The sequence below is a fragment of the Schistocerca gregaria genome, chromosome 1 (genome assembly GCF_023897955.1).
Source record: "Schistocerca gregaria isolate iqSchGreg1 chromosome 1, iqSchGreg1.2, whole genome shotgun sequence".
Lineage (NCBI taxonomy): Eukaryota > Metazoa > Arthropoda > Insecta > Orthoptera > Acrididae > Schistocerca > Schistocerca gregaria.
Window position 1 is genome coordinate 745,565,417 of NC_064920.1, and position 72,089 is coordinate 745,637,505.

Below are 72,089 nucleotides of genomic sequence, written 5' to 3' on the forward strand. Positions count from 1 at the left end.
GTTCCTCTTAAGAAGATCTCGTAGGCTCCCAACTCTTCAGTCTCTTCACTGTATCTAGAAGGATACTGTATCTAGTGGGTTGATTGCAATTCTTATATAGCGCCAGAGATCGCCTGCTTTAATCAAGAGAATGAGCATAAAGCAGTCTGAAATATGTTGCTTGGCAGTTTCAGGGGAAATTGGCCACGTAATAGCTACACAAATAGAAAGTGAGCAGACTTTGTAATATATAGTAAAGCAATTTATTACTTTTATTTCCTAAATTGATGAAAAAGTCGCCATTGTTCTATATAAATGTGGCTTTACAAAATGTTGTCTACTGTTTACAACAATATTACAGAAAGTGCTTAGCTTTGTTATCCTCAGGACTCCTATTACTATTCTCTCTATTTGACACTTGAATCCTATAAATGCCTGTAGAATAACGCTTCTGCAGCTAACGCTTCTTACAGCAGGTCCTCAGTCACTGAAATATTCAAAATTAGTGGCACTCACAAGTTTGAACAAAGTTTATAACATCAGTGTCAGTCACATGTCACTTTAGTGATAAGATAATAGGGTTGGAGTGGAATGAGTTACACATGGAAAAAGACGATTCAGTGAAATTCAATGTACTCGATAACGAAATTTGTGTGGAAATTTGATATTAGCTGTCCTAAAGAATGAGTTCAAAAACTGCAGTGAAAACAAGGTAGCAAAGAGTAGCTAAAAATGTTGCAGTATCTTGCAAAAGGATATGGGAAATTTATGTAATTCCTAGAATTATTAAAATTTATTTAGTACTTGCACTCTATAAAAATTGAAGCACTCATCATCTGGAAGCTTTATTATAAGGTGCAGTAGTAAGAATATCTTGCCAAAAATTAAGCTTACCGATAATGGAATACTGTTAAGTTCTTCATTCCACACCATTTCAATAAAAATAGTGTAAATCATCAATAGAATAGAATTAGGTAACTATTTAACTAACTATCGACTTTTGTATCACAATTACACTGAATAACTAGACTGTAAATAATAATACACAAGTTTCTAGTATTCTGAACGATATTTTCGAAATGTGGCAAAAATAATGCTGAAGAAGTTAGGAGAGTATTGAAAATGTCATTCCACAAAATTAACTAATTTGAAGTAGCGCCAGAACCCTTCACTAAGATTAATGTGATTGTAAAAAATCTCAAAAACACAACATATTAATGCAATTTTGAACAGAAGAGTTATTCTAAATTAATAGGTCATATTCATTGTTATAAGTAATCCAACAAAGCTAAAAGATTTTTACAGGCAAGTTAAAACGAATCACTGTCAAACCTCTCTATAAGGAAGATAACAGAAAAGGTATTTAACTATTGTGCAATTTTGTTACTGACATATTTTTCCAAAGTATTTGAGAAAGTTATGTACTAAAGAGTAGTGTCATAGTTAAGCAAAACAGTTAAATTTGTATATTGCTATTTTGGTCCTTGAAGGTTTTCTTAACAGAGAATGCCATTTGTACATTCGCTCATCAAATTTTGCAATGTTTATATAATAAAAAAATTGCTTTTTGTGATCTTTCCATGCCATTTTGTTGTGTTGATCATGTCTTGGTTTCAGGTTTGGGAAGCAAAAGAATATGTTAATAATGTTTTTCAAATGATTCATAACTGCATCTCTGAAAACTTTCAAAAAGAAGCACAGTATATTCAGTTCTGTACAACAAACAGAGTAACACCATCAATGAATATACCACATGAATATGAGTCTGTGGACTATGAGTATAAGTCTGTGGATGTGAAGTAAAACATAATTTTGCTTGAATATACAGGTAAAGAACTGAGTGAATGAAACTTGCAATTGAGCCTCTCTAGTTCAGAAACTTCTGCTTTTCACAGAAGTGCTGGTTTGGGGAATCAACTACTCCATGTATTAATACAGTTTGCATATTGACTCTCTTTAATGGTTTCTGATATAGTTTCTGGTGTAGCTACTTAGGAAGAACAGAACAACAGTGAACAATGCAAATAATATGTACTGTTCACCCATAGATATCATATAGGAGTAAGTGTCGCTTCAAGAGGCTGAACATTCCATATGTGTAAATTTACTAATGAAATTCATTGTAAACAGTCCACATGATTTAGAGGGAATAATACTGTCTGCAGCTATAAAGTGGGAGAAAACATCACATTCTTTACTTCCAACCGGGAGCAGCTCAGAGTACAGTTCATAAGTACTCACAAAGTCTCTGAACATTTTCATAATAGTATAGAATGACTGGGATATGAAAAAGAAATATAATATGAAATCATTTCTTCTGGCTGTCTCTCTTTGTTCTATGGATGAATTTATAATTGTACAACTGTGGCATATGTTACATAGCTTAATAAAAAAATCCATATTCTTTTGTTAGATCTGTGTTTCAATGGGTGATATGAAAGTTTGAAAAGATGTAAATGTACAGTAGATTTTTCAGTCTTAAGAAATTGAAACGTCTGTATTATTTGGTATACTGTACATAATCATCATGCAGCCTTACACACAAATCATATGAACATAGTATGTACAGAGACTTGGTCCATATAATTTCAGTGGAATCATAATAATGACCTATGAAATGTATGTTTAGCCACTAAGTTAGGTTCAATTGATGTATGTCTTGAATTCAAAATTAATTGACTTTACCACAGAGGCACTTCTACTATGTGGGAAAATGTTTAATTATATGATGCTGATGTGGCTAGTATAAATGTTCCATCACTCAAAGATGTCAATGTTAGTTCCTGATAGACATTTATTGTAAGAAAATCATTGTTAATACTCAGTAGTTTAGTGACAAAAAATTAGTTCCATGTTTAAGCATATTGCTATAGTTGCATTCAAAGTACATGTGCAAAACAAGAACATTTTTGACTTTTACCTCACAAAAAATGTTGACCCTGTAACGAAACCACTACATTTGTATAGCAGCTTGGGCGTAATTACGACCAGTACTTTGCCAGTGATTTAGTACATCTATGTTATAAAAGAGCACATCTATATTATAAAACCCCCCATTAACCATGGACTTTGCAGTTGGTGGGGAGGCTTGCGTGCCTCAGCGATACACATAGCCGTACCGTAGGTGCAACCACAGCAGAGGGGTATCTGTTGAGAGGCCAGACAAATGCGTGGTTCCTGAACAGGGTCAGCAGCTTTTTCAGTAGTTGCAAGAGCAACAGTCTGGATGATTGAGTGATCTGGCCTTGTAACAATAACCAAAACGGCCTGGCTGTGCTGGTACTGTGAACGGCTGAAAGCAAGGGGAAACTACGGCTGTAATTTTTTCCGAGGGCATGCAGCTTTACTGTGTGATTAAATGATGATGGCGTCCTCTTGGGTAAAATATTCCGGAGGTAAAATAGTCCCCCATTCGGATCTCCAGACGGGGACTACTCAAGAGGGCGTTGTTATCAGGAGAAAGAAAACTGGTGTTCTACGGATCGGAGCATGGAATGTCAGATCCCTTAATCGGGCAGATAGGTTAGAAAATTTAAAAAGGGAAAAGGATAGGTTAAAGTTAGATATAGTGGGAATTAGTGAAGTTTGGTGGCAGGAGGATCAAGACTTCTGGTCAGGTGACTACAGGGTTGTAAACACAAAATCAAATAGGGGTAATGCAGGAGTAGGTTTAATAATGAATAGGAAAATAGGAATGCGGGTAAGCTACTACAAACAGCATAGTGAACGCATTGTTGTGGCTAGGATAATACGAAGTCCACACCTACTACAGTAGTACAAGTTTATATGCCAACTAGCTCTGCAGATGACGAAGAAATTGAAGAAATGTATGATGAAATAAAAGAAATTATTCAGATAGTGAAGGGAGACGAAAATTTAATAGTCATGGGTGACTGGAATTCGGTAGTAGGAAAAAGGAGAGAAGGAAACGTAGTAGGTGAATAGGGATTGTAGCTAAGAAATGAAAGAGGAAGCCGCCTGGTAGAATTTTGCACAGAGCACAACTTAATCATAGCTAACACTTGGTTCAAGAATCATAAAAGAATGCTGTATACATGGAAGAAGCCTGGAGATACTGACAGGTTTCAGATAGATTATATAATGGTAAGACAGAGATTTAGGAACCAGGTTTTAAATTGTAAGACATTTCCAGGGGCAGATTTGGACTCTGACCACAATCTGTTGGTTAGGACCTGTAGATTAAAACTGAAGAAATTGCAAAATGGTGGGAATATAAGGAGATGGGACGTGGATAAACTGTAAGAACCAGAGGTTGTACAGAGTTTCAGGGAGAGCATAAGGGAACAACTGAAGGAATTGGGGAAAGAAATAAAGTAGAAGAAGAATGGGTAGCTTTGTGGGATGAAGTAGTTAAGGCAGCAGAGGATCAAGTAGGTAAAAAGACGAGGACTAGTAGAAATCCTTGGGTAACAGAAGAAATATTGAATTTAATTGTTGAAAGTAGAAAATATAAAAATGCAAAAAGTGAAGCAGGCAAAAAGGAATACAAACGTCTCAAAAATGATATCGACAGGAAGTGCAAAATGGCTAAGCAGGGATGGCTAGAGGTCAAATGTAAGGATGTAGAGGCTTATCTCACTAGGGGTAAGATAGATACTGCGTATAGGAAAATTAAAGAGACCTTTGGAGAAAAGAGAACGACGTATATGAATATCACGAGCTCAGATGGAAACCCAGTTCTAAGCAAAGAAGGGAAAGTAGGAAGGTGGAAGGAGTATATAGAGGGTCTTACAAGCGCGATGTACTTGAGAACAATATTATGGAAATGGAATAGGATGTAGATGAAGATGAAATGGGAGATACGATACTGCATGAAGAGTTTGACAGAGCACTGAAGGACCTGAGTCGAAACAATGCCCCCAGAGTAGACAACATTCTATTGGAACTACTGATGGCCTTGGGAGAGCCAGTCCTGACAAAACTCTACCATCTGGTGAGCAGGATGTATGAAACAGGTGAAATATCCTCAGACTTCAAGAAGAATACAATAATTCAAATCCCAAAGAAAGCAGGTGTTGTCAGATGTGAAAATTACTGAACTATCAGTTTAATAAGTCACAGCTGCAAAATACTACCGCGAATTCTTTACAGACGAATGGAAAAACTAGTAGAAGCCGACCTCGGGGAAGATCAGTTTGGTTTCCGTAGAAATATTGGAACACGTGAGGCAATACTGACCCTACGACTTATCTTTGTAGTTAGATTAAGGAAGGGCAAACCTACGTTTCTAGCATTTGTAGACTTAGAGAAAGCTTTTAACAATGTTGACTGGAATACTCTCTTTCAAATTCTGAAGGTGGCAGGGGTAAAATACAGGGAGCGAAAGACTATTTACAATTTGTACAGAAACCAGATGGCAGTTATAAGAGTGAAACATGGACGGTAAATAGTTTGAACAAGAAGAGAATAGTGGCTTTCGAAATGTGGTGCTACAGAAGAATGCTGAAGATTAGATGGGTAGATCACATAACTAATGAGGAAGTATTGTACAGGATTGGGGAGAAGAGAAGTTTGTTGCATAACTTGAGTAGAAGAAGGGATCGGTTGGTAGGACATGTTCTGAGGCATCAAGGAATCACCAATTTAGTGTTGGAGGGCAGTGTGGAGGGTAAAAATCGTAGAGGGAGACCAAGAGATGGATACACTACGCAGATTCAGAAGGATGTAGGTTGCAGTAGATACTGGGATACAGGATAGAGTAGCATGGAGAGCTGCATCAAACCAGTCTCAGGACTGAAGACCACAACAACAACATGTTATAAAAAGCCATGGGGACTTCCTCTGAATTTCTTTAACGAGACCAAGGCAAAGCTTTTGTGAGTGTCTGTGATTAGACGTTTATATTTATGTTTTTGTTCTGCGAAATATTGATTTGTTTTATATCGAAATATCATCTGATAGAGGATTGAGAAAAGTAGCCATCAATGTACGTAAGTATGACAAAAATTTCTTATTTTGTTCGCTGACTTCTGGATTGTGACGAAATCCTAAAGAAATGTCTGTAAATATTTTGTGGTTGTGGTTTGTGGGATTGAAGGGACCAGGCTGCTACTGTCATCGTTCTAATATTATGTGAAAAGTGTCATGATTAATATAAAGGTGATATCAATGAGTGTCCCATCAAACTCTAGTTTGAGTAGCAGAACACACACATTGCAATAAATTTATGTGGCCTGAGAAAAACGCAAGTCCAAAGGAAAGGAAGAATATGTAACGGTGTGCCTCCTCCATCCGACTTCCTTGCTGATCACTGACAAAAAGTAATCCTCCTGCAGCTACTTCTGCATAGAATATGGTGTAACTCGTATTCCCAAAATTGTGAATGTCAAACATTGCTTCAACACCCTTAGATGCATAGCTTGATCTCATTCACATCCTATTTAAGTGGGTGTCTGGAACAATGATTCATACATTGTGTGCCCTGATTATCAGTAAAGGTATACTAGCTGAGAACTCCAGGCGATGTAGCTTTTCGATTTCCAACTGTGCAAATTATTATCTCAATATTCTCTAGATGACAGCTAATAGTTGTCTTAAAGCTTTATTGTTCAGATACAAGCTACATATTACCTATATACAAGTTTTTTAAACAAAGATTAGCTTTTTGCTTTGCATGTGTTGCTTATATATATGGCACAGTAATTTTGTCTGAGAGTGCTTTGTTAAAAATTGAATATTTTTATCCAAGAAATAATAATGTCACATAGTTATTCAATAAAAGAACACTTATATTTATAATGAAACCCCAAATTGTTCATACACAATTGCAATGTTAAAAAGAATAATGAACATAGTTTTTGAGGAATAATAAAGTATGTTCTTTTACATAAAAAAGCACACAGTGAAACATAAAATATAGTGAAATTAGGTACATTTACACTAAATGAAAAATACTCTGAATGTCAACTATTCTGAAACTATTTTGATGAAGCAATGGAGAGTTTTAACTTAATTGGTTTACAAATGACTATCTCTAAGAAATATTTTGGCTACCCACGTAAAAATACCACAAACCAAAAACTTAATGACCTATTTCTTACGAAGGCATGGGCGACACCGACAGTAACGGCATTGTCACCAGCAAAAGTCTGCTAAATAATATTTCGTGAGGCAAACCATTTAAATTTGGAAGTGACAGTCTTTGGTGCTTCGTTTAAGCTTGTGTTTCAAAACTCTTTGAAGCTGTAATTGAGCAATAATAGTTGATGAATATTAAATTTCACATGTAGAAGTTCGGCCACTTCCTCCACCATCCCTCCACTCTCTTCATTCTACCCAATATATTTCGGTAGAAGTGTGCGGGAGATTTTCATCCGTGTCTTGTTCACAGGACTGGAGGAGACCCGTTGTTTATGGAAACAGTTGTTGATCTGATACCTCGGATCGTAGCGTTTCTTAATCTGAGGTTTCGTTAAAGATTATGCACTGTTCCTCTTTACAAGTCACTGCAGAAGACATGCATAGCAAAACTGTTGCAGTAGATGTGGTACATTAGGTACGAGTTTGGTTAGCGTTTAGATGCATGTTGCGTATTACTAGTTGCGAGGGACACAGGTTCCCATCTTGTTTGCCGCTGTTTGCTACGCGAGCTGTATCAGTCTAAAGTGAGAAACACGTAATTAAGTTTTGGAGTGATCGTGGAATTCTTTCGCGTGTACTTTGACGAATGATGTTGCAGTGCCAACTTCGTTTTTCGCACATAATCCTCAGAAATGGTGTTTAGGGTAGTGAGATTTAGTAGTGAGTTCGTAATGAGAAAAGAAAGCTACTGGCTATCAGAAGGGGCAACAGTTGCCGAAGGGTTCTTGAAGCGTGAAGCACGTGTCGCTGCCGACGCAGTAGCGACCACTAGCAGCCAGCTGCATCATCTGCTGGAAGGTTGGGTCCGTTGACTTTTTCACCCAGCCATACATTTTGATGTCGAAGTCATTGGGGGCCGGCAGCTTCTGCAGGGAAAAAAAAGCATCCAGGTGATTAGAGGCGTGTTACTGTTCATTATCCGACGGAAATTGTGTAACAACAATTGAACAGTAGCCTTAACTGGGGCAATGGTGTAAAGAGCAACGAATGTGGTTTTAGCGAAGACAAAGCATACACTTTCATACAATTGGAAGTCACGTAGTAAAACGTCTACGTTTTGGTACAAAGAAGTGTATTTGCAGTTCCGAATACGAACACCAGTCAGTCGTGTAAGGGAATAACGAACAATGAAAATTGTCGGGCCGGGACTCGAATAGGGATCTCCTGTTTCACGCGAGCAGTTGTCTAAAGCTCTTTGGCTATCCGTGCACACTGACGACCAGACCCAGACTTCCATATGTCGTTGTTCCTGGTTCACAACGTGTGCTCGTACAAACATTATGTCAGTACCGCACAGGGGAGCTGCCTGGTATCGGCAGATAAATACGATACTGCAGTGCCTGTGTTGTTAAGAACAACGACGCAACGTTGCTTGTCCATTATGAAATACCTAAAATGTATTCACAGTTGTATAACGGAATGGCGACATCGAAAATTTGTGCCGGATCGGGTCTCGAACTCGGAATTACGTAATGTGTGTACGAATACAGCTTGTAAAGCAGGAACAATGACATATGGAAGTTTGAGTGCTGCCGTAAGTCGTCCACGGATAGCCAAAGTGGTTAAGGGGACCAAACCCTGCCTATCTAACCCATGTTAATTTAGGCAAGTATTTGACCCATTTCCGAAAAAAAACTATTTGATGCAGGACCTTAATATTTTTACTGTACGTTACATGATGTTAATAGAGTCAACTGTACTAAAAACCTAGTTTATCCATTTTATAATTTTTAAGAAATCCTTTTTTAAATTTATTAACAAAAAAATTTTTTCTTCAGGAAATATTTTTGTGAACTTCCCAATGGGGGAATATTAATGAATGTAGTACCAGAGGTGGCTTTTTATGTTATGCAGAGTCTCTGAAAATTTCATTCATTTATCTATGATAGTTTCTTATATAATGGGGCATATGTACTGAAAATTTTAGTTTGCGGCAAATTGACTTTAAAGAAAAAACTATTGAAATTTTTTACTTACAGTTAATTAAAACTGTCCTGCTGCATATGATGGCCCTTATTTGGCCTATAGCAGGTCTTTCAGCTTCTTTTTCACCTTCCTGGATGTTTGTCTTGCTTTCTTGGCCATTTTATCGCAATGTTGTAGACCAGTGATCATATTTTCAACAGGATTAACCCCCAGATTTTTCAGTACCCAACACTTTCCAGTATTACCACAATTGAGTGTAATAACAGCATCATGAACTCACTAGTTTCATTATATGCATGCCTACAAATACAGTTTTAGGAAGGTGGTTCCAAATTATGCTGTTGAAATATTCATTTGGGTTCTTTGTCTGCCCATGCAGACATTTCCTTAGAACATCAGGATGAGCCAAGTCCCTGAAACTAGGTTTAATTGCTGTACTAACAGCAGCAGGAAGATAATGCTGGTGAGAATAAGATTCTCCAGTTGCCTGAGCCCTATTGTGTTTGTACCACGAATTTTCTCCTGATGGACACAATCCATGACATGGCTCATCAGCAGTAGAGGACATATGGAAGAAAATGGTCCAAACATCTCTCTTCATTGCCTCTAGATTTACTTTATTTCTCCTAATTGCCTGCCCACAGTATACCTGCAAGTTTTCTATAACAACTACTCGCAATCACACTTGAACAAAACTAAACGCATGTTTGAAAGCGTGTTGTTTACAAACAGCAGAAACAAGAGAATACCGACCGTTGCATTCTAAGGATAGCCAACACGCTCGGGAGTAAAAAAAATCCCTAACGTGCAATGTAGGGGATATAAAGATCTAAAATATATGCAGAAAAGTGGGTGTGGCACATAAACACACGTGGTAGGAAAATGCTCTTTAAATCTTTTTCAGCAAAATCCTTTTCGGAGTACTTAAACAAAACATTCATCTATCGAAATATGATGAAAACCGAAAATCGATTTTTTTCAACCTGAACCTCTTAAGGCGACCACTCACGTAAGGCGTGGAATCCGGGTTCGGATTCCGGTCTCCAGCGCAAATTTTTGCTGTCGTCATTCCCTTATACAGCTGACGGTTGTTCGTATTCGCAACTGTGAGTTAATTCCATGTGTTTCATAACAGCTGTAGTCACCGCAGTGCCTGTTCCTGCGGACGTGCTTGCATTTCCGAAGGAACAGTATGTCGTTTTTCTTGTCAACGCAAGGGACTGCGCTATCGTATCAAATTTACAACAGGTGTTTAGCCTCTCTCAAGTTTCATTCCATGTTGGATATATTCCTACCCATTATTTTGCAGCTCTATCGAGCATAGCAGAATTCTGTTCTATGTCGAAAAGACATAACTGATTCCAGCATTGAGCTCATTCTGGCATAATATGTGCCACGCTGTTGAGCTCCCCCAGATAAAAGCATCGAATGACGAAGGTGAAGACTGCGAAAGGTCTTGTTCGGCCTTTCAAATTTTCACCAAAGCCTGTAGCTGGCAGTGCTCGTGTAACAATGAAATGTGCTGTTAGTTTACCACTGTGGAACAATGAGTTGCAGTAAGCAAAGAATAGTACTGCGTCCATGAGTTTCATAATTTTGCTTTGCAGTAAATGATACTGTGCTGCTGTAATTATGCTTGTGGGAGAAGTTCGTGTCCAATAAGTTCACTACCAACGTTTGCAGCTCAAAAGAAAATCTTTGTTGCCGCGATCTAACAGCAAGCACATGTAGGTGTTCAAAGTTTCAACGTTACTCTTCAGACTGATAAAACAACCAGCACGCTAAAAACAGGTGTGTGTATGGGAGGCAGTACCATTCATCTCACACATCTAGTTCAGATACTTGAAGCGAGTGAACTTATAAAATTAACGTCCAGTAGCAGCCATTGTAGTCTGCTTCTGTGAAGTATGCTAACAGCTAGTTACAACTAGTGCTAATCTACACACATCTTTTATCACAGGAATTATTAAAACAATTATTAATGATTAGGCAACTACGATGGCGTGTTGAACATTAATTTTATATGAAAACTCTTGACGATTTTTAAATAAAACAAGCGTTATAAACATTCTACATTTTTATTCTTCATGTCTACATATTTGTAGCCCTCTGCAGATAGAGCGCTCCGAACTGTAGCATGTAACATGGCAGTGTGTAACTTAACTATGTAGATGCATGAGAAACAACGTGCAGTAATCGAGTTTCGAATTTGAGGAGTTCGTCCACACGTGGAGCACAGTCTCCTTTAACATGACAGTGTCAGATTCGAGCGCTGCGTTACCTGCCACAGTACGACACATTGGGTTCACTGTCATCGATCATCCTCCAGACAGTCCGAACTGGGCCGTATCCGATTTTCATCTGATTCCAGGACTTAAATAACACCTTGGAGGACTTCACTTTGGTAGTGATGAAACGGTGCAAGCAGAGGTGACGTTGTGGCTCCGTAAACAAGGTCAGACATTCTCGGTGAGGGTATCAACCAACTGGTCTCTCGCTGGGAGAAGTGTGTTCGTATCCGTGGTGACTATGTTGAGAAATAAACATGTAGAAGTCAGGAACAAAGATGTAGAATGTTAATAACGTTTGTTTTATCTGAAAAGCTTTAAGAGTTTTCGTATAAAAATTTGGAGGCATTACTTTTTACCACGCCCTCGCATTTTGAAAACAGACGGTGCACTTCTTCTTGCTATTCAGCTGCTGATTTCATCTTCAACATTTACGTAACTTTACTGGTTTCAGAGGCCATATCAGATGTCAGTACAATGAATCTGTTTGATACGAATGTTAGTGTTACCCGTAATGTGCACAAATTGTAGAAAGAGCGGCTAATAAAGTATTCTTCTAAACTGTTCCTTTTTATATTTATTTCTTTTTTTTAACATGAGAGGACTTTCAGCTAATGATTTTTGCAATAAAATGTAGAAGTCCATTCGGATCCCGAAACAGGGAAACATGACTTACATGGAAATTATTTTTACTTACAGTATTATGATCGCAATTTTAACCGTTCATCGGAAATTCACTCTTATTACACGTAAAATACCGAGTGATCAAAAAGTCAGTATAAATTTGAAAACTGAATAAATCACGGAATAATGAAGATAGAGAGGTACAAAGTCACACATATGCTTGGAATGACATGGGGTTTTATTAGAACAAAAAAAAAGTTCAAAAGATGTCCGACAGATGGCGCTTCATCTGATCAGAATAGCAATAGTTAGTATAACAAAGCAAAGACGATGTTCTTTACAGGAAATCCTCAATGTGCCCACCATCATTCCTCAACAATAGCTGTAGTCCAGGAATAATGTTGTGAACAGCACTGTAAAGCATGTCTGGAGTTATGGTGAGGAATTGGCGTCGGGTGTTGTCTTTCAGCCTCCCTAGAGATGTCGGTCGATCACGATACACTTGCGACTTCAGGGAACCCCAAAGCCAATAATAGTACGGACTGAGGTCTGGGGACCTGGGAGGCCAAGCATGACGAAAGTGGCGGCTGAGCACAGCACACGATCATCACCAAACGACGCGCGCAAGAGATCTCTCACGCGTCTAGCAATATGGGGTGGAGCACCATCCTGCATTTTAGTTCTAAGAAAACCCCATGTCATTCCAAGCATGTGTGTCAATTATTACCTCTCTATCTACATTATTCCGTGGTTTATTAAGTTTTCAAATGTATACTGACTTCTTGCTCACACGGTACATTAGGACGTAAATTTGCTGGCACGTGAGTGTAAGAATCCATTCTGCTGGATGTTTGGTCATCGATTTTACACAACGTTCTTACTGCACAGTGCTATAGAATAAATGCTTGTTTGAATTTAATTCCATTGCCACAAAAGATTATGCCATAGGGTAGTGTCGAGTGAAAGCATGCAAAGTACTTTAGCAATCCCAGTTTCAGACCAACCCATCGAAAGGGATTTTCTATTGCACGGCCGGCTGCATTGAACTTCTTGCTTAGCCTATCCACGTGAGAGTTTTGCCTTCGAACTTCACGTACGGAGATTCGTTCAGTGCATACCAATTGAAAGTGTATGTCATTAGCAGTAGCATTTTCATGAACAAACCACTTGCCTCAATCCTTAAAAGATGCGATATCGATCGTTATTAGTGCCTGCTTCTGAAGATTATGTAACCAAAGGTTGTATTCCTTCACGTTCAAAAGGTTGTCTGACCTGTGTCCTCAACACGTCCCATGGCACGAGTGCTGCTTGAAGGTAATTTACTGAACCCTTCTGTCTCGGTATCCTCAAAATACGGCTTCCATAAATCACACCTTCTATTGTCAACATTCTTAGGATAATTATTTCCTGTTTCTAGAAGGTCTCGACAAACCGCACAAAAGATACTGAGTTGTGGATGGCTACTGTTTGGGAACAGATTTTCGTAAATACACTACCGGCCATTAAAATTGCAACAGCAAGAAGAAATGCAGATGATAAACGGGTATTCATTGGACAAATATATTATACTAGAACTAACATGTGATTACATTTTCACGAAATTTTGGTGCATAGATCCTGAGAGATCAGTACCCAGAACTACCACCTCTGGCCGTAATAACGGCCTTGATACGCCTAGGCAATGAGTCAAACAGACCTTGGATGGCGTGTAGAGGTGCAGATGCAGCTGCTCATGCAGCGTCAACACGATACTACAGTTCATCATCAGTAGTGACTGGCGCATTGTGTATTCCTCGGCCTCCATTGACAAGACGTTTTCAATTGGTGAGAGATCTGGAGAATGCGCTGGCCAGGGCAGCAGTTGAACATTTTCTGTATCCAGAAAGGCCCGTACAGGACCTGCAACATGCGGTCGTGCATTATCCTGCTGAAATGTAGGGTTTCGCAGGGATCGAATGAAGGGCAGAGCCACGGGTCGTAACACATCTCAAATGTAACGTCCACTGTTCAAGCTGCCGTCAATGCGAACAAGAGGTGTCCGACATGTGTAACCAATGGCACCCCATACCATCACGCCGGGTGATACGCCAGTATGGCGATGACGAATACACGCTTCCAATGTGCGTTCACCGCGATGTCACCAAACACGGATGCGACCATCAAGATGTTGTTAACAGAACCTGGATACATCCGAAAAAATGACGTTTTACCATTCGTGCACCCAGGTTCGTCGTTGAGTACACCATCGCAGGCGCTCCTGTCTGCGATGCAGCGTCAAGGGTAACCGCAGCCACGGTCTCCGAGCTGATAGTCCATGCTGTTGCAAACGTCGTCGAACTGTTCATGCAGATGGTTGTTGCCTTGCAAACGTCCCCATCTGTTGACTCAGAGATCGAGACGTGGCTGCACGATCCGTTACAGCCATGCGGATAAGATGCCTGTCATCTCGACTGCTAGTGATACGAGGCCGTTGGGATCCAGCACGGCGTTTCGTATTACCCTCCTGAACTCACCGATTCCATATTCTGCTAACAGTCACTGGATCTCAACCAACGCGAGTAGCAATGTCGCTATACGATAAACCGCAATCGCGATAGGCTACAATCCGACCTTTATCAAAGTCGGAAACGTGATGGTACCATTTCTCGCCCTTACACGAGGCATCACAACAACGTTTCACCAGGCAATGCCGGTTAACTGCTGTTTGTGTATGAGAAATCGGTTGGAAACTTTCCTCGTGTCAGCACGTTGTAGGTGTCGCCACCGGCGCCAACCTTGTGTGAATGCTCTGAAAAGCCAATCATTTACATATCACAGCATCTTCTTCCTGTCGGTTAAATTTCGCGTCCGTAGCACGTCATCTTCGTGGTGTAGCAGTTTTATTGGCCAGTAGTGTATGACTAGCCTCTCAAACATTGCTCCTCACCTCATCGTAACTCTATCATGTTATGGAGCTCAATAGCTGGTGCTTCACCCTACATGCAGAAGGAACAATTGGTGAAGAGTACTAAAGCACTAGAAACAGATAGCATCTATTTGCGAGCTGGTTACGTTGCGGTTTGTGCCCTGACTGTAATGCGTCATTCATGAGCGTAAACCACTAATGACGAGCCTAAACGGATGCCTCTCTTAAGAAATATGAACATTTATGTGTGTGTGACCTTTCGTCCATCAAGGTTTGTCGGTTTGACATTGGAATAATGCAGAGGAGTGTTCTTCCTGACGAAGTAATACTATGAGATGCACAGGGACTCGGACCGGATCCTAGTCTTATTGGCATTAGATCGTACAGGGGTTGGCAAAAGTATGGGAACACCGTGTGAAATGCATGCTTGTACATAAATGCAGATGCTAGCCAATCCTGCAAGTGGCGCCGTTGTACTTCAACACGAATGACACATTGCAATGTCCTCACTGCGTTGCAAGTGTACGTCGTAGTCAGATCAGTGTCATGTGTAGTTGTGAATTCAAAGTGGGCAAATTGTTTGTGGTCATATGGTAGGAGCTTTCGTACCCAATCGAACCGAATGTTTGGTGTTTCATGAGGTATAATACCGAAGATTTACATTAAATACATCAGAAGAGAAAAAAAAACATCACCCGCTAAGTCACAGTATGGACCAAAGCTTGTGTTCAGTGATAGTAACAGTCGGTCATTGAAGAAGATTGTGACTCACAGTGTGAGAACGACAGCTGCAAAGGCTGTTACGTTAAGGCTAACCGGCCATTGACCTTCTTCTGAGCTGGATGCACACGCATTGCCCGAACTCTTGCAGGAATCTGTAAGATGGTCCGCCGCGAGTAATGAGTGTACTGGGCTGGGGCACTACGAATGTTGTGTGTTGACATTAAGTTGGCAATGTGGGTCTCACGGGGAGCGTGCAAGGGATAAATTCCTGCAGTCGCAGTATCCTCTATGCTCTCGGTGGCTCAGCTGGATAGAGTGTCTGCCATGTAAGCAGGAGATCCGGGGTTCGGGTCCCGGTCGGGACACACATTTTCAACTGTCCCCGTTAATGTATATCAACGTCTGTCGACAGCTTAGGGTCTTGATGTAATTATCATTTTAGCTGCAAAAGTGTCTGCAGGACAGAAAAAAAAAAAAAACACGAAGGGAACGCAGTAACAGGAAAACCTCGACTATGGAGCAGTGGAAGAAAGCAATTTGGCCAGATGAGTCTTGTTTCACACTGACTCCAATTTCCGAATTTACGACCCAAGAGTGAAACAAGGCGTGAGTTCGGTGATACTTTGGGTAGCCATATCTTGGTATTCCATGAGCTCCTTGATTACTCTGCAAGATAGGATCACTGATGAGGATTACGCAACAATTTTAACCCGTTAGGTTCATCCCAAGACATAATGTTCGTGCCCCAATGGCGATGCTATATTCCAAGACGACATGGCCACTTTTGACACAGCCCGCATCGTCCAGGATGAGTTTTGTGAGCACGAGGATGACTTGACGTGTCTTCTGGGCCACCACGGTTATCAGATCCCAATATTAGTGAGCCTTTTTGTTCTACTTTGGGGAGGGGTGAGTGATCGCTGTTCACTTGCATCGTCGTTACCTAAACTTCTCACTGTTTTGCAGCCAGAATGGTGTCAGATTTGTTTGAAAACCGGACGGGACCTGTATTTATTCATTCCGAGACGACTGGAAGCTCTTCTGATTCGCTATGTGTTTCCTGCACAGTATTGGGAATAGTAATGGTAATGTATTGTGTTTTTGGTGTCTCCACACTTTTGTCCAAACCCTCAATGTGATGTGAAGGGACTCGGAAAGGTTGTCCATGTCTTACCGATATTAGACCGTAAGCGCTCTAGGACATTAAGACTTATCTTTGTTTTTCTTTCATCCATTTTTTTCCAATTTGTTTGATATTACTCTTGTACAAGTAAAACCAAACTCTAATTAGGAAACAGAATTGGCAGCTGTCTGTAATCTTTGCACAGGTGCAAAGTATGGCCATGACTGCCTCAGGCAGTGCAGACCTACTGGTAACTGGCCCGCCCGCTCCCACGCTGTCGATTAGCTTGAGTAGCTGACTAATTGGCGAGACTAAGGTCATGTTTGTAATTGTAAATCGTGAAATAAACTGATAAAGAAAGCCTTATACCATCCTCACGGCGAGCTGTGTGTGTGTTTGTGTGTTATGAGAGGAAACCTCTTTTCTCAATATAGGTACGTACAGTCAGTTGTGTGCGGAAGGTATATCGTTTATTCTTCTTTGATTTCAACAGAGTACGCCATGTCAGCAATCGTGAACGGTCAATGCTGCTTGTGTACACTCTTCAATCAGTCAGTACGCTTAGAAAGGCCATTTCAAGCTTTGACCGTACGCGCAATGTCACATTATTGCAATAACGTTTATCAACACTGGAAAATATTACATTTATTTAATGAATGTTGACACTGGTGCAAATTGCCAAACTCTTCAAAAATGTTGAGAGGGACACAAATTTTTTTAAAAAAGGTCAAAAAATGGTGAAAATTATAGAGAAATTAGCTTCGTAAACTCAGCCTTGAACATTTGCAAAAGTAATCAATAATTGGTTGAGAACCGTAACAGAGATTCTCATATTAGAAGAACAATGACGATTCCGAAAAATTCGTTCATGCAATGGTAATATACACTCCTGGAAATGGAAAAAAGAACACATTGACACCGGTGTGTCAGACCCACCATACTTGCTCCGGACACTGCGAGAGGGCTGTACAAGCAATGATCACACGCACGGCACAGCGGACACACAAGGAACCGCGGTGTTGCCTGTCGAATGGCGCTAGCTGCGCAGCATTTGTGCACCGACGCCGTCATGTCAGCCAGTTTGCCGTGGCATACGGAGCTCCATCGCAGTCTTTAACACTGGTAGCATGCCGCGACAGCGTGGACGTGAACCGTATGTGCAGTTGACGGACTTTGAGCGAGGGCGTATAGTGGGCATGCGAGAGGCCGGGTGGACGTACCGCCGTATTGCTCAACACGTGGGGCGTGAGGTCTCCACAGTACATCGATGTTGTCGCCAGTGGTCGGCGGAAGGTGCACGTACCAGTCGACCTGGGACCGGACCGCAGCGACGCACGGATGCACGCCAAGACCATAGGATCCTACGCAGTGCCGTAGGGGACCGCACCGCCACTTCCCAGCAAATTAGGGACACTGTTGCTCCTGGGGTATCGGCGAGAACCATTCGCAACAGTCCCCATGAAGCTGGGCTACGGACCCGCACACCGTTAGGCCGTCTTCCGCTCACGCCCCAACATCGTGCAGCCCGCCTCCAGCGGTGTCGCTACAGGCGTGAATGGAGGGACGAATAGAGACGTGTCGTCTTCAGCGATGAGAGTCGCTTCTGCCTTGGTGCCAATGATGGTCGTATGCGTGTTTGGCGCCGTGCAGGTGAGCGCCACAATCAGGACTGCATACGACCGAGGCACACAGGGCCAACACCCGGCATCATGGTGTGGGGAGCGATCTCCTACACTGGCCGTACACCTCTGGTGATCATCGAGGGGACACTGAATAGTGCACGGTACATCCAAACCGTCATCGAACCCATCGTTCTACCATTCCTAGACCGGCAAGGGAACTTGCTGTTCCAACAGGACAATGCACGTCCGCATGTATCCCGTGCCACCCAACGTGCTCTAGAAGGTGTAAGTCAACTACCCTGGCCAGCAAGATCTCCGGATCTGTCCCCCATTGAGCATGTTTGGGACTGGATGAAGCGTCGTCTCACGCGGTCTGCACGTCCAGCACGAACGCTGGTCCAACTGAGGCGCCAGGTGGAAATGGCATGGCAAGCCGTTCCACAGGACTACATCCAGCATCTCTACGATCGTCTTCATGGGAGAATAGCAGCCTGCAATGCTGCGAAAGTTGAATATACACTGTACTAGTGCCGACATTGTGCATGCTCTGTTGCCTGTGTCTATGTGCCTGTGGTTCTGTCAGTGTGATCATGTGATGTATCTGACCCCAGGAATGTGTGAATAAAGTTTCCCCTTCCTGGGACAATGTATTCACGGTGTTCTTATTTCAATTTCCAGGAGTGTATTTGCGATAAAAAATATTTTAGAAAAAGGGCCAGCATTCAGTTTAGTGACACATACAGCTTTTATTGATTTCGAAAAACCTTTTGACACTGTGAAGGGAAAGAAACTACGAGACATAATGATCGAGGATGGGTATCCCAGACATCCCCCCCCAAGAACCATGGACCTTGCCGTTGGTCGGGAGGCTTGCGTGCCTCAGCGATACAGATAGCCGTACCGTAGGTGCAACCACAACGGAGGGGTATCTGTTGAGAGGCCAGACTAACGTGTGGTTCCTGAAGAGGGGCAGCAGCCTTTTCAGTAGTTGCAGGGGCAACAGTCTGGATGATTGACTAATCTGGCCTTGTAACAATAACCAAAACAGCCTTGCTTTGCTGGTACTGCGAACGGCTGAAATCGAGGGGAAACTACGGACGTAATTTTTCCCGAGGGCATGCAGCTTTAATGCATGATTAAATGATGATGGCGTCCTCTTGGGTAAAATATTCCGGAGGTAAAATAGTCCCCCATTCGGATGGATAGGTTAAAGTTAGATATAGTGGGAATTAGTGAAGTTCGATGGCAGGAGGATCAAGACTTCTGGTCAGGTGAATAAAGGGTTATAAATACAAAATCAAATAGTAGTAATGCAGGAGTCGGTTTAATAATGAATAAAAAAAATAGGAGTGCGGGTAAGCTACTACAAACAGCATAGTGACCGCATTATTGTGGCCAAGATAGACACAAAGCCCAGGCCTACTACAGTAGTACAAGTTTATATGCCAACTAGCTTTGCAGATGACGAAGAAATTGAAGAAATGTATGATGAGATAAAAGGAATTATTCAGGTAGTGAAGGGAGACGAAAATTTAATAGTCATGGCTGACTGGAATTCGGTAGTAGGAAAAGAGAGAGAAGGAAACGCAGTAGGTGAATATGGATTGGGGCTAAGAAATGAAAGAGGAAGCCGCCGGATAGAATTTTGCACAGAGCACAACTTAATCATAGCTAACACTTGGCTCAAGAACCATAAAAGAAGGTTGTATACATGGAAGAAGCTGGGAGATACTGACAGGTTACAGATAGATTACAGATAGATCACATAATGGTAAGACAGAGATTTAGGAACCAGGTTTTAAATTGTAAGACATTTCCAGGGGCAGATGTGGACTCTGATCACAATCTATTGGATATGAACTGTAGATTAAAACTGAGGAAACTGAAAAAAAGGTGGGAATTTAAGGAGATGGGACCTGGATAAACTGAAAGACCCAGAGGTTGTACAGAGTTTCAGGGAGAGCATAAGTGAACAATTGACAGGAATGGGGGAAAGAAATACAGTAGAAAAACAATGGGTACCTTTGAGAGATGAAGTAGTCAAGTCAGCTGAGGACCTAGTAGGTAAAAAGACGAGGGCTAGTAGAAACCCTTGGTCAACAGAAGAAATACTGCATTTAATTGATGAAAGGAGAAAATATAAAAATGCAGTAAATGAAGCAGGCAAAAAGGAATACAAAAGTCTAAAAAATGAGGTCGACAGGAAGCGCAAAATGGCTAAGCAGGGATGGCTAGAGTACAAATGTAAGGATATAGAGGGTTATCTCATTAGGGGTAAGAGAGACACTGAATACAGGAAAATTAGAGAGAACTTTGGAGAAAAGAGAGCCACTTGTATGAATATCAAGAGCTCAGATGGAAACCCAGTCCTAAGCAAAGAAGGGAAAGCAGAAAGGTGGGGGGAGTATATAGAGGGTCTATACAAGGGTCTATTCAATGTACATGAGGACAATATTATGGAAATGGAAGAGGATGTAGATGAAGATGAAATGGGGGATACAATACTGCATGAAGAGTTTGACAGAGCACTGAAAGACCTGAGTCGAAACAAGGCCGCGGGAGTGACAATATTCCATTAGAACTACTGACGGCTTTAGGAGAGCTACTCCTGACAAAACTCTACCATCTGGTGAGCAAGATGTATGAGACAGGCGAAATACCCTCAGACTTCAAGAAGAATATAATAATTCTGATCTCAAAGAAATCAGGTGCTGGCAGATGTGAAAATTACCGACCAATCAGTTTAATAAGTCACGGATGCAAAATACTAACGCGTATTCTCTACAGACGAATGGAAAAACTGTTAGAAGCTGACCTCGGGGATGATCAGTTTGGATTCCGTAGAAATATTTGAACACGTGAGGCAATACTGAGCCTACGACTTATCTTAGAAGCTAGATTAAGGAAAGGCAAACCTACGTTTCTACCATTTGTAGACTTATGGAAAGCTTTTGACAGTGTTGACTGGAATACTCTCTTTCAAATTCTGAAGGTGGCAGGGGTAAAATACAGGTCACCCGCTATCTTTGCTGTTTAACGGTGGTTTGATCTTACAAGAGCATGCGCACACGTTCGACGTTTTCGTCGGTTTTTGAAGCCGAAGGTCTCCCTGAGCGAGGTTCATTTTCAACATGTTCCCACCTTACAAAACTGTTTTGTGCCAGCGAAGGTCACATTCAAGGATTCGCCAAATTTAACACAAAACTTGATTTCCTAACGATGCCCTGAATTCTGCTCTTCATTTTTTGTAACACTCAGTAAAAACAAAGCTTTACTTGTAGCGCTCTCAAAAATCACGTGATGGCTCTACGGAGATGAAGCTCTGACTGTGCATCGGGAAGGGATGAACACACTGGTCTACACAAGTAGAACGACATAGCGTTGCCAGATCGCTCGCTGTGTTGTCAGTCTCATTATTTTTCTCACATACTTCGTAAAGAAGCATCCGTGAAGAATGATCTGTGCGGAGTCCCGACCTGAACCCAATGGAACGCTTTTGGGGTTAACTTACGATACCGACTTAATTTCAGACCCCAAAGTCGAACATCCCTAACTTTTCTGGTTTCGGCTGTTGAGGAAGAATGGGCTGGTATTCCTCCACAGATATTCAAAGGGCTCATTGAAAGTGTCCGCAGCAGAATTCAAGCCGCCATAGAGGCGAAGGGTGGACACACACCATCTTTATTTCCACTAGTAGGTGTCTGGATAGTTTCGGTTCACCAGATATATTTGATCAGATAGTGTGGATACCATGTACTAATAAGAAGCGTAGTGTGTCCGTTGTTAGGGGCGTAAAAAGAAAGGCGGATCTACCCACCTTGAACTTGAGGCGAAGGTTGTACGGGATGCCGTAGGCGTCGTGCAGCTGGTCGGCCAGCGAGCGGGAGTCATCGGCGATGTTGGCCAGCGCGCTCCGCCTCGCCACCTGGTCCAGACCCAGCGCCAGCTCGTACGCCAGGAATGGCTCGCGCTCTGCAACACGCAGCACTCGTCGCCTCAGCAAGTTTCTGTCTCTCCACTGGCCATTGAGGCAAGCGGGCAGTAGCTGACAGCCGGCCAACTAGTTCAAACTTTACCTAACTGCTGGCCGTTAAATTTACACCGTGAAGACGACAAGCAACAAAAGTGATGGAAGTGGAACACCGCAGTTGTGTTTTCGAAACATTTTTCATTCAGACGACTATTTTAAATGTTACATATCCGCCATCTGCAAGTTCTCCTATAAACCAAATAAGAACTTCCAGTCATTGGCTCATATACCATCCAGACAAAAATCCATGATACATGAACCAATGACTGGAAATATTTATTTGGTTTGTAGTAGGACATGAAGATGACGTGAACGTAGCCTTGAAACTAGTCGTCTGAATAACAAATACTTTGAAAATGTGGCTATGGTGCTTCACTTCCTTTATTTATATTGTTAGATGCTGGACCTAGTCCACAAAATGGCACTATGGGACTTAACATCTGTGGTCATCAGTCCCCTAGAATTTAGAACTACTTAAACCTAACTAACCTACGGACATCACACACATCCATGCCCGAGGCAGGATTCGAACCTGCGACCGTAGCAGTCGCGCGGTTCCGGACTGAGCGCCTTAACCGCGAGACCACCGCGGCCGGCCTAGTCCACAGGAATTCGTAAATTGAACATGGAACAAATGTCGAACTGGCGACAAGTGTACATGCTTGGATATGCAAATGATTAGTATTTCAGCACAACTGCACAAAGGTCCTGTTATCATACCCATCATATCAGTGTACCAAACTGCGTGCACCAGCAGTATAATGCGAGACTCTGCAGAGCAGTTCACACGGCGAAAGCTTTGAGGACTGTGCGGATTCTTGACTGGCATGTCCAGTTCCCGGGAAGGATGTAAAGATCCTATATCGTCACACGTCGAGTTACGCGAGTTTTGATATTTTTTGTTTAACTTTTCGGTTATTTGCATCTTCAGTGAGTGGTGTGTCGTATCCGGCAGATGTCTAACAATTAGAATTCTAAAACTACCGTAGGCTGCCATAGACAATGGTAAATGAGAGTAGACTACGATAGTTTTCCTAGTAGCTTTGTTCAGTTACAGTCATAACTGCGTTACCTGTAAGTTAAGTGTGTGGCATACCTAATTCGCTTAAGCTTATTTCGATCGCTTTGTTTGCATATGCGACTAGTGTTTTACTAGATTCGCTTAGAAATCGGAATCTAGGAACGTCTAGAAATTGAGGGATGGCATATAAACGGAAGCTTATTTTTGTTCTACATAGTTATCCTCCAAACCCTTGGTTAAAAATAGAGAGTATTTATAGAAAAAACTGACATTGTCAATGTTTGATTGAGATTTTATTTGAAAATTTTTAGCTTGTAATGTGAAACAGAGGGGTGTTGTAGTAAAAAATGTTTTTCATATATTTATCAGATGATGTTGTTGTTATGGTCTTCAGTCCTGAGACTGGTTTGATGCAGCTCTCCATGCTAATCTATCCTGTGCAAGCTCCTTCATCTCCCAGTACCTACTGCAACCTATATCCTTCTGAATCTGCTTAGTGTATTCATCTCTTCGTCTCCCTCTACGATTTTTACCCTCCACGCTGCCCTCCAATGCTAAATTTGTGATCCGTTGATGCGTCAGGACATGTCCTACCAACCGATCCCTTCTTCTAGTCAAGTTGTGCCACAAACTTCTCTTCTCCCCAATCCTATTCAATACCTCCTCATTAGTTACGTGATCTACCCACCTAATCTTCAACATTCTTCTGTAGCACCACATTTCTAAAGCTTCTATTCTCTTCTTGTTCAAACTAGTTATCATCCATGTTTCACTTCCATACATGGCTACACCCCATACAAATACTTTCAGAAACGACTTCCTGACACTTAAATCTATACTCGATGTTAACAAATTTCTCTTCTTCAAAAACGCTGTCCTTGCCATTGCTAGTCTACATTTTATATCCTCTCTACTTCGACCATCACCAGTTATTTTTCTCCCCAAATAGCAAAACTCCTTTACTACTTTAAGCGTCTCTTTTCCTAATCTAATTCCCTCAGCATCACCCGACTTAATTCGACTACATTCCATTATCCTCGATTTGCTTTTGTTGATGTTCACCTTATATCCTCATTTCAAGACACTGTCCATTCCGTTCAACTGCTCTTCCAAGTGCTTTGCTGTCTCTGACAGAATTACGATATCATCGGCGAACCTCAAACTTTTTATTTCTTCTCCATGGATTTTAATACCTACTCCGAATTTTTCTTTTCTTTCTTTCACTCCTTGCTCAATATACAGATTGAATAACATTGGGGAGAGGCTACAGCCCTGTCTCACGCCCTTTCCAACCACTGATTCCCTTTCATGTCTCTCGACTCTTATAACTGCCATCTGGTTTCTGTACAAATTGTAAATAGCCTTTCGCTCCCTGTATTTTACACCTTCCACCTTTAGAATTTGAAAGAGAGTATTCCAGTCAACATTGTCAAAAGCTTTCTCTAAGTCTACAAATGCTAGAAACGTAGGTTTGCCTTTCCTTAATCTTTCTTCTGAGATAAGTCGTAAAGTCAGTATTGCCTCACGTGTTCCAACATTTCAATGGAATCCAAACTGATTTTCCCCGAGGTCGGCTTCTTTCAGTCATCTGTCAACACCTGCTTTCTTTGGGATTGGAATTATTATATTCTTCTTGAAGTCTGACTGTATTTAGCCTGTCTCGTACACCTTGCTCACCAGATGGTAGAGTTTTGTCAGGACTGGCTCTCCCAAGACCGTCAGTAGTTGTAATGGAATGTTGTCTACTCCCGGGGCCTTGTTTTGACTCAGGTCTCTCAGTGCTCTGTCAAACTCTTCATGCAGTATCGTATCACCCATTTCATCTTCATCTATATCCTCTTCCACGTCCATAATATTGTCCTCAAGTACATCGCCCTTGTGTAGACCCTCTATATACTCCATCCACCTTTCTGCTTTGCCCTCTTTGCTTAGGACTGGGTTTCCATCTGAGCTCTTGATATACATACAAGTGTCTCTCTTTTCCCCAAAGGTCTCTTTAATTTTCCTGTAGGCTGTATCTATCTTATCTCTAGTAGATAAGCCTCTACGTCGTTACATTTGTCCTCTAGCCATCCATGCTTAGCAATTTTGCACTTCCTGTCGATATCATTTTTGAGATGTTTGTATTCCTTTTTGCCTGCTTCACTTTCTGCATTTTTATATTTTCTCCTTTCATCAATTAAATTCAATATTTCTTCTGTTACCCAAGGATTTCTACTAGCCCTCGTCTTTTTACCTACTTGATCCTCACCTGCCTTCACTACTTCATCCCTCAGAGCCACCCATTCGTCTTCTACTGTATTTATTTCCCCCATTCCTGTCAATTGTTCCCGTATGCTCTCCCTGAAACTCTGTACAACCTCTGGGTCTTTCAGTTTATCCAGGTTCCATCTCCTTAAATTCATACCTTTTCTTCAGTTTATTCAGTTTTAATCTACAGTTCATAACCAATAGATTGTGAACAGAGTCCACATCTGCCCCGGGAAATGTCCTACAATTTAAAATCTGGTTCCTAAATCTCTGTCTTACCATTATGTAATCTATCTGAATCCTGTCAGTATGTCCAGGCTTCTTCCATGTATACAACCTTCTTTTATGATTCTTGAACCAAGTGTTAGATATGATTATGTTGTGCTCTGTGCAAAATTCTATCCGGCGGCTTCCTCTTTCATTTCTTAGCCCCATCCATATTCACCTACTACGTTTCCTTATCTCCCTTTTCGTACTACCGAATTCCAGTCAGCCATGACTATTAAATTTTCGTCTCTCCTCACTACTTGAATAATTTCTTTTATTTCATCATACATTTCTTCAATTTCTTCGTAATCTGCAGAGCTAGTTGGCATATAAACTTGTACTACTGTAGTAGGCGTGGGCTTTGTGTCTATCTTGGCCACAATAATGCGCTCATTATGTTGTTTGTAGTAGCTTACCCGCACTCCTATTTTTTTATTCATTATTAAACCGACTCCTGCATTACCCCTATTTGATTTTGTATTTATAACCCTGTATTCACCTGACCAGAAGTCTTGATCCTCCTGCCACCGAACTTCACTAATTCCCACTATATCTAACTTTAACCTATCCATTTCCCTTTTTAAAGTTTCTAACCTACCTGCCCGATTAAGGGATCTGACATTCCACGCTCCGATCCGTAGAACACCAGTTTTCTTTCTCCTGATAACGACGGCCTCTTGAGTAGTCCCCGCCCGGATATCCGAATGGGGGACTATTTTACCTCCGGAATATTTTACCCAAGAGGACGCCATCATCATTTAATCATACAGTAAAGCTGCCTGCCCTCGGGAAAAATTACGTCCGTAGTTTCCCCTTGCTTTCAGCCAACAGCAAGGCCGTTTTGGTTAATGTTACAAGGCCAGATCAGTCAATCATCCGGACTGTTGCCCCTGCATACTGAAAAGGCTGCTGCCCCTCTTCAGGAACCACATGTTTGTGTGTTTTAGTATACTCTATTAGCTCCTGGTGGGCTGTCATAATAAGTGGCTGTATTTATTACCAAAGCTGACGTTATTCTTTAATTAATTTGACTGAAGTTACGTAATTCATAGTTAAACTTTTTCTTGACAACAATAAAATTTTGCGAAGTTTTACGTCGATGGTTTTTGGGATGGGTTATAATCAGTAATGCAATATTGAAGGCAAAAATTAATTATATTTTGAATGAAATGAGTTTACAAACGTTCAAATGGGGCTTACTTTTTACAATAGTCTTACAACTAGCATTGCGCATACATACCTTCAGTAGTCCTCAGTTTCTCAAAAAATTAATTCAATAATATTAGTTCCTCTTATGATAATAGTTAGCTGATGTCTCTGTACATCCGTTTATACATAGCTGATGGCTCCTCTCAACCTCTCGCTTCAGACCTGCTACGGGCTCGCTTCACATCTCGCTTACTACTGACTTCCTACGAACGATAAAGTGCGGTCTCTCCCGCCAACAATGCTTTCTGGTGCAGACAATCCCTGCTACCATTACAAAATGTATCAATGCGCGGTCTTTCCCGCTCTTATCTTAAAATATATCCATAATATATCCATACGCGGTCTCTCCCGTTCTTTTTAAAATTATATCAATGTGCGGTCTCTCCTGCCAACAATACTTTGGTGCAGATATTCCCTGCTACCACAATTATTTCCAAAATGACAAATATTAATTATTCCTACTTAAACCTATTAATAACATATAAACATCTTTCATAAATTGTGGTTCGACAATAGGCAATAGAAATATTCACATTTTACAATTATGATAAAATTCCCTTTTATCACTCAATAGATTACGATTTTTATTACATTATTGTGAGTGTGTACTCCTTGTTTTACCAACTAATAGGGTCCACCGTCAATTCCTCTCGTTACTGTTGCGCACATAATAATTAATTAGGTGGTAGGCAAGGAGGGGGTCGAGTGCATGTCTAGTTCTCATGCAATGTTCTCCAGAATTAAAGAGGTACAATCTCTTCTCGACCCCTGCACCTCGCAATATTTGTGATACATTATTTTCAAAAAGAAATTTTTGAAGAACCAGTATCGCTCAGGATTAACGGCCGCCTACCTTGAAGGTACTATTCACATAAAACGCTCCCCATGTGTACCTAGCTTTAAGAAAACCCTAAGACCGCAAATCTAATTTCTCCCATTGATTTATTAATACAAATATGCCTATCTATTGCATTTGTCTGGCCTAAACAGATAGCCCTCCGTTGTGGTTGCATCTACGGTACGGCTATCTGTATGGTTGAGGCACACAAGGCTCCCCACCAACGGCAAGGTCCATGGTTCATGGGGGGAGGATTTATCAGATAGCTCTAGGAAATGCGATTTCTACATCCACGTCTACATCTACATCCATACTCCGCAAGCCACCTGACGGTGTGTAGCGGGGTGTGCCCTGAGTACCTCTATCGGTTCTCCCTTCTATTCCAGTCTCGTATTGTTCCTGGAAAGAAGGATTGTCGGTATGCTTCTGTGTGTGCTCTAATCTCTCTGATTTTATCCTCATGGTTTCTTCGCTAGATATACGCAGGAGGGAGCAATATGCTGCTTGACTCTTCGGTGAAGGCATGTTCTCGAAACTTTAACAAAAGCCCGTACCGAGCAACTGAGCGTCTCTCCTGCAGAGTCTTCCATTGGAGTTTATCTATCATCTCCGTAACGATTTCGCGATTCCTAAATGATCTTCTCTATCTCTTCTAGCAATCCTATCTGGTACGGATCCCACACTGCTGAGCAGTATTCAAGCAGTGGGCGAACAAGCGTACTGTAACCTAATTCCTTTGTTTTCGGATTGCATTTCCTTAGGATTCTTCCAATGAATCTCAGTCTGGCATCTGCTTTACCGACGATCAACTTTATATGATCATTCCATTTTAAATCACTCGTAATGCGTACTCCTAGATAATTTATGGAATTAACTGCTTCCAATTGCTGACCTGCTATTTTGTAGCAAAATGATAAGGGATCTATCTTTCTATGTATTCGCAGCACATTACACTTGTCTACCTTGAGATTCAATTGCCGTTCCCTGCGCCATGCGTCAATTCGCTGCAGATCCTCCTGCATTTCAGTACAATTTTCCATTGTTACAACCTCTCGATACACTACAGCATCATCTGCAAAAAGCCTCAGTGAACTTCCGATGTCATCGACAAGGTCATTTATGTATATTTTGAATAGCAATGGTCCTATGACACACCCCTGCGGCACACCTGAAATCACTCTTACTTCGGAAGTCTGCTCTCTATTGAGAATGACATGCTGCCTTCTGTTATCTAGGAACTCTTCAATCCAATCACACAATTGGTCTGATATTCAATATGCTCTTACTATGTTCATTAAATGACTGTGGGGAACTGTATCGAACGCCTTGCGGAAGTCAAGAAATACGGGATCTACCTGTGAACCCGTGTCTATGGTCCTCTGAGTCTCGCGGACAAATAGCGCGAGCTGGGTTTCACACGATCGTCTTTTTCGAAACCCTTGCTGATTCCTACAGAGTAGATTTCTAGTCTCCAGAAAAGTCATTATACTCGAACATAATATGTGTTCCGAAATTCTACAACTAATACACGTTAGCGATATAGGTCTATAGTTCTGCACATCTGTTCCACGTCCCTTCTTGAAAACGGGGATGACCTGTGCACTTTTCCAATCCTTTGGAACGCTACGCTCTTCTAGAGACCTACGGTACACCGCTGCAAGAAGGGGGGCAAGTTCCTTGGCGTACTCTGTGTAAAATCGAACTGGTATCCCATCAGGTCCAGCGGCCGTTTCTCTTTTGAGCGATTTTAATTGTTTCTCTATCCCTCTGTCGTCTATTTCGTTATCTACCATTTTGTCATCTGTGCGACAATCTAGAGAAGGGACTACAGTGCAGTCTTTATCGGTGAAACAGCTTTGGAAAAATACATTTAGTATTTCGGCCTTTAGTCTGTCATCCTCTGTTTCTGTATCATATTGGTCACAGATTGTCTGGACATTTTGTTTTGATCCACCTACCGCTTTGACATAAGACCAAAATTTCGTAAGATTTTCTGCCAAGTCAGTACATAAAACTTTGCTTTCAAACTCATTGAACGCCTCTAGCATAGTCCTCCTCACACTACATTTCGCTTCGCGTAATTTTTGTTTGTCTGCTTTGTCTGCAAGGCTTTGGCTATGTTTATGTTTGCTGTGAAGTTCCCTTTGCTTCGGCAGCAGTTTTCTAACTCGGTTGTTGTACCACGGTGGCTCTTTTCCATCTCTTACTACCTTGCTTGGCACATACTGATCTAACACATATTGTACAATGGTTTTGAACTTTGTCCACTGATCCTCAACACTATCTGTACTTGAGACAAAACTTTTGTGTTGAGCCATCAGGTACTCTGAAACCTGCTTTTTGTCACTTTTGCGAAACAGAAAAATCTTCTTACCTTTTGGAATAATTCTATTTACGGCTGAAATCATCGATGCAGTAACCACTTTATGATCACCGATTCCCTGTTCTGCGTTAACTGTTTCAAATAGTTTGGGTCTGTTTGTCACCAGAAGGTCTAATATGTTATCGCCACGAGTCGGTTCTCTGTTTAACTGCTCAAGGTAGTTTTCAGATAAAGCACTTAAAAAAATTTTCATTGGATTCTTAGTCCCTGCCACCCGTTACGAACGTTTGAGCCTCCCAGTCTATATCAGGCAAATTAAAATCTCCACCCAGAACTATAACATGGTGGGGAAATCTACTCGAAATATTTTCCAAATTATCCTTCAGGTGCTCAGCCACAACAGCTGCTGAGCCAGGGGGCCTATAGAGACATCCAATTACCATGTATGAGCCTGCTTTAACCGTGACCTTCACGCAAATTATTTCACATTTCGGATCTCCGTCAATGTCCTTCGATACTATTGCACTTCCTATCGCTATAAACACGCTTCCTCCATCACTGTCCAGCCTGTATCTGCAGTATACATTCCAATCTGAGTTTAGGATTTCATTACTGTTTACGTCTGGTTTCAGCCAACTTTCTGTCCCTATTACTATAGGGGCGTTGCGACAGTTTATTAATGAGAGCAGTTCTGGGACCTTTCTATAGATGTTCCTGCAGTTTACTATTAGCACATTAATATTGTTATTCCCTGTTGCATTTTGCCTACTCTTACCTTGCCGTGTCTCAGGTTGCGTCTTATGGGGCCTAGGGAGGGAATTCTCAAACCTAAAAAAAACCCCATGTGCCCTCCACACGTACTCCGCTACCCTTGTAGCCGCTTCCGGCGTGTAGTGCACGCCTGACCTATTCAGGGGGACCCTACATTTCTCCACCCGATAACGGAGGTCGAGAAATTTGCACCCCAGATATCTGCAGAATCGTCTGAGCCTCTGGTTTAAGCCTTCCACTCGGCTCCAAACCAGAGGACCGCGCTCGGATCTGGGAACGATACTACAAATAGATAGCTCTGTTTCCACCCCGCCAGCGAGGCTTCCCGCCTTCACCAACTCCAGCATCCGCCTGTACGAACTGAGGATGACCTCTGAAGCCAGACGGCAGGAGTCACTGGTGCTGACATGAGCAACAATTTGCAGTCGGGTGCACCCAGTGCTCTCTATCGCCGCCGGCAGGGTCTCCTCACGATCTCGGATGAGACCCCCCGGCAAGCAGACACAGCGTGACACTGGTCTTCTTCCCCGACCTATCCGCTATCTCCCTAACGTTGGAGCTCCCAATAACTAATAAACCCCTCCCCCCTTGTGCCTCCTCCGACCTTGCTGAAGGAGCGGCCACACGTCCACTCACAGGCAGAGCGGGCGACGCCACACGGCCAGCCTCCACATTGACCCTCCACCTCGTGCGCCGTGAACGCCTCTGAACCCGCCACTCCCATTGGGGAGAGGGTGGCCCAACCGCGCCCGGTACTCATGATATCTCGACAGCAGGGGCAGTGGGTGAAGCATGTAACACCTGGGGTGTACCATGAGACACACCAGACTCCCCACTGCCGCTACACTCCGAGGCAGTAGCCTGAAGACGGCTGACTGCGGCCATCAACACGTTCAGCTGTTCGCGAACAGTGGCCAGCTCCTCCTGTGTCTGTACACAGCAGTCACACATCCCATCCATCCTAAGAAATCAATTTACTGTAGAGAGTGAATCAACTGTTAACTAGACTGCTAATTCACTGAAGGCGGCTGATTGTTGACTAAACTTCTTGTAGAAAACAATGAAAATAGCACTACCTGTCTCTGGACTGTATTCAAAACAAACACTAGCACTACTGGCACTGTGGCTGACTAAAGGGACTCTGCCGGCCGGAGTGGTCGTGCGGTTCTAGGCGCTACAGTTTGGATCCGAGAGACCGCTCCGGACGCAGGTTCGAATCCTGCCACAGGCATGGATGTGTGTGATGTCCTTAGGTTAGTTAGGTTTAATTAGTTCTAAGTTCTAGGCGACTGATGACCTGAGAAGTTGAGTCGCATAGTGCTCAGAGCCATTTGAACCTAAGGGACTCTCTCTGACTGTATTCAAACAAACACGAAATCTATGGAACACTATTTCTAGCATTCGACAATTAAAGCTTCCTGAAAGCAAAAACACACGGAAGAAGAAGTGACAAGTACGAAAAATACAGTTGATACTTAAATTAACGTAGCTCGCTGCACAGCAGACGTGAAGCAGACGGCAGTTACAAAAACAGGTAAAATAAAAACGCAAACAAAAAACATATCAAACATCATTTCAGTGCCAGAATTTCAGTGTTTCGTCGAGCTTATATAAAACGTGTTTGTGTTATTGATAAACAGGTTGCTCACTTATCAGTACTACAAAAAAATAAAAGGTTCAAATGGCTCTGAGCACTATGAGACTTAACATCTATGGTCACAGTCCCCTACAACTCAGAACTACTTAAACCTAACTAAGCTAAGGACAACACACAACACCCAGCCATCACGAGGCAGAGAAAATCCCTGACCCCGCCGGGAATCGAACCCGGGAACCCGGGCGCGGGAACCGAGAACGCTACCGCACGACCACGAGATGAGGGCTATCAGTACTACAGGCAAACTCCTGCCTTTGTCTGGCGTGGGACCTGTCGTTTCACGGTGCGTTTTGGTGTGGGCCAGTCCGCGCCAGCGCGCCGTAAGGCACAGAGGTTCGCACTGGGGCGTACCGCTTCTAGTCGGACGTGCCTCGACAGGATTCACAGGGGAAGTGATGCGTCATACATAGCCTCTCCTTCCCAAGTGGCTCTTTCCGCCTTCAAGTGGTGCCAGACGTTAAGCTCGGCATTTCTCGGGCCTCCCCGGGTGTGCCCTGCGACAAAAGGAAGAGCTGCGACCCAACCGGATGTGAAAGCGAAGGGTGCGTGGCACAGGGGGAGCTGTGTCGAGGGACGAACATCTGTCCCTTTCTGCTCGCAGGGCCCAGACCAGCAGGTGCTCTGCATGCCGGCGACTTCGTTTCTCGGCGTGAGATCGCGGCGCGAGTCGGCAAGGGTGTTTCGCCGCACCCCTGGGTAACCGGGGCGTGTTCTGCCAAACCCAGGAGGTGGTGACATCGCCTGGGCTAGGTTAGCTGGGTCCAGACCGCCGAACGACTGGGGGACTGGCCCGCCACCTGAGTAGGAGCGGGTCCTTGGCCGAGAGTGGAAACTCGGGCAAGTAGGCGGCGAAGGGCGAGAGGTGCATCCGCCTCTCCAGAGTGCGGGGTGCAGTTACCGAAGAGCGTCGCGTGAAAACGCCGATGACGGAGCCATCGATGGGGACCAGTGCGCTGGCGACGGCGCGCTGAACCCGGCAGTTCCAAAGGGCCCTTGACCTAGGGGCGAGGTCGGTGGGCGAGCTGCAAGAAGTCCCCCCCCCCCCCCCCCCCCCATGCCAGAGGAGCCGGTCCCACATTTTTTAACACTCGTTCAGCAATATGGCCACAACCGAAACGAGTGATATGAGTGCGACTTCGAGGCTATCTTTGGTGTCTGATCCCTCTCCCCAGGACGAGATGGGACAGACAGAGGGCGAAACTGTAACGCAAAGACACGCCAGAATTTCACTGCTCCTAGAGCAGAACATAAAAAATGGTAAAATCAGTCAGGTGGCCCTGTCTGTAATCAAAAATGAATTGGCGGCATGGGCTATTGCCAACGCCAAGCTGGAAGGGCGAGTAGAGGAACTACAAAAAGAGAATGATTGGTTAAGAAAGCAACCAACTAGGACCAGGGCTGGTGTGGTCGCGCAAGCGCCACCCAAGCCACAAACACAAGAGACATGATTGCTAAGGCAGCTAATCGGCCAGACACCACGGTCTTTTTGAGGACCTTACCTGGCCAGGATACGTCAAAAGAATTCAAGAGCTGCTGACAACAACAATAAACCCTGTGAAAGACAAAATAAAAATAAAAAAAGTAAAACCAAGTAGGAACTCGGTTATCGTTGAGGTAGCAACAGAGGAGGATAAAGAGAAGTTATTAAAGAACCAGAAACTGAATTCAGTAATAAAATGTGAACCACCCAGAAAGAGGAATCCATTAGTGATCCTATATGATGTTCCGACTACAATGACCAATGAAGAACTATATGACACAATACGGGCACAAAATTTTGAAGAGATAAAATAGGAAGAATTCAAAGAGAGTTTTAAATTAAGATTCAAAACGGGACCTCGGGACCGCGATGTTGTTCATCACGTTGCCGAGGTTACCGCGCCAATGTGGCGAAAGATAATGGGAATGGGCAGACTATACATTGGCTTTCACGCGGTCAACACCAGGGACTATTTAGTGGTACCTCGTTGCCACAACTGTGGTGACCTGGATCACGTTCTGAGGCACTGCACCAGGGGGTCGGCGTGCTCCAAGTGTGGTGAGGACGCGTCCAAAAGGATTGTAAAGCTCCAGGAGTCTGTATTCCATGCAAAAGGCGAGGCACGAAAACCTGTGGAGCCACGGGACGAAATTGCCCCACCTACCGCATGCTGGAGCAAAAAATGATCTCCAGAATAGACTATGGCTGTCTGGGAAGGCGTGCTGGATGCCTAAAAGGAAATCCCTGACCAAAGGGAGGAGGGATGCTATGAGGGCAAGTGCTTTTAGGGAGTTCTTAAAGTCGCTCTCGAGCGACTTCAAGATCGAGACATCTAATAAGAGCATTCAAACTGACTTCCCTACAATAAGAATCGGCATTCAAACTGACCTCCCTATGGAGGTCAGTACTCCCTCCTCCTACAGCCGGGACAAGGGGCCGACTAAAGACCAGCTGCGGCAGGGGCATCCTGTAAAAGTGGATCAGTCTAAGGCAGTTACAAATGTAGAAGGATCAGCTATAAATCAAAAACCAGTCCAGGAAAACATTGTGACTAGCTCCAGTGCGAGTCCCACCACACAAGACTCACCTATAACAAGATTACCACCTGTTGACCCTGTCAGGGTCTATCCAAATATAGAATTCACTATGCAATTAGCAAGACTGGAGCAACCGACCACCCTGATCACTGCCTTACGACACGTGGTCCGGATAGGACATGTAAACGGTAAAAAAGTCACCTTCTCGGTAATGGAGGCTGTAGACAGAATACAGCTTAAGTCAGTGAGTCTCCCCACCGACTTCGGAGCCCTGCGAGACTTACTCAAGAAAGTTTTTGAAAGGAGAGGTGAAAAATTCGACCTGAATGACATATATGTACAAGCTGTTTTGGCTAATGGACGCAACGCATTTGACTGGAGTAAGACCTGGCCGAATGATCGACTGCATACTTACTATCCATAATGACCAGAATCAACATTGGCCAACTAAACACGCATAACAGCAGACTTGTGATGCAGGAGCTGCGTAAGGAGGTGGAGGAAAGGAGACTGGATGTGCTCTGCCTGCAGGAGCCATACTCCCTCGCTGGGAAATTAGCTTTTACAGCTGCAACTTGGCAAATAGTCAGCACAGGAGCAAATCCGAAAGCGGCGATAATCCTAACCAACAGACTTCTGAGAGCCACGATACTCTCGCAGTACTCAACCACCTACTGCAATGTCATGGAGCTACAACTACCAGTTGGTGACTTTACACTGATAAATATGTACTTCCAGTACGGTGACAACATAGAGGAACATCTTGATCATTTAACAACTGTACTCACGGCATTGCGGGGGCGAAAGATGATAATTACTGCAGACATTAACGCCAAGTCCCCCCTGTGGTACAGCAGTTCAAGGGATTCAATTGGAGAAAAGGTCGAGGAGCTTATCATGGCCTTGCAACTAGTGGTGGCCAACAAGCCCGGTAACCCTCCAACCTACGCGGCTGGAGGGGGACAGGGCACGAACATTGATGTGACCTTGGTCACACCAAACACAGCAAATCTCATAAAACAATGGAGAGTGGAGGAAAATGCCACCTCTAGCGATCATAACCTGATTACTTTTTCCCTGGAGCATACAGAGAGCTGCTGGGCCACAGGGTGGGAAGTCCGCTACAATTTCAGAAGAGCTGACTGGGAACGCTTAGCAAGGGAGTGCAGCATTCCTGGATTGCCAGAAGGTGACACTGACATTTACAACAGAGCTGAAGAACTAGTGGGCGCTATAAACAGGGCGGTGAAAGCAGCTGTGCCAACCGAGAGGAGGGTCATCGCGGCCTCCCCGTCACCATGGTCTGCTGAACTGGAGGAGATGCGCCGATCTGTCAGAAGGCTGAGGAGGCACTACCAGAGCAGTGTCGTCTGGCTGGAAAGACAAAGGTGGCTGATGCGGTATTGGGAGGCAAAGCAAAGGTTTCAAGAGGAGTTACGCTCTGTTAGGTAAAAGAGCTGGGAGACCTTTGTACAGAACCAATTGGCTATTGACCCATGGGGTATTCCATATAAGCTGGTGAGGGAGAAAATCCGCCCTCCTATGGAGCTATCAACTGTCAGGCACGAGGACGGGATGACGGAGTCTTGGCAGGAGACTGCTGAGGTCCTTCTCCAGTCCCTGCTGCCTGACGACAGTGCGGATGGGGAGACCCAGGAACAGCGCCAGATACGTGATGAAGACCTGGAAGAATATGTTAACGATACCGCAGTCTACCCCTTCTCTGAGGAGGAGGTTGCAGCTCATATCAAGTCATTAAAGAGAGGAAAAGCTCCCGGGCCAGACGGCATTGTGGCGGAGGTGGTGCAGTTCTTAGCCCCCCAGGTGATGGCACCACTTACTCATTTATCTAATGAATGCTTAAATCAGAGAAAATTTCCCAAGATCTGGAAATCTGGTAACGTTGTTATCATCAAAAAAGGACCCGACAAAGATCCAGTGGAACCAAAATCATACAGACCAATATGTCTTCTAGACCTACTAGGGAAGATATTAGAAAGATTGCTGGCTGACAGATTGGCTGCACACTGAATGCTGTGCGGGATGAGCAACAGGCAGTTTGGCTTTAGGCCTGGGCGATCAGCATCTGCTGCTATCGCCCTGGCGGCCGAAGTCTGCGGCTCTACCCTGCATAAGTATGTGGTCGGCATCATGGTTGACATCAGTGGCACCTTTGACAACCTGTGGTGGCCTTCGCTCTTCTCCTGCTTGAGGGAGAAGGAGTGTCCAGGGCCGCTATATGGGTGTCTCAGGAGCTATTGTGAAGATCGGGAGGTATGGCTATCATCCCCTAGTGGTAGAGTCAGAAAAGCAATAACTAAGGGGTGTCCCCAGGGGTCCGTTCTTGGTCCCCTGTTTTGGGACATCCATATGGAGCCCTTATTGGACAGTTTGCAACAGAGTGAAGATGTACTAGAGGTGATAGCCTACGCCGATGACCTCCTCTTGCTGGTCGGCGGCCGTAGCCGAGAGGATATCGAACCGAAAATAGCGAGAGCTATTGAGAGACTGCAACAATGGTGCCATAATACAAAAATGAAGATCTCACCCGGAAAGTCAACTTATCTACTGCTCAAAGGTCAGTTAGCAAGAAATCCACGTTTAGAATAGAGGGCTCACCGGTTCTTCGGCGACGAGAGACTCGGTACCTCGGGATCATCGTTGACGAAAGGTGGAACTATGGAAAACACATTGAGACTGTAACCCAGAGAGCACTCCACGTTTTAAATAATCTCATTTCCATTGGACACACAAGGTTTCATCTTCCACCACACCTCATTAAATTATATCACAACAGGCTCACGAGGGTGGTGCCCGCCATGACAGTGAGAAGGGTACAAAGAAACATGGTCCTGAGATCGGTAGGGGCATATAGAACGTCACCAGGAGGAGCTTTGCTGATCATCCTGGGCTTTGTCCCTTGGATATCAAGATCAGAGAGCAAGCTGCCTGGTATTGGGTAAACAAAGGGGACATGGAAAAAACAGAGGATATCATAGGAACAAGGGTGGAAAACAAGAAGGAAATTAGGCACAGGGGGGAACAGCTATGGCAAGAATTGTGGGAATCGGAGGAAACGGGCCGAAGGACCTTCAATTTCTTTCCGAGTGTTAGGGAACGGATGGGCATGAAGCATATTGAGCCAAGCAGGGGACTTTTCCACTTCCTCACTGGTCATGGGCCGTATCCGACATACCTTTGTCGATTCGGTAAAAGGGCTACGCCCGAGTGTGAATGTGGCGCTCCGGAGGGTACCCCCGATCATGTGGTTTTCGAGTGCCCCCTTTTCAATGACGCTGCATCGACACTACGCAACCAGCTACCACACCACGACTCTTACCACCTACTAAGACAGACAGATACCTTTCAAACCTTGAAAAAACTGGCTAACGAGGTATCACTGAAGATTCTGAAAGACTCCTTGAGGGATATGAACTAATATGACCTCACAATAATTACCGACAAAGTCCGTGCCCTACTTCCATTCGGCCTGTGCGCGGACAGGCCCGCTTTCTTAGTCAGGAATCCGCAGCATACAGGACTATGGGGAGTGGGGTACAATTTTCCCGATTGAGACAGCACCGATATTAACCTAGGATAGATTCTGTAGTTTGTAGGACTTAGAATAGGATGTTAAGTAACAGGAACCTGCAGCGCTAAACATCTTGGCCTGCCCAGTGTCAGGGGCATCGCCCGTTGGGGTTAGCTCAACGAGCAAGGCCTCAAATAGTAGGTTTATATTTAATGCTGATACACATGTAACGCTGCAGGCAGAAATATTTAGTTAGTTAGTTTAGTGAATTAAATAACAGTAAATAAATTGAATTAAAAGAAGTCTGCCCATTTGTCTTAGCCTGTAGTACTACATTAGTCACATTGTTAGTAACATAGTTAATAGCCCGTAGCATAGTACATTGTAATATTGTTAAACATATTGTAAATAGCTCCAACATAATATTGTATCAATCTATGACCCACTAATCGAATCAGGAAGTGGGTTATTATATATAAATATAATGAATTGGAAATAAAGATTTAAAAAAACTCCTGCCTTTGATTATGATGAAAAAACTTCCTATTGAGTACAAAATACCAACAATTATAATGATATGGATTTTTTATGTTAGTGCATTCAAAAAAATGTTATGTTTGTTTATTCAAATTGCATTTGCATCAAAAGTAATTACTTTAGTTCCATAAGTGCGCAGAAGGTACGTGGTCACATAAATTCTGTTACTTATAAAATGCAACTTATATTTCGTAAGGATTTAAAACACACACTGGACTAACTCTGAACGACGTACGGTAATATTTATGTGCAAAACGAACAACCAGAAAATAAAGAGAAGTCGTTAGCTCCCAGTTTCTTTCTCAAACATTCATTTATGTTTCTTTCCTGCCAGTGGTACCAATACATCTGTGACTCTTTTACTACTTCATTTATGAACTGTACCACAAGTACCGAAACGCAGTTTTGGTAGAACGAGACTGTACCAATAATATTACAATGTGTTGGTTGACAGTCTTGCACTTGGCTGCAGAGAGAGTTGTAGTGGCTCATGGAAAAGGATATTACGAGTCTGTTCGTGGATTTACTGGTTTCAGTGTGGAATTAAATGACGATGATTACTGATGTATGCCGTATGTTGCTACGACCTTCGTGTCGAAAATATTGAGAGTGCATCAGTTTTAAAACTGACTTTCAACTCAAAGAAAATAAATCCTACTCATGTCCTGTACTAAATAAGAAGAGTCACAATAAAAAATTGTGAATGGGATCACACTCCTTAAGCGTGAGGGGAAAAGGACCAATATGGTGTTATCAGCTTGTAATATAGGCGGGTAGCGTCATAAAGACGCATACTTTCGCACCAGCGCCCATCAGCAATCTCCTTCAGTGACACTATATGTGCTTTTGCCTCCAACATACAACGATATCAGAGTGTTTTCGTTCTTGTGGGGTTCATGCCTCACACTGATGTGGATGAGGGACATCAGTTCCGGAGGAAAGAAAGCTAATCGTTTAATACCAGTTATACGGTGAATATCTCCACAAAGTCCGATAAATATCGGGCTATCGTTTCATTCTGTAACACTTTCCATTTCCGTCACTGTACTTTCAAGTCTGATAATGATACTCAAGGAGCTGGCAGAGTGGTATAACTCGCTCGTACTCGTACTTTCGAAGCATCCCAAAATTAGGAGATGGAACTGTCGTGATAGTGCCTTACAGAAAAACGTCGATCAGTTTCCATATCCATCCTCGACCAAACATTTCTAGTGTTACACCTTCAATGACTTGACTTTACTCTTTCTTTCTTTATTGATAACGAATTGGGTCTAGAGAAAGCTGAATTATAAATTAGGTAGTTTAGGTACCGTCATACCGTCAAGTATATGCCAACAATCTGTATTTCATCTTGAAACACAGTTTGAAACAAAGTTACTTGCATATTAACCAAGAAATAAGAAACATTCTCACCTTAACTAAATGAAGTATATTCTTACTGAAGCGCACGCGTACCAACTGAAAATTAGTTTCGCAACATTTTAACTTTTGTCGGCAGTCGTCATTAAACTGTCATCGATTTCGAATTAAAAGTGAAGGGCACGATTGCTTCTCGTTGTGGCAGGGACATATGACATACTGCAAAAGAAGAACTACGTAAAACTGATCAAGAAGGAATTAAGAAAAAGTGTGACAGTTTGTTGGTATTAATCACTTAAAAGCCTTCGCTGCCTCACGTCTACATTTTCATCTACATCCATAGTCCGCTAACTACCGTGAATTGCATAGCTGAGCATAATTCCCATTGTACCATTTATTAGGACCTCTTCCCAGTCCATTCACGTTTGGAGCGCCGCCAGAATGATTAATTAAACGCCTGCGCGCGTGCTTTCGGCAGTCTAAGTCTGCCTTCGCGAGTCTACGGGATCGATACGTAGGGCATTAAACTTAAAATTGGTTTTTAGATACTTTCTAAGCAGGTTCTAATTCTATTTCCATGGGTCTACGAGTTCAGTTTCAGCACCTCCGTGACGACCTTCCTCGGGTCAAACAAACATATGACTATTCGTGCTGCCCTTCTATGTATACTTTCAATATGCACTGTCAGTCTTCTTTGGTATGGGCCCGACACCACTGAGAAATATGCTAAGACGTGTCACCAAATATTTTGTAAACAATCTTCAATGTAGACTGATTGGATTTTCATAGTATTTTAGCAATGAACTAAAGTCTATCATCTGCTTTACCTACAACTAAGCCTTTGTTATCGTTCCAGTGCATGTCCTTGCAAATTGTTAAACCCAGGTATTTGTATGAGATGGCCGATTCCATGTGTTACCGATTGATATTATAGTCATAGGATACTAGGTTTTTTCGTTTTGTGACGTCCACATTTTTGCATTATTTCCGTTTAAGGCAACTTGTCTATCTTTGTACCACTTTGAAATCGTATTAAGGCCGGCCGGAGTGGCCGGGAGGTTCTAGGCGCTACAGTCTGGAACCGCGCAACCGCTACAGACGCAGGTTCGAATTCATGGATGTGTGTGATGTCCTTAGGTTAGTTAAGTTTAAGTAGTTCTAAGTTTAGGGGACTGATGACCATAGCAATTAAGTACCATAGTTCTCAGAGCCATTTGAACCAAATCGTATTAATACATGATATTCTTGCAGATTCTAGGTCCTATACAACTACACAACCTGAACAAAGTCTGAGATTGCTATTAATATGGTCTACAACGTCATTAACATGCAACGTGAACAACGAGGGTCCCAACACACTTCTCAGAGGCACGCTTGAAGTAATTTCTACATTTTTCGATGACGCTCCATCTAAGATAACATTGTCCTCCTTATCAAGAAATTCTCAGTCCAGTCACAAACTTCGCTTGTTACCATACAAGATCGCAATTTCTATGGTAAGTATATGTGGTAGTGAGCCAGATTCTGTTTGGAAGTCAAGAAATAATGCATCTACCTGATTGCTCTGACTGATATTTTTCAGGACGTCATGTGAAAGTAGTGTGAATTATGTTTCACATAATCGATGTTTTCTGAATCTATGTTGGTTGACATAGTGGATGTCTTTATGTTTAGATACTTCATTATATTTGAGCTCCGAGTTGTAGTTTTATGGATAAAGGGTATGACCTGCGATATCTTCCAGCTACTGGGAAAGCTTTTTTTTTCGTAGTTTCTAAGGTATATTATGGTAAAAGAGGGGCATATTCAGCTGCAAATTCAGCATGTAATCTGATAGATTCCTCCTCCAATTCGCCACTGCTCCCATTGAGACAGACAGTAATGGTAGGTTACGAGATGAAGATTACAGTAGAAACAGCTGGTGACTGGAAACTATGCTTCCGTTAATAAGAAAGGAGAACTACGTGAGTGAAGATGAAGTGACAGTAATCTTTCAGGAAGAGCGTGAGATTACTTGACGAAAGCCACTGAACAGGAGCGACTGCCAGTCGAAGGCTGGTGTGTCATCTGCTAGGCTGCCAACTGACAGTCCGTCACTCACCTTGCGAGGATCGGCGTATCTCGTGCGCCGATATCGCGGCAGTGATTGACACAATCTTCAAAGCGAGGTTTCAACACAGAGTAAGATGTGAACGTGTGCAAATGCGCGCAACAAAAACGTCAAAGGTACTCCATCGCGGCATTTTCCTACATCAAGCGTCACACAAATGACGTTAAGATCTGGTATCCCGCGGACGCTTTGGACGCTTTCGCAGCAGAAGCGGTGAGGTCGCTCCCCAGTCAGAATCAAATTTCTGTGAAACGAGACACGCACCTCTTCATCCCAGGGATACTCTTTCCAACATACAAAGAAGCTGAAAAAATTCGAATATGTCAGTAAAGAGAGCATATTTCAGTTGACGTTAAGATATACCCCGAGAAAAAATAATAATGGTATGAAACGAGAACGAGACTAAAGATAAACGATAACAGCTGAAATTAGTATCTTGTGAAGAAAAGTTTTCAGATTCATGTAAATAAAACTCGAAGGCTCAAATATTTTCAGAAGTAAATTCAAGTTATACAGGTTTTCCTTTGTTTCCGTCTGTAGGCAAGTCAAAATATTGTATATGAAGTATGTTGTTTGTTTGAACCCAAATTGTAATACAACGCCATGACAAATATTATCGTAACAATAATCTGTGGATGAATAAAACTACTGCTGCTTCTACTATTACTACTAGTAAAAATCTGGTTAACTTAAGTGGTAGTTTACAAGCTAATATATTCTTTAGTTTAGTGTGCTTGTGCTTACCCTATTACTTTGACATACGAAACTTTATTTCCTTTGAACAATACCGATTGGAGCTATAAATATTATAGGTATGGTAGATGGTACTTAGGACGAGTTGCCTACAAGTTATTGGGAAGTGAAATAATCGCTACAACTTCATTCAACAGTTCCTCATCGGAAAATTTCCATCAGCGTCAGTAAGTTTCCTCGATCGTACGTTTATTTCTAATCAGATCTACATTTATGCAGGCCATTCCAGTGATATGGGAAGGAAGTTGGCTGCTTCTGCTTGTACTTTATAGCACATTTCCACTATAACAGTGTCCGTCGAATCCAGGAACACAATTTTTCCCAATTTATTGTATATTTAAGTAAAGACGCCAATGAACATTTTAAATTACAATCATTTAAGTGAAGTGCAACATTTTACGTATATCATTCTAACTTGTTTGTTTAGTAATGGTCCGTAATGTGTTCTGCTGCCAGAGTGAACTTTCTCTGTGAATTATTTTTCGATGGAGAAGTTGTTTGAGACCATTGCTAGAGAACAATCCATGGAAACTAGTCAACTAAGTCAAATGCAACGGTTTATACGTATCACACTTTTTCGGTAGTTTGTTCCGGTTTGTTTATTTAGGCTTAAACAATAATAAACGCTGTTGCTAAACTGAGCTTTCATCGGAAACTGCACTACAGATTTCTTTTGAGAGCGTTCTCATGTGACATTCCTGTTAGTTAACGTCGATAAATCACGTTATAGATAAGTAATCTGCCTTCTGTCAGTGGATGTTTTCTCGGACACAACACACGGTGCATATGGCAAATGAGTACCCAGAGCATGTTTTTGGAAAATTTTCAATATCCATTTGGGACATCCGATGCGTTCACAGGATTACTTCGTGCCACTCAACATACACAGAAGTCCAAGTTTTTGTATTTAATGAAGATACGTTATAGTGTACCAAATATCTCAAAAGCAGAGAAGCTTATGATAGGTTATTGCCATCAAAACCTGATTTTATTTGCTTAACTGTGAGAAGTCAACCAGATTTTTCAATAAATTCACTAATTATCATAATCATAATCATTATCATTATCATAAGGTGCAATGTCCACGTATTTTACCGTCGATGCATAAATATTTTTAGAATATTGCATGTTGTTTAGCGTGGAAAAGATATAATTTTCCAGGTGTGGGAAAGCTTTCAAGCAGTTATACCAACAGCCATGAATACTTTACCAAGTGATTTTCATTTAGTTTTTAGAGGAACTATTAAGAAAGCAGAAACAATGAGCGAAAAGTCAACATATACACACACATACACACACACACACACACACACACACACACACACACACACACATAGGCTAGAACGCCACTGAGGTATGCAAAACCTTCGGATTCATGAGGACAGATTAAAGTATTTTTTATTTTTATTTTAGCTCCTAGTACTGAACCACAAATTTACGGTGCCCAAGGTGCTTCCAGCAAAGGATCATAATGTTCAGGTTCCATTTTAAAGTTACACAAATAGCTGAATCATCATCATCATCGTGTAACGTCGACCCCGTGAACTTCAAATTTGAACAGATATGTGGTTAAGAAAGAAATTCATAACTGATTATTTACTTGGCACCGATGCGAGAACATATAAGTCTTAATGACCGATTTAGATCGTATAAATACATCTTTAAAGTGCGGTTAATATGAAAATTTTAGTGGTCAGCGGTGACATTGACGGTGAAGAATATGACGTGTTATGTTGTAATCAAGCAGTCGATATCTGAAGGTGGCCTCTAACAACCGAAATGTGTCGTTATCATTTACATCTCCTCGTGAGACTGACTGAGAAAAATAAAGATTTATAATTCATTAACATAACTGTCACTCGTGAAGACAAAAGTCCGCCCTTATAAAAAAATCAATTTATTTACGTTATTTTGGTCTAAGGCATACGAAAAAGCATGTGGCAAGGACAGTCTACAAGTGATACACAAATTATTGAGGTCCTTAATTACCCGATCTTTTCCTCTCTATAGTTCCTATCATTAACTCAGTATCATTAAATAATGTAGGTAGAATTGTGCAAGAATGCCATTTTCGTTTGAGTTTTGAAATAATTGTCTTTGCAGTCTTTAATATTTATCCTGAAAATGTTATGAAAATAGTTACAAGAAATAAACGATACATTTATTAACAGGTATTTTATTGTTACAGAGCACTTCATTCCTAACCAAGTGCGGATTACGAGAAGCTGCATTATTGAAGGATCTTACAACCCAAAGCACGTTGAGCTGGAAGTCGGGCAAACTGCTTCTCAGTTTGGAATACTCGGAAATGGATGCCGAGGCATGACATTAGCCTTATGATTTTCATACGTTACTCTGTTTCGATCATCTAATCGGCGTAATCTTCCTGCCACTGACAAATTCTAAAACGCTTAAAGAGTCAAACATAAGTTTGTTTAGGATTATTGATGTGTTTAAAAACTGTAGTGTCTACCGTATATGTTCACTTCGCCTTTTACATAAATACGCTAGTTTAACTAAAACGGCAAAAAGTTTTTGTTTCGAAATGATTACAATAGGACGTATTTGCGCGCTTAGGTCACACTAGGATCGGCTAATGTTTCGTTGACAGCCAGGGGGAGTTCGAATAATAAATTTCCTGGTCGGTGGATCGAGGCTCGTCTTGATTACGATAAAAGGGACGCATGAACAATATAGTGTATTTGCAGAGATGAAATGAAGGTCGAATTCTGGAGAATTCTAATCGCTGCCACCTGCAAAGCTACATCGCGGTAACTCCATGAAAATGAAGCATGCATTGCTTGAATTAAAACGCAAAGTATTTTCAACATTTATCACACTAAACGAAAAACACGCAATTGTATTCCTTTGTGATAAATCTACAAAAATAATATTTACGACGCAAAAATTATAATACTTTAGTTTTAAGATGTCAAATAATTCATTTATTTAGGATAGGAAGAAAATCATAGGTTGTTTTACCATTCTGCAATGTTAAAAAAATATATTTAACGAAATCCATTCAGTTTCTTTCCTTAAGCGTCAGCATCAAGAGGACTTTTGTGGATATCATCAAAGTGGTGAAACAGATAAAAAAATTATCGAGAACAAGTTCTTAGTTTTTGGATCGCTTTTCACTCATAATAACTGTGGGCTGTCTTGTCAATAGAATTTCTGAAGCTGGTTTAGTTTCCTCGAATTACCAGTAGGCTCGAGGCAATGAGAAATTCCTCATTCAATTTTTGTAAGGTCAAAGCCCCACTGTCCAACCTGGCGTTGGAATAACATTTACTGTCCCTTGCTAACTAAGTTCGTCTCCTGTCCATTTTCGAATGCATGACACTAGTCGGAAAATGGTAGTGGAACAATGAGAAAACATCAAGTTTTTTGAGTCCTACCGAGTTTGTGGGCGATAAGTAGTCGAATTCGACCTGAATACCGAGAGGCAGGTTTCTGGTTGCTACTCCATGGCGACACCACAGTCCACAAAAACTGTGCTCGAATTTTTGGACAGCAAATGGATCACAGTCCTGGATCATCCACAGTATTCGCCGGATTTGGTCCCAGTCATCTTGCGGTTGTCCCCAAATAGAAGTTGGAAATGGACACCGTTATGGCGCAATTAAGAATATCCAAGAAAATTGTGCTGCCGTACTAAATGCACTTCCAAAAAATGACTTTCAAAAAAATTTGTCAAATGAGTTCAGCTATGTTATGTGTTTTGTTTCAGAGGGAGACTATTTTGAATAAATACTGTGATTCTGTGAAAATAATCCATGTTTTTTTATTTTTCATAACACAGTTCAAACGGAACTGAAACACATTGTAGTCAGCTCTCCGGTTTGGAGTAATTCGGCCGTAAGTATGGGGAGAACATTACCAATGAAATAATAAGTACACCGCACAAATAGTGATCCCCAGAAAATATCACGCTAATACCGTGTAACTCAGACTCTAGCGTTAAAAGTGGCCTCCACATAACGAGGAAGACAGTCGACGAGTTTCTTCACCTGAAGCCACAAGTTGCTGATTAGATCCTAACTGTTGGAATATCGATTGCTAAGTTTCGCCCGCTGTCCCAAGAAGCTAAAGATATTTTTTTTGGATCTAAGATTGGATGATTTAACGTGAGTGTCGAGTTGTGGTAGGATGCCTGAGTGTTGCGTGCAGCACTATGAACACGGCTGTTGTCAGCTTGCCAAACGAGAGTCTCCACAGCGTACGTATCACGAAGATGTAGAAGAGAGCGTGACGATTGGACACCGAAAATGTTCAAATATTGATTCAGGTTCACGTAACTGGAATGAGCGGGCCCAAGTCCTGGTCCGAAAGCACCACCAAAACATCACAAAACGACCTTTGGCCTGGGATGCACCCTCTGCAGACTGCGAGTGAAGTGCCCCGTTGGACAGTCTGTGCACTCGGCCCTAGACATCATTGAAAAATAGGGAAAGTCTCGATTCGCTAGACCACACTGCACGCCTCCAGTCAATATGGTCCGGTTTCTCCGTTGTTTAGTGGTTGAAGGTGTTTACGGTTATGTGCCGCTATCCACAATGACCTTTAACGAGATACCTGACTCCAAATGGTTGAGATGGAGCTGCATTCACTGGCAGCAATTCATCTCGGATGTGAAACCGTCTGTGATTAAGAAGGCGTAACAGTCGTCTCCCATACCTGACGGTTACGGTCTTTTTGTGACCTCTGTTCTTACGCTGTGTTACATGGCTGTGAGTGGTACGTCATTGCTTGTAAACACATCGAACGGTCCGAATACATATAGCGAAAGTCCCCACTATTTTGTGAACGATCCGAGTACATACACCAACAGTCCCCACAATTTCATTCACAGTGTGATAATGAGCTGTCTAGTCATGATAGATCCTAATTTCATATATCCCCCTTCAGATCGACAGGGGAACTCAGATGTTCCTACAATTTAGTTTGAGTATGAATGAGTCCTTAACATGTATTTGAAGGTTTGGTGTTAATTGTTATCGATTTTTGATCTACATTGCACCTTCTTCAGGCACACAAGATCACGTGGTATTTCATAGTGGGGCCTAACGATGGTTCATTGCACTAGGGTCGATGGCAAAGAAAGCAAGAGTTGTAAACTAAGATGAAGGATTTAGTCGCACTCTAGATCCTAGATTCAAGTTCTAGCTTGGCAGATGTCCGTAAACACTCACGTATTGCTCGTTAGTATCTCTAAGTATTACGGAAGAATGAGTCAGCGCCAGTGGTGAGCTCGCACGCAAAGAGGCAGCAGCCCGCGTTTCTGCACGCTCACTGCTCACCTTCCTCGGGCAGCGAGTCGTACACCTCTTGCGCGCTGGCCGTCGTCGACGTACTGGCCGTCACAACCTGCGGAGGCGCAGCGCCGGCAGCAGCCAACAGCATCACCAGCACCAGCACGTAGCCGTACATCATGCGATCCTGCAAAAAACAACTGATTTACCAGAACGCTGCTCTAGGATACCCTAGTACTGATTTACATTTCCAAATGCAAATTCTGCATCTATCTCCACCAGTCCCAAGTTTCATCATTCCCTGCTCCATCTCGAATTCAGTTCCCGTTTTGATCTGCCTCACCTGTATATTGTACACACGTCCTCAAACGTCATATGGTCTCCAGGCACCCCATAGCATCTGCTGTAATTGAGAACTTTGACTTACAGGGAAGCCTTCTTCAGCTCTCCATACAATGTCCTTTTCCAGGGGAATTTCTACCTTCTTCCCTTCCAAGACAAAGAATTTTTTGCCGAAATATACCCATCCTATCTGCTAAAAGCTTCCCTATCTTTTCCATTCCAAATGTTGGTCCTAACAGAGCCTTTACCTACACAATTCCTGGCTCCTGTATCCTGTCTCTTGCCTCTTACCAGTATTCATACTGTATCTTTTCCAGCGCCTTGTGAAATATTACCAGCAGACCCCAGCACCATCATTCTTAATGTCTCAAGCGTCACACGTCACCACCTCATCAAGGATAAAAAACGTTGTTATTATTTTCAGTTCACGTCATTCAAAGGCTGAAAAACGAGAACATGGTAGCTACTAGCCCTCCCTCCCACTCCTATATTCTAGGGAATGTGAACAACAAAGCAAACTCAACACAGCTGATACACAGGATGTTTCACATTTATTATTACAATCTTGTGTGAGTTGCGAAGAGGAATCACTAGATAAAGTTCTGATAAGGGAATCATGTCCGGAAATGTACCGTATGGATGTAAAAGGAATTTGAAGATCGGACCATTTTAAAATCTCCCGCTTCACGGTACGCATAAAGCGGACACAATGATCTATGACCTGTGTGTCTATAGGAGCGTGCGGAGCATCGGTGGAGCACCACAGACAACCCTTGTAACTATCGCAGCCTCTGTAGTAGGACGAACAGTGTACGAGTATGTGACGTCATAATTACAACAGAGACTGACGACGCAGCACTCTTTTCAGTTTCAGTGTGCACAGTGCAGCCTGAGATTTGCAAGTGTTACGATATGCAGACTTATTTTATTATATCCAATCTGTATGTTCCCTGAAACGGTTTCTTTATAAACACTTCATCTACTGGATCCCCCATGAAACACTTGGAAGCCTGTAGTAGGAACTGTAAATCACCCTGCATAGGATAAAAAAGTGTTCGTTTGCGCGGACGACTCTCTGTAGGGAACTGAGAGCAAATACTCATTAGGCTACTCGTATTGCAGTTTACCTGCAACGCATGGCGAATGAACAGCTATCCACTGTTGTGGGACTCAGGAACACCACGGTAGTCTTAGTGTATATTGTTCTAGCGACTAGATTCAACCAGGAACTCCCTCTATCCCTGATTCCTCAAAGAATCGCACTCCCATGAAGAGAAAATAGCTTCAAAAATCTGATTTTTTTACAGAGGAGTTAATGTGTTAAGTATTTGACATTAATTATGTAGCCTTTACGGCTGAAGATGCAAAATACAAGCCGCGCGGGGTAAGTAGTGTGTAAGCTTAGGGACCGATGACCTAAGCAGTTTGGTCCCAGAAGATCATACCACAAACTTACAAATTTTTATTTGAAGAATCCTAATTACGTTGGTTCTACTCGTTTCGAATGACGCCTGACGGTCATATTTTACTGCATGAACAGCAAAAATGTAGTAAAGAATCAACTTTTTTGCTAAACTTATTATTTTGTAAGAAATGTCAATGATAAAAAGTTTGAAGTTATGTGTCAAGTTTGATGGAAGTCGCTAAGTGCTGTCATTCGCAAACACTGGATGAATAGGTAAATGCAGCTTCTAACTTTAATACTCGTAACTTCAATTATGTTTCATCATAAAGATAAGAATATCTTAGTCTTTTGGAACTTAAATTTATTCTTGAGTAGCAGACATGTTTCGCCTATTCATGTTAAGCATCTTCAGTGGTCTAATACATATAAAATTATTTTATTATACATATTTTAATATGAGGTTGGTGGTGATCCTTTTGCATCACAGTTTGTTTAGATCTAGCTATTTCGTTTTTCAATTACACTATGCCATGTGCATTTAGCATAAACAGAACAAAAAATGGCTGGATGAACAGGTCACAAAAAGACAAAGCTTGTCGAATGTATTGACTGATTTTGGTTTCCCAATTAAATTGATAAAACTCTACTAAGATTGCATTGATGAAAGTACAAGCAGGGTTTTACTAAATGGATTAAAGTCTGACCATTTTAATAATAAAACTGGGTGAAGACAAGGTGGTGCTTTGTCCCGTTTCCCTTCAATACAGCTTTAGAAAGAGTTGTGAGAAAGCTCAAACTGGTAGCTGCTGGGATCCTCCAAGACAGCAAAATTAACGTGTTAGCATACGCAGATGACATAGTGCTCATTGGAAACAATGAAATAGAGATTAGGCAATTATTTGTGAAGCTTGCAGCAGAAGCATCAAGACTTGGCTTGAAAGTAGAAGACGAGAAAACGAAATACATGACAGGTCAAAGATGTAGAGATCAACGGGATAACCAATCACATCTAACAGTTGATGAACACAAATTCGAGCGTGTTGAACAGTTCAGATTTCTGGGATCAGTGATAGGTGAACAAAATCAGAGAAAGGTAGAAATAAAAACGAGGATACAAAATGCTAATCGAGCCTATTATGCAATACAAAATCTCTTAGGGCCCCAACTGCTGACTAGGAAAACTAAAATAAAGTTATATAATACAATCATCAGATCAGTTCTAATCTTTCGGGCAGAAACATGGAGCCTAACGAAAACAAAAGCACCATTTACAAGTGTTTGAGAATAAAGCTTATAGAAAAATCTTTGGGTCATATTATGACAATGAATCAGAATGGTGGAAGAGAAGAGAAGACACAACATAGAAGTCCACGAGCTATCACAACAGCCAACGCTAGTAAACATAATAAATGCTAGAACACTGCAATGGGCTGGACATCTGATGAGAATGAAAGTAGACCAAATTATGTTAAGAATATTCAGGGAGAAGCCATATAGCAAAAGGCCAAGGGGGAGACCCGGGAGTACCTGGCGCAATTAAATTGATTGCATATGCGAAAGATTGGGAATAAATAAATGGCAAGAGGCAGCACAAGACAGGAGCATCTGGAGGAATCATTTGAGATTGGCACGGGAAATTAGAGTCTCTTAGAAGCTTCTACTGCTAAAAATCACAAATATATAGTTGTAAATAGAAATAGCTAGGTCTAACAAACTGCAAAAGAAACACTACACACATCACGTCAAAATACGTATAATTAAATAAATATATAAATTATTAACTAATTACATAAATATGTATTACAGACTTCTGAAAATGCCTAACAAGAATAACCGAACGTGTGTTGTATTCAAGAATAAACTGCAGTTGCAAAACACAGCAGTTTTCTTATCTTTATGATAAAACATAACTGAAGCTACTATTAGGAACTGAGGAAAATGGTTGTAGATATCAACAATATTTAAAGTTTATACCCCATACAGAGTATATTATGACAGCATTTCAGTTTTTTAAATTCGGTCACTGCTTATACGAACGCCTGAAAATCAAATTTTTATTGTCACTGGAAGCCGCTTGACAGACGACCTGCAGCTATGGTGGGTGACCATTTCATCCATTTAGTGATGTAGATACCCCTTTCCTTATCACAGTTATAAGGTGATTTCTCAGTTATTATGTAAATGCCAGAAACGGTTATCCTCTCAAAAATCGCAAGCCCTTTGCTTATCTCCCAACTCAATGCGATATTGAGATTTGGATGAAAAGAATCGACAGTCTTGAATCGGCCAACTCTACCCAGATGGATACGAGATGAAAGACGCAGAAGGTAGAATGTGCTATAGTCTTTACTGGAAAAGAAAGCGTAACATGTTGTCATATAATTAGTCGCATTAAAATATTGTCTTCTCTTATTTCAGACCAGGACAGAGTGTTTCCACTCAATACTTTTAATGATTTCTAGTTTAAGGTCATTAAGACAGAGGGAGTACAAAAACGACTTTAACAAAAAGGAGAACTTATAAGTTCACCTTTTTTTCTTCACAGTACAAACGGGGAGAGTCGTTGACGTCTACAACTACAGAAACGTCCAGGCGGGTGGTGTGCTGAAGTGCTGACACGTCCAGCTCAGTTTAGGTTTCCTGCAGTTTATGGGATCGCTTCTGGCAAAAACCGACATATTTCTTCCGAAGAGGCAACAGCTGATTCTTTCTCCCATGTATGGTCGTACCTCTTGGTCTGGTCGTTGACACCAGACGAAAATAATATATGATTAGAAAACTGTCACTGTTTCTGTGGAGATATTTCGAGATTTTCGAACAGGTCAAAGGCGTATGAAAGCCGCGAGGCTGCTCGCGTGTCGTGCCCGGCTGCCTCACTCGGTAAGAGCATTGCCCGCTGGAGTCCCAATCCGTCACACAAGTTTAGTTTCTCAGAAAATTTCACAACAGCGTACCATCCGCCATCCGGTGACAGAACATCAACATAGCCGGCCGGGTTGGCCGAGCGGTTCTAGGCGCTACAGTCTGGAACCGCGCGACCACTGCGGTCGCAGGTTCGTATCCTGCCTCGGGCATGGAAGTGTGTGATGTCCTTAGGTTAGTTAGGTTTAAGTAGTTCTAAGTTCTAGGGGGAGTGATGACCTCAGAAGTTAAGTCCCATACAGCTCAGAGCCATTTCAACATCAACATACTTGATAAATATCCTAAACTGAAAATAAAGCTGCATTTTTTAGGGGGTATCCATTGGATGAAGTTTTGATAAGGAACTCATTTCCGGAAATGTACAGAATGTATATAATGAACCAAGTTTGCAAATCCGATCGCTTCCAAATCTCACGCTGCACTGTGCACACTGAAACTGAAAAAGAGCGCCGTCGCCAGACTCTTTTGTAATTATGACGTCGCATACTCGTACACTGTTGGTACTAGTGCAACAACAACTTCGAGAAACTGATATGTTAGTGGTTACTAGGGGTGAGTGTGGAGCTCCAACAACGCGCACCATTATCGACTTTGAAGAGGACTTTCGTAGTCGCATAGAAGAGAACCTGAATACAAGTACTTGTAACATTGTGCAAGCCATGGGCTACTGTAGAGCATACAGGTTAGAGTTCATTGTATCCGATGTGTGCGTGCCGTGAAGCTGGAAATTTTAAATGATTTCCCTGTCAGAACTTTATTTACTGAATTCCTTTCGCAACCCATAGAAGATTGTATTAATAATTATGAAACACTCTGTATAGCAACTCTACTGGTTTGCTTCTCGTATTGTATAAAGGGCAACCAAATTCCTTGTAATACAGATATTTATCCTCTCTCCCATCTTCTTCTCAATTAACAATTGGTATTCTGGATTAGCAGTTTGGTCGCCAGACCGTTTCACACTCAATTTAGCATAGCGCCATTCTCAGCTCCATTTATGTCCATAACATGCAATTTACAAGAATTTGTAATAAGAACGCAACAGGAATAGTATTTTCGTGGTGTGCAGCTATGTTTCGTGTTCCTCATACACCTTCTAGTCTTAACAACCAGCGTCATAAGGTGAATTCCAAATTTGATTTATGGGAAGCGATGGATAGTTTCGACAAATGTAGAGCCCGTAGTTGTATTTTCTGGTTGTAGCTTCGCGCTGTCATGCCAAACATTCGTACGAACTGCATTACGTGGTTTCATCAGCCGCAGATGGCGGAGAAAACGCCTACTCTATGAAAAAATCCCACTACATATTGAGGGACCGCTTATAAAATTTCAACAGAACTTTCGTATCGTTCCGAGAAATTCTACCTACTGCTACTTTTTGGAAGAGTAAGTACAAACAAGTTCTGGAAGATTACGTTTCAAACATGGCAGCTCTCAACAGTAGCAGGTGGAAATGCGTGTAACAGTTTCACAGCACTTACCTGTTTCAGAAAAACTGATTTAAGAATCCTGATGCAACGCTATTGAAGGTCGCCTCTCTCGAGGTAGCAGCAATGCTAGTTCCGTGTCTGCTCTCGGTTACTTTAGTCACAGCACTAATATCTGTCCGCTATTTATACCATTGTCTAACTGTAATCAGCAAGTTAACAACTATTAAATTGCTTCGCTAACCTTCAGCTGTGGTGGGGATAACCAGTGGCAGCAGATATGCGATTGCGCGGTAGCTCTTTGACGTGTTTCCGATGAAACTACTGACAGATCTTCTTAGGGTTCATCGTCCACACTGAGGACGTTTAGCTGCAACACTTTCTCCGTGTAAAGAGCGCAATTTGTTATCCGAGTAGAAGATAGCGTTTATGAGATTGCTGTTTCGCACCTTGAATCAGAATGTGTGTAATTGTTTCGAGACGGGGCGGTGCCCTGGAACAGTAAAGAAGAGGCAGGCCATGCATTTCTCAGTGGCGCCGATAAACTCAAAAACAGGGTTAGTCACATCGTTAGTGGCGGTAGATTAGGAAGGTAGTGTTCTGTATTGGTTCACAGGATACTTTTCCAGAGGGAAAGAGAGAGGGAGAGAGCGTGTTAGCAGCTGAACATGTTGTTCTCACTTGTTCTATTTTGAGATCTTACAGGTCTTTCTCTATTCTCACACCTGAATTATTTTTTTTACAGAATTCTTTACTTTTCGTTTCAATTTTATTTAACTATTCTCGCACATTTCTCCCACCCAAGTGTGTATTCCTGTCCCTCTTTGAAATATGATCAACATTATTTTCTGTCATCTAATTATTTGATCCTCAGCCGACTGGCCACGTTTCAGAGAACTGATTTCTTGCCTCTACTTCAGTTGTTGTATGTTGTCGTTTGCTGATCGAAAGAACGACATACGCAGTCTGTGCTTTCTATTCAGAACCTCAGTAAGTTCAACCTTCGATCGAATATTTCCATAAAGGTTATTAGAATTCGAATTCTACATGAGTACAGTGATTCGCTTTAGTTGAGTTTCTAACTATATATCTTTCTGTGACGCTGATCTAGAACTGCAGTCGTCCTGCGTGTTCGCTAGGCAATGTTTTGGAAGGAGACGGTAAGAAATTACATTTCTAGATAGCTTAACACACTCAAAGCTAGTGTGTGCTTGTGTGTGTATGTTTACCTCTGCGCAGTCTAAGTTTCACCAGCCACATTCAAAGACGACTGGATATAATACCAAATGATATTTCACATGTTAACACCTATCTGCTCTGACGCCGTGGAAAATTTCAATTAACTTCATTTTTTTAGGCCAATCACTCTTCGAAATGGATAGTAAGCCGTGTTCACATAGGACGTGTTTTCAGCGCTGAACTTAGACTCTGTTTTTCAAGCAGTGGTTTTAAATAAACACTAAAGAAGTTCCAAGAGAATAATCGTTGCTGACAATCGATGACGGGTGGTATTAGGACCTCTGTGAAGACTAAATGCTGTTCTGCTTAATGCAGTGGTCTCATGCCGATCGTCACAGGACTACTGACCGATAATGCGAAGCGTCTGACGATCACAGCTGTTCCTGAAGCGTTCTCTGCTTTCCAGCGATGCCCAGTTCTGTTTACACAATACTATACCATTTACAATATATCTCTTGGATACATTATCGCTTACAAGGTTACTCGGAGTATTAACACTTTTGTCACGTCACGTAAGACACTCAAATAGAAAGTCTTTCTGACTTTACACATTCGATTATTCAATACTGTAATTTTCAGCAAACATGTTTCTGCTTATAAGATCTTGTCATAGGCAATGTATCAAAATAGCATGTGATATGTTAGTGCTAACAGAGGGATGAGGCGAAGGGGCATTACATAGGAAGGACTTGTCAATGTTACAGTAGATACGGACAATATGACATTTCTGAAAAAGGCGTCTGTTCAGAAACATTATGCAGATTACTGTATTGTGTGATAGCTTTTAAAATAATGAGCTTCCAAAAATATTTCAAAAAAAAGCATTAAATGAAGACACTTACGAGTAATGTCGATAGCAGTGAATAATTCAGTTTAGGAACAGATAGTAGTGCTACTGACATAAATCAGTGATTCTACAACCCGGGCTATGAATGCCGTCAGGGTAGCTGTATAAAAATCAAGACTGGTGCAACTTTGTCACAGTGCTAACTTTGACATATGATAGAGTAACCAACCTTTGACTGCAAATGCGAACACTTCAAAGCTGTCTTAATGGAGTACTTGACAGCAGAACTTAACGATTCCGAGCAAATCCATGGTGTCGATCTGCTGAGGCCGAAACGTTAAACTATTTGGGCCGACAGCTGGTGACAGAAAGCTCAGCCCTAACCCACTATTTCTCTCGAGTAATATGTGGATGAATAATGGACGTTGACCACAGGTTGACAAGAGCGACACTTGCCTCCTCCTGGAATCTGTGGTAGACTTTTATTAATTTCAAGATTCTCGCACATTTCTAGAAACGATTATTTCTGATTGTGCTCAAATGCACGCAAGGGGTAATAAAGTGGGTTTAGTAAATATTACATTGTATGGTTAACAAGTGGCAGGAGATTTGGCATTGTTTTTCAATCTTTCTTAACAAGCTACGGAATTGGTCAGTTCAGACACCTTGCACACTATAAAAATAACGCCATTACTCGTTTACCTACCAGACGTCCGTCCCAGATTCCCTCAAGAACAGGCGCTTGGCGTACAAACGTGTTGAACTCAACAATAAGTTTGCAAGTGACCCGTGAAGGCTTGCTAAGACTTCATTCAGTTTTACACTGTAGAGACATTGTAGTAGTGGGAATTTGTCGAACGTGGTCGTATTAATAGTCCAGGTATTATGATGTGGGGAGGCATAATTTTGCGTGGGAGTACTGACCTCCAAAGCTTTCAGCACGGAACACTCACCGGTCAACGTTATTATGACACTATACTCCTTCCCCATGTTTGTGATTTCAGGGGTACAGTCGGCCCTGATTTCCTTTTTTACGGATGACAATACGTGCCAGTATCGAATTGCACAAGTGGAGGATCTCTTGGAACGAGAGAATATTCGGCGAATGGACTGACCTACCGCGTTCCCACATGCAATCAACCACATGGGGGATGCGTGGGGAGATATATCGTAGCATGTCCACATGCACCAACGACCATGCAGCATTTGTGAACCGCGCTGGTGGAGAAGTGGAACGATGAACCACAAGAACTCCTGACAAGCCTTTAGGTCAAAAAAATGGTCCAAATGGCTCTGAGCACTATGCGACTTAACTTCTGAGGTCATCAGTCGCCTAGAACTTAGAACTACTTATACCTAACTAACCTAAGGACATCACACACATCCATGCCCGAGGCAGGATTCGAACCTGCGACCGTAGCGGTCGCTCGGTTCCAGACTGTAGCGCCTAGAACCGCAAGGCCACTCCGGCCGGCCCTTTAGGTCAGCGCACGGCCACATTGCAGAGCATGCACTGGCGTCTGTGGTGATCACACAGGCTATTAAGAACCATGTTCGTCCTTTTGTAATGTCCGGTGAACCATCATGAATTGCGAGAACTTCAGTGCAATTGTCGTCTTTGAATAAAAGCGTCATTTCTGATTCATTTATGGTCCATTTTCATTGAGCTATGTTATTTGTCAGTGACAAATCACGCGAAAGTTACTTTCGTCGTTAAGTTTTGCCCACCAGTAGATGTAGCCGGGTTCTTGCGTTTACCGTTATATACACGCAAACCGTAGCTTTACATCCTCCGAAAAGTCACATTGTGGTGTTTATTTATACATGGTACACGTTTCTTTTTCTCTCCTCACTGGCTAGTGACCGGAATCGCTGTATCTAGATTCTTCTGAGAACAAGCCAGGAATCCACTGTGTTAGTCAAAACCAGACAAAATGGTGAATATTTGTGTCATATACGTGTGCAGCAGAATCACCAGCAAGGTCACAAGCAATTCCTGAAGAAGCAGTGGACCTATTCCTTTCCTTAAATTGCACTACGTACCATTTTATGAGTATTTATTCAAAGATGGGAAGGAACTCATCACCCCACTTGTCTTGAATTGCGTAAACTGTGTTCACTGTATTTATGAGTTTTAAACTTCTTTGCATTAGGACGCAAGACAGCTTAGGACACAAGCACCCAAGCTGTTTTATGTGAATGATGGAATGAAGAACCAGCCAGCCCAGATGAGTGTGAGAAACCTACAAGATACGGGTCCCAGTCTGGCGGCTGTACCACACTGCTGAATGTTGATCTAGCTTGTAGATTTGATCTGGTGTGGCTTGCCTCCCAGTACAGTAAGTTAGCTCCTGCAGGTCCTGAGGTCATCAGTCCCCTAGACCTAACTAACCTAAGGACATCACATACGTCCATGCTCGAGGCAGGATTCGAATCTGCGACCGTAGCGGTCGCGCGGTTCCAGACTGAAGCGCCTAGAACCGCTCGGCCATACCGGCCGGCAAGTCCAGCTATTCTGGATGGTTCCTGAGAAAATCGAGGAACTTAATTTAAGTGTCAGTTGTCACAAAACATGAAAGACAAATGATAAGGATGGAAAATATCCAGTGTCAGCTGTGGAATACTCTTCTTATACTATCTGTGGAAGCTATGTTATGTGATGCAATATTTATTTTTAGGAAGCCCAACGATACTACCAAGTACACTCCTGGAAATTGAAATAAGAACACCGTGAATTCATTGTCCCAGGAAGGGGAAACATTTTTGACACATTCCTGGGGTCAGATACATCACATGATCACACTGACAGAACCACAGGCACATAGACACAGGCAACAGTGCATGCACAATGTCGGCACTAGTACAGTGTATATCCACCTTTCGCAGCAATGAAGGCTGCTATTCTCCCATGGAGACGATCGTAGAGATGCTGGATGTAGTCCTGTGGAACGGCTTGCCATGCCATTTCCACCTGGCGCCTCAGTTGGACCAGCGTTCGTGCTGGACGTGCAGACCGCGTGAGACGACGCTTCATCCAGTCCCAAACATGCTCAATGGGGGACGGATCCGGAGATCTTGCTGGCCAGGGTAGTTGACTTACACCTTCTAGAGCAGGTTGGGTGGCACGGGATACATGCGGACGTGCATTGTCCTGTTGGAACAGCAAGTTCCCTTGCCGGTCTAGGAATTGTTGAACGATGGGTTCGATGACGGTTTGGATGTACCGTGCACTATTCAGTGTCCCCTCGACGATCACCAGAGGTGTACGGCCAGTGTAAGAGATCGCTCCCCACACCATGATGCTGGGTGTTGGCACTGTGTGCCTCGGTCGTATGCAGTCCTGATTGTGGCGCTCACCTGCACGGCGCCAAACACGCATACGACCATCATTGGCACCAAGGCAGAAGCGACTCTCATCGCTGAAGACGACACGTCTCCATTCGTCCCTCCATTCACGCCTGTCGCGACACCACTGGAGGCGGGCTGCACGATGTTGGGGCGTGAGCGGAAGACGGCCTAACGGTGTGCGGGACCGTAGCCCAGCTTCATGGAGACGGTTGCGAATGGTCCTCGCCGATACCCCAGGAGCAACAGTGTCCCTAATTTGCTGGGAAGTGGCGGTGCGGTCCCCTACGGCACTGCGTAGGATCCTACGGTCTTGGCGTGCATCCGTGCGTCGCTGCGGTCCAGTCCCAGGTCGACGGGCACGTGCACCTTCCGCCGACTAATGGCGACAACATCGATGTACTGTGGAGACCTCACGCCCCACGTGTTAAGCAATTCGGCGGTACGTCCACCCGGCCTCCCGCATACCCACTATACGCCCTCGCTCAAAGTCCGCCAACTGCACATACGGTTCACGTCCACGCTTTCGCGGCATGATACCAGTGTTAAAGACTGCGATGGAGCTCCGTATGCCACGGCAAACTGGCTGACACTGACGGCGGCGGTGCACAAATGCTGCGCAGCTAGCGCCATTCAACGGCCAACACCGCGGTTCCTGGTGTGTCCGCTGTGCCGTGCATGTGATCATTGCTTGTACAGCCCTCTCGCAGTGTCTGGAGCAAGTATGGTGGGTCTGACACACCGGTGTCAATGTGTTCTTTTTTCCATTTCCACGAGTGTATTTTCCCGTCTCTGTGGGCCATGAATGTCAGCATAGGACTCTAACAAGGAACCCCTTGAGTGCGAGGTCGCAAAAAGCCAATAATGAACAGGGAATTCGACGCCCCGCATGTTGGCTACAATATATCCACAACATTGGCTCCCAGTGGCGACAGGGCGCGAGACTGGAGGTATCCAGCAGTGAGCACAGTAGTCGACGAGTAACTCACAACAGCGCTAATGTTGATACGAAGCAGAGCAGTCGTAACGACAAAGCAAACTTTGCATTATACCCACAGCAACAGTTGGCGACTTTGACATTTCGTCAGAAAGGAGCTATAGGAATTTCGCAGAGTGAGAAAAAAGAGACAAGTGAAATATTAGCGATTCTGCAAGATGAGTCAGTGGAATGTGAGGTGTCGTATATGCTCGTATGTGCGGACAATGTACATGAGGAGTACAACGATGATGATACTTGTGTAATGATCATATAAAGTTGATCGTCGGTAAAGCAGATGCCAGACTGAGATTCATTGGAAGAATCCTAAGGAAATGCAATCCGACAACAAAGGAAGTAGGTTACAGTACGCTTGTTCGCCCAATGCTTGAATACTGCTCAGCAGTGTGGGATCCGCACCAGGTAGGGTTGATAGAAGAGATAGAGAAGATCAAACGGAGAGCAGCGCGCTTCGTTACAGGATCATTTAGTTATTGCGAAAGCGTTACGGAGATGATAGATAAACTCCAGTGGAAGACTCTGTAGGAGAGACGCTCAGTAGCTCGGTACGGGCTTTTGTTAAAGTTTCGAGAACATACCTTCACCGAGGAGTCAAGCAGTATATTGCTCCCTCCTACGTATATCTCGCGAAGAGACCATGAGGATAAAATCAGAGAGATTAGAGCCCACACAGAAGCATACCGACAATCCTTCTTTCCACGTGCAATACGAGACTGGAATAGAAGGGAGAACCGATAGAGGTACTCAGGGTACCCTCCGCCACACACCGTCAGGTGGCTTGCGGAGTATGGATGTAGATGTAGATGTAGATGTAGATTAGTGAAAGTGATATTGAAACAGCTGTCGAGCCATGTAGTTCATCACCTTTGTTGGACTGGGAGCCACAAATATCATCTCCAGTGAAGCGTAGTTTAGGATGATCGTTGTCCAAGGAGCGGGTACTAAACGTAATCCACATCATAGTAAAAAATCATTTATGAAATGATTTCGAAAAAGTCTGCAGCAATATGACCGCCTAGTGCGTGAGAAAAACTGCTTATATTCAGCACAGGAGACGGCGCATTTGTTACAAAAACTGGCGTTTGCTCGATTCGAGGATGCTCCATACAATTTACAGGGTGTGCTCCATAGTGACTTACTACATTATGCACATCAAATTGCGTGCGACATACATTAAAGTGATGTCAAGGGAAACAGTGAATGGTTGCATAACTTCAAACAGTGCTGCAGAACTTGAAGACGTAAGATAACAAAATTTCAAACAAAGCGTCAGCTTGAAAGTGTGCAGCAAACTGCAGAATCTGTCCGAAAGTTTGTAGATGAGATAAGTAAACTTATCCCATCGTTCCGTAAGGAATTTGTTTTCGACTCCGACCAATCGGGATATGAAGAGGAAATGCATGTAAAAGAAATCCTGGAAATTAAAGATAGCAGGAGAGTTATATCACGACCAACTAACATCAGTGCCTTAACTCATTCGTATACAATTGTGTCGACTGTTAATCTGAATTGCAAATTGGTTGGAAAGTTAGTTATAGTGCTGCGAGAAGTTGGAGGTGTCCTGCCTCCTACGATTCTTTCCCGTGCGCATGATATTGCCAGGGCAGTAAGGAATATTTACGTAACAGCAAGCAACAGTGGAAAAATGAGAGTAAGAGAATTACAGCTATGGTACGAGCATTGTTTTTTAGCCAATAGTTGGTCAAAATAACTTGCTTTTGGTTGATTTCTGCTCTGCTTATGAGAATCATACTCCTTTAGAGCAGACTACCGCTCCTGAAAAGTGTGTGACATTGCAATTCATCCTACCTGGAACCATTGGGCCAATTCAACCTCTTGATATTTGTTTCTTCCCGTGCCTGTAAAACATGCTACCGCACTATCTGCAACTATACTTAAAAGGACAGCCAGTTTCACGATAAGCTCGACTGCATACTGTTTCGCATTCGGTTGCATGCTATCACACTACATCAGTTTTCATCATCCCGTTACCCTGATACGATTCTATATAAATTCTTTAAGAGCCGATACGTAGCTGAACGTCCTGCATGGTTTGTAACTCCGAAGGAATTCGCCTTCGATCTTGATGGTACGAACCTTTGTAACCACGCTTTTCATACGCTGTTCATGGTGCAAGTCAATGATTTGTTTTGAACCTTGCTTGAATGTCGCCGATGTCCATTTTGTGAAGCGTTATACATACCTCCCATAGAAGGTTGCACCTCACCGATACTCCTTTTTGTCATCCTCCAGATGAATATAGTGAGGCGTAGCAGTTAATGTTCTTCTTGTAATTGTTAACAAAACACTTTCAAATGAGCGTTACTAAAGACTGAACTTGTGACCCCGCACTCAAGAGTTTCCTTGTAAGTTCCTTTCGTGCAATAAATGTGATTATTCGAAAGCAGTGGACGCAATATTCAAGGGTATCATGGCTTCTTAACGCCAGTAACACCGTTCTTCTAACATCATTCTTCTCTCATAAGTGATGTAGGCCGTGTTGCATATTCAATATTGAAAATGATATTACTGTGAAAGTTCAGTTCGGTTTGTTGAAATTTTGAACCACATCTCGTCTCAGATCGTCGTCGTCAGACTCTTCAAAATAGACGAGAGAATATTGTCGAGTGACTTTTAAACTTCTGGTATCATAATAAAAATGTGATGCTTGTATATATAAAAAAATGAAGAAAATTTTTACACAGAAACATTAAAAACGGGCGAACATCGCTCCTGCGCATTGCATTAAAAATGACGAAAAAATATAAGATATGACGTGTTGGACTGTGCCAGTAGGATGCTAACTCAGATGTTGTTGCCAGAACATAATCTATTAATAAGACGTTTCAGATGTTTTTTACTACCATGCTTCGCAGGAATACACATAGAATAAATAACACACATTTGGTATTACAGACAAACGAACTGTGAACTGGAATCACACAGTCAGTACTGTGCCAATACGGTATTACAGCTAATCCACGATTTGAAACTCTGGAACTACATTTACCTACGTACAGTTAGCAAAAATTATCTACACAAGAAATAAGACAAAGGTCGTAAGAGTTGGCCAGCATTAAATATAACACATATGACATAACTGTAACGATTCAAGGTACTAGGAAGATTTATCAAAAATGGTTCAAATGGCTCTGAGCACTATGGGACTAACAGCTGATGTCATCAGTCCCCTAGAACTTAGAACTACTTCAACCTAACTAACCTAAGGACGTCACACACATCCATGCGCGAGGCAGGATTCGAACCTGCGACAGTAGTGGTCGCGCGGTTCCAGACTGATGCACCTAGAACCGCTCGGCCACATCGGCCGGAAGCAATAGTTTTCATTTTTTTCCTGGGAGGATAGAGCCTACTAAAAACTAAGTACAACTTACAAATATTTCCTTGAATTTTTCAACACGAATCTTTAAATTTACCTGGAAATGGTTTTTAAGATAATTCAGCAGAAGAAGCAAGAACAAAATGCGAAATATCACTTAACAGGAAGGACACGTTGAAGTACAAACTCCTGGCAAATTTTAACTGTAACTTACAATATTAAGAAAATACACATTGTTACACAACTAACGTAAGTGTGAAATGTAACAAATTACTCTATCTTTTAAGGAACATAATAAATTCTGAACCTGACCCACCAGGGTAGCCGAGAGCGCTAATGCGCTGCTTCCTGGACTCGGGTAGAGACGCCGGCCAAAGATCGAATCCGCTCGGCGGATTAACGACGAGGGCCGGTATAGCGGCCAGCCTGGATGTGGTTTTTAGGCGGTTTTCCACATCCTGCTAGTTGAATACCGGACTGGTCGCCACGTTCCGCCTCTGTTACATGGCTCACAGAAATTTGAAAAACAGAAGAAACAGATATAAATTCAAGAGACAACTAAAGATGTTCAGGTTTAGGATGTACAGGAAGGGTATACATCAGAAGTTGTACAATGGAACTAAAACAGTCTCCCGTCGCCAGCCGGTGTGACCGAGCGGATCTAGGTGGTTCAGTCTGGAACCGCGCGACCTCTATGGTCGCAGGTTCGAATCCTGCCTCGGGCATGGATGTGTGTGATGTCTTTAGGTTAGTTAGATTTAAGTAGTTCTAAGTTCTAGGGAACTGATGACCTCATATGTTAAGTCCCATAATGCCCAGAATCATTTGAACCATTTTGCGTCTCCCGTCTTACATCTTCGCCTGTACCCGACAAGCCGCCGCACGGCATCTGGTGTAGCGTGCATAACGTACCAATGCTGTCGTTAAGCTTCAAGGCAGAACTTTTTTTATTCTGCCCTTATGACCGCTACGTTTGATGTGTCCTATGTAAACTGGAAGTTCTTGATTCGACTTGGAATGTTTGCACTCAAAATATAAGGTGTAACCTTTTACGTGGTGGGCTCTTGTGTTGCCACATCTCCTGAGTAATAGTCATTTGTACATTAGCCACCAGTATGCTTCGCATTGTAATAAGGACAAATTTTGCTCATCAACTGTTGTAGTTACTATAAATTTCTATTTCATTCCGTGATTCATTAGGGAACATTTCAGTTCTTGTATTATCAATAAGGCGTTACAATCCTTTTGCTGTTCTTCGTTACTGCTGTCTTGGCTGCCTTTATCCTTCACCTGACTGCTGTGTTAAGTAGCTGGTGTATCTAGCTTGTACATTTTCGGCTGTCCAGGCGGGTTGATGATTTTGTGCACAGTATTTCGATGATTGAATTAGCTGTCTTCGGAATGTGTTGCGAGCGATGCATTTACGTATGCTCGATGCTGCGTCTTCAAACAAACCTCGAGGCCACCATACGCAGCGAAACGACTGGCTCAGTCGCCTAAATATTGGCAAAGGAATATCGTTGGTCCCGGTGAAAACCAGAAAATTTTCGGTGCATAATTAACGTTTGGAAAAATGTATGAAATCATGTGTTGTCCTCTCTGTAACATTCTTTCTCTGTTTCAGCCGGTCAGGCTGTGATGCTCAGAAATACAGGTTTCCATGTGTTATTCTTAGTCTGAACTGTAATTTCACGTTCTTTCACCTTATTCCAGTGTATTTTGGCACAGTCTGGATGGATCTCATAAAGCAGGCGAGCCCTATTTCACTGATAGGCCATCAACGTTTAATTGTAGTTTTGAATGTTTTAAAGTTCAGAGAAAGAATAATTCTTATATTCTACATTTTTAGATGTAATGTTCTCAACACGTCTGAAGTTAAGCTTTCGCAACATAAGTGTAAGTACGCGTTGGCAACACTTTCAGGAATTTCATTCTCGCAACTTCCCTGCGGGGGGACGCGGTTGCGAAGTGAGTCGCGCTTCCTGGAAGGGGACGGGCGGCGGGCGGTGCGGGCCGCCGCGCCGATCCATCACGGCGGCTGTCACGGCTATCGGCGCCGTCGTCCGAAGGTCGCGGTCGGACAGGTGGAGCGTCGCCAGCGCGACTACGCTGCTGCAGCCGCAGCCAGAGGGCGACACTTCCCTGCGTTTTGGTCGCGCTTGTAAACGGCTTTGTGACTGTTCACTGCAAAGACAACTACACTGGACAAAAAAATTGGTACAACTGCGTAGGCTTCCGCGGCCAGTGTCAGCCGACATAAAAGTTTTCTGGGTTATTATGACGCGGTACTACACCCAGAAAACTAATGACCCAGAAGATGGCCGCTGCAATCGTGGCCGAAACGTTGGCTTCTCTATAGCAGCAGTAGTTTTTACGTCATGACGCGGTACCAGACCCAGAAAACTTTTATGTCCAAAAAATTTCGTCCTCGCAGGAAACAACACTCCAATGCTGAGTCACGCAGTATGTGTGCCATTTGGTGTTTAAAATCTACCTTGTGCGTGCTTATTGCAGAATTTTTTTAACTGCTGGAGATTCTCTTAAAGCAGGAGACCACGTTGTCTGGATTTGTCCTAAAAATACCTACTTCTCCCATGTATTATATGATGATGATGAAGTCCCATACTCCGTGACAGAGCGTTGGGGAACGATGCGGGTCCGCAGCTCGTGGTCGTGCGGTAGCGTTCTCGCTTCCCGCGGCTGGGTTCCCCGGTTCGATTCCCGGCGGGTCACGGATTTTCTCTGCCTCGTGATGACTGGGTGTTGTTTGCTCTCCTTAGGTTAGTTAGGTTTAAGTAGTTCTAAGTCCTAGGGACTGATGACCATAGATGTACTAGGCAAGGTCCTGGTGGAGGTGGTTTGCCATTGCCTTCCTCCGACCGTAATGGGGATCAATGATGATGATGGAGAGGACACAAGAACACCCACTCATCTCGAGGCAGGTGAAAATCCCTGACACCATCTGGAATCAAACCCGAGACCCCGTGCTCAGGAGGGGAGAGCGCTACCGCGAGACCACTAGTCTCTTTGTACAAGCGTTGGCCAAAATACACCACCTACAATTTCGTAAATCAGCTGTATCACTCCCCCCCCCCCCCCCCCCCCCCCAGTGCTGTTTAGGTGCAGGCCATGCCTAGTGAAATCCCACCTACCAGTAGAATTGGTGAGTAGTTGACTGCTCTATATGCACATACTACCTGTTACTCGCGGCTGATCTTGCTTATCAGTAAAATGAAATGAAATATGCGTACAGCTTTATCGGCCTCCACACTCCGCTCAGAATGTGATTAGCTCCAAAATCTCTTTAATAATAGAACTCAGTATGTTGTTCTCGACAACTATTGTTCTCACAGTCACGGGAATCGTCAAGAGAGCCCCAAGGAAGTATGAGAGGACCGCTGTTGTTCTCTATATACATAAATGATTTGGTGCACAGGGTGGGCAGCAAACTGCGATTGTTTGCTGAAGATGCCATGATTTACAGTAACATATCGAAGTTGAGTTACTGAAGGAAGATACAAGACTACTTTGACAAAATTTCCTGACGGTGTGATAACTGGGAGCTAGCCCTAAATGTGGAAAAATTTAAGTTAATGCGGCAGGCCGCTGTTGCCGAGCGGTTCTAGGCGCTTCACTCCGAAACCGCGCTGCTGCTACGGTCGCACGTTCAAATCCTGCCTCCGGCATGAATGTTTGTTAAGTTAGTTATGATTAAGTAGTTCCAAGTCTAGGGGAGTGATGACCTCAGATGTTAAGTCCAATAGTGCTCAGAGTCATTTTAATCATTTTTAAGTTAATGAGGATGAGTAGGAAGATCAAACCTGTAATGTTCGGCTCCAGTATTACAAATGTCCTGCTTGACACATATTATATCTCTTAAAAAACATGTATACTATTTATTTAGAGGAAACTCTCCTAGTAAATTTGTTTGTCCTCTGATTTATCGTGATATGTTACTGATTTTTAGTGAAGTTAGTTTTTACGTTTAGCTTTAAAAAAAAAAAAAAAAGATACAAAAGAGATATAATAAGCAAAATAATGAATTTCGTAGGTTGCCAATTACGTATTATATCTGGTTTTATCGAGCGCCAGGCTCCCTACAAATTACTGGAAATGCAATAGCGTAGTATTACTCAGCTCCAGTTCACTATCACAGAAAATAGACAAGTTTTAATAAAATTATTTCACTCGGTTCCTTCAAATAATCTCACTGAACATTTTTACATAATTCCTTCCACTCGGGCTATCAGACATTGTGTTGTGAAAAAATATTTTTAAATGTACCGCGTAATGGCGGCTAATTATTAACAGTCAGAGATCACTGTTACTCGCTCCGCAGCAGCTGGAAACATGCTAAATGATTTTCGTTAAATATTCTTTTCATAAGATAAATATGGCATAGGTTCTTCAAATAACACTCGGAGATCATTTAATACTGATGTATTCTTACTAGGAAACAGTTTACACTATTAAATATTTGCAATTACGTTACGCTAGAAACAAATGCTAGCGCAGCACAATAGCTTTCATACCTTATTCCTGCTAACACCAGAACGAACAGAACAAAACAGACTAGACAGAAGAATGAGCATTGCATTGTATTTTATACTCTTACAAAGATAATATTTCTTTTAATTACTTTCACATTATAATCTCATACAATAAAAATAATGTCTTTTCTGCATCTATCGATCTATGTTGTATATTTTTACAGTTAGTGTTATTACCTTTCGCAGATAAATCGATGTTTGCAATTCATTTTGAGTCACATACAGGCATTTTTATTTATGTTTCACCTCGATAATGGTGAATATTACAAAAGGGACACTACACACATTCAAGTTGTTTAAATATTTGGACGTAATGTTCCAAAGCGGTATGAAATGGAACGATCATGTGAGGATTGTGGTAAACGAATAGTCGACCGCGGTTTATTAGGAAAATTTTAGGAATGAGTGCTTCATCTGTAAAGGAAGTCGCATGCAGGACGCTGATGCGACGTTTTCTTGAGTACTGCTCTAGTATTTTGGATCTATAGAAGGAAGACATGGAAGCAATTCAAAGGCGGGTTGCTAGATTTGTTACCGGTAGGTTCGAACAACACGTAAGTGTTAAGCAGGTGCTTCGTGAACTCAAATGAGAATCCCTGGAGGGAAGGCGACGCTCTTTTCGAGAAAATTTAAGAGAACCGGCATTTGATGCTGACTGCCAAACTATTCTGCTGTCGTCAACGTATATTGCACGTAAGGCCCACGAAGATATGATACGGGAATTTAGAGGTCATAGGGAGGCACATGGACAGTCGTTTCTCCCTCGCTCTATTTGCGAGTGGAACTGGAAAGGAAATGACAAGTGTGGTACAGGGCACCCTCCGCCACGCCCCGCACTATGGCTTGCAGAGTTTCTGTGTAGACGTAGGCGTAGAATAATGGGGCGCTTGGTACAAGGTTTTTTTTTAATTGACACCACATCAGTGAGCTGAGAGTAGATGATAAAATGATGATATGTAAAACACACACGCGCAGCCACAAAGAGAGAAAATTCCAACTTGAGCAGCTCTGGAATAGGTGAGGGCATCGATCAGAGTCAGCAACGTTAACCTGATGACCAATACGAACCGTTAATGCAAATCAGTACGCACCTGATAAGATAGAGTTAAGTGACGCGTGACGCTGAGTAGTTAAACCTTTCAGATCCTCTGGTTACAATTGTGTACATTAATATTAGATGTGTGTTAGCTGCAACGGAATTTTTTCCTCAATTCAAACTTATGCACACATCTGCGAGTATTCAATGTTTTTATCATGCACAGGTACTCCCACCTGTTGAGCCTCACTGTAAATATATCAACAAGTGAATGTAGCAGTGTGCGGCAGCTTGTGACTGACAGATTTCGTGGAAGATGTTGGTTAGCTATATTCCACTTTTATATCTGAATATTATTATTGTTATTTTGCATGGTAATTATTCGATTATCAGACTATTTATTTCAACTGTAAATTTTTCAAAATCATTTGTTTTTTTGTCCATAAATAGACGCTAAATTTTTGAAGTATGTATTGGGAACGGGTATAAATACTTTTATAGATAATACCAGTTGAAAACCACTTAAGAGCATTACAGCATATAGAATAATTTTCCTCCCTTCAGAAAAAAATTAAAATGCGGCGGGCCTCTGTCTGCTATTAATATTGTAGTGTCGCGGAATAGTAAAGAGTTGGAAACGTGGAATATTGTCAAAGTTTCGTTGCCTATGCCGAGAGCCAGAGGCAGTAGGTTAGCCAAGAGGTTAGAGGATTGCACATCATGTAGCGGAATGTGTCGTCACGCAGCGGCAATGGCCTGGTTACACACAACAGGCGTTCTCGATTCCCACACCCGGGCTCCCGGGTTCGATTCCCGGCGGGGTCAGGGATTTTCTCTGCCTCGTGATGGCTGGGTGTTGTGTGATGTCCTCAGGTTTAAGTAGTTCTTAGCTCTAGGGGACTGATGACCATAGATGTTAAGGCCCGTAGTGATCAGAGCCATTTTGAGCCACACACAACAGGCGAGAGAGAACTGCTTAGCACGCGGGTTTGTGTTAGACGGAGACTTTCGTAGAGTGGGAGACAGAGGTATAGCGTCAGCTGTACTGCATTTCACAACTTCGCGTAAGTCTCCCGTAACAACACGTAACTCTGTCGCAAGAACACCTAAGGGGCGAATACGACAGATGAATCAGCACTGAATCTGTGTCACGTCTGCTGTGCAGCGAGCTACGTTAATTTAAGTATGAACTTTATTTTTCTTGCTTGTCACTTCTTCTTCCGTGTGTTTTTGCTTTTAGGAAGCTTTAATTGTCGAGTGCTATTAATAGTGTTCCATAGATTTCGTGTTAGTTTGAATACAGTCAGAGAGAGTCCCTTTAGTCAGCCACAGTGCCAGTAGTGCTAGTGTTTGTTTTGAATACAGTCCAGAGACAGGTAGTGCTATTTTCATTGTTTTCTACAAGAAGTGTCTAGTAACCGCAGTTTAGTCTACTATCAGCCGCCTTTGGTGAATTAGCAGTCTAGTTAAAAGTTGATTAACTCTCTACAGTAAATTGATTTCTTAGGATGGATAGGATGTCTGACTATTGTGTACTGACGCAGGAGCAGCTGGCCACTGTTCGCGACAGCAGAGAGTGTTGACGGCCGCGGTCAGCTGTCTTCAGGCTGCTGCCTCTGACTGTAGCGGCAGTGGGGAGTCTGGTGCGTCGCATGATCCACCCCAGGTGTTACATGCTTCACCCACTGTCCTTGCTGTCGAGACATCTTCGCGGATATCGGGCGCGGTTGGGCCACCCTCTCCCCAAGGGGAGTGGCGGGTTCAGTGGCGTTCGCGGCGCACGAGGAGGAAGGTCAATGTAGAGGCTGGCCGTGTGGCATCCCTCGCTCTGCCTGTGAGTGGACATGTGGCCGCTCCTTCAGCAAGATCCGGGCAGGCACAAGGGATGAGGGGTTTATTAGTTATTGGGAGCTCCAACGTTAGGGAGATAGCGGATAGGTCGGGGAAGAAGGCCAGTGTTCACTCTGTCTGCTTGCCTGGGG

General features: G+C 42.7%; 1 protein-coding gene across 2 annotated transcripts; it reads right to left on the minus strand.

Annotated features, from left to right (window-relative positions):
- Positions 1–282: 282 nt before the first annotated feature.
- Positions 283–54,976, minus strand: LOC126302916 (uncharacterized). Of its 2 annotated transcripts, none has more exons than XM_049991784.1 (4): positions 54,868–54,958; positions 48,766–48,904; positions 22,109–22,263; positions 283–466 (listed from the first exon to the last, which is right to left on the minus strand). In XM_049991784.1, the coding sequence occupies exons 2-4, from the start codon at positions 48,896–48,898 to the stop codon at positions 464–466; spliced, it is 291 nt and encodes a 96-aa protein (XP_049847741.1). In that variant the 5' UTR covers positions 48,899–48,904; positions 54,868–54,958; the 3' UTR covers positions 283–463. The 2 variants fall into 2 exon arrangements, with proteins under 2 accessions (XP_049847741.1, XP_049847740.1); XM_049991783.1 differs by lacking the exon at positions 283–466 and adding an exon at positions 6,507–7,946 and having other exon boundaries at positions 54,868–54,976.
- Between the last annotated feature and the right edge of the window lie 17,113 nt (positions 54,977–72,089).

Coding starts and splice junctions, on each gene's coding strand:
- LOC126302916 (XM_049991783.1), bottom strand. CDS start 48,898: ATGATGTACGGCTACGTGCTGGTGCTGGTGATGCTGTTGGCTGCTGCC. Junction 22,264..48,765: donor CGACTCGCTGCCCGAGGAAG/GTGAGCAGTGAG, acceptor TGCGTGTTGCAG/AGCGCGAGCCATTCCTGGCG. Junction 7,947..22,108: donor ACCTTCGCCTCAAGTTCAAG/GTGGGTAGATCC, acceptor TTTTCCCTGCAG/AAGCTGCCGGCCCCCAATGA.